The following is a 72,089-nucleotide window of genomic DNA, read 5'->3' on the forward strand; positions in this document are numbered from 1 at the left end:
GGTTAGCGTAGAGGTTAGTGCAGCGCTGCCACAGCACCAGTGACTGGGGTTCGAATCCGGCAATGTCTGTAAAAGTTTATACGTTTTCCCCGTGTCTGCATGGGTTTCTTCTGGTTTCCGCCCACCCTCCAAAAACATGCGAGGGTTGTAGGTCATTTGGGTGTAATTGTGCAGCACGGGCCAGAAGGGCCAGTTACTGTGCTGAATATGTCAATTTTAAAAAGCTCTGCTGCTTGCACATGATAATGGTGAGATGACCCTGAACTTATTTTCATACACATTGTACAATTGACATTTGCACTGGAATTCTTACTTGCTGTTGCTGAACAGGTACTTGGAAAAAAAACCCCCACAAAAACAATTGGTAAAAAACTACAATAGAAAACTTAATTTAAAATGGACCATAAATACAAAAAGAACTAGATAATTAATATTTACAGTTAGCCTTGGGCAAAATAAGCTATAGCAATTGTGCAGACAGGCATTTTGTGGTGTCGGAGCAGTCCCTGATCAATGTAACGGGGGGAGGTTTGAGAGTCTGATAGCTGCTGGAAAGTGACTGTTGCCAAAAAGTGCTGGTCTTCAGGCTTCTGTCCCTTCTGCCTGAAGGCAACATGAGAAGAGATTGTGATCATGGTTTGTGATGTTAGCTGCCTTCTTGAGGCAGTGCCTCATGTAGATGCAGGTAGTGGATGGGAGGTCAGAGCCTGTGATGGCCCTGGCTATTTTTACTGCCTTCTGCGTCCCTTGGCAGTCAAATTCCCAAACCAGGCTGTGATCCGACCAATTAGTGCAGGATCCATGTCCCTCCATAAATGCTACTATTCTATCTCCACCCACTATTATACCTAACAGCATCACACTTGCCCTGCACATCTTTCAACTCCCCTCCATCCCCCGACATGAATGTCCTCTGTTAAATGCCATTTTTGCTCTGGGGAAAAGGCTTTTCATTGTCGACCTCAGCCATTCTCAACAGGGGTCCGACGCCACCCCCCCACCCCTACTGGGGGCCGTGGAACATTTAAATAAAAGCTGTGCTTTCACCTCATGCAACATAAATATTTTTTATGTCATCGGTAGGAGAGAAGTAGGAAAGAAACCAAAACTTGACTGCTTCACAGGGAAGCAGGGGGGTGGGGCCATAAACTTTGAGCAGAGTCTGGAGGAGGGAGGTGCATAGCCGATAAAAGATTGAGAATGGCTGGTATGGTGATACAACCACCAGACCGTCTATGACTGCCTGCGTCTGTCTGCATTCCTGCCTGCCTACTGCAGAGGGTGACCCTAATGTACCTGCAGGGAGGTAACCTGGGAGGCTGGCTCCACCTACTCCCTGCCAATCGCCGGCCCCATATAAAGGTTTGCGCCATTCCTGGTGTAGGCAGTAGAGCACATGGAGCCAGAAGGGATACTGAAGCTTGTGTGTCAGTTTTGAGCTAATTAAAGCCTACGGTACAGCCTTTGTAGTTTGGGCTTGTTTGTTTGCACTGCAGCGCATCACAGCTAGTCTACCCTATCAATGCCTCCCATATTCTGAGCACATCATAAACTAACCACAGCCATATGGTTTCCAGATATTGGAAAACTGATGCAATGGTACAGTGTATTTTAATTTCTTAAGGGGAGAATCAAGTTTTGCCAACAGCTGATAAGGAGGGATTGGGGTTAATTAGATCTCAGTGTATCATATTCTCTGATATGTTCAGGCCTTGCAACAGAGATTGTATTGAGAACTCACAGCCTTGCTTTGTAAGGCTGATCAGGGGAGCAAAGTACTTGCAGATGTAACCCTTGCTGCACCTGACACAATATTAGGGTGGTACGGTTAACACAACACTATTACAACCCTGGTTCAAATCCGCTGCTGTTGATAAGGAGTATGGAGTGAGTAGATTAATTGGTTACATGGGTGTATTTGGGTGTCATGGGCTGCAAGGGCCTGAAACCATGCTGTATCTCTAAATTAAATTTAAAAAAATCCAGACCATCTTCCCCCTCCTCCTTGTATATTATTTGGTAGGAAGAGCTGAGTTCTGTGTGCAGTTCAGTTAACACTGCTCATTAGAGCAGACAGCAAGGAGGTGATGTTACAGCAGGGCACAAAACTTCAAAAGGATGTTGATGGAGGAAAGATAAAGTTCTTCTGACAAAATGATATCTTCTGATCCTTCAGCAGCCACTGCTTTGAGAGCTGAGGAAATGTGTTAGCTGATCCTTTCCAGGGAAAGTGCCCAGTGTGTGATTTTTGAGGGGAGTGGGCTCTCTAATCATTTTACTGCCTTGTTTCCTTGGCCAAGGGAACCATCAGACATAATAGCACAGAAACAGCCCCTTCAGCCCATCTAGTCTGTGATGAACTGGACTGCAGAGGTATTGTTCAGCCAGAGTATGCAGTTTCATTCAGAGAAACAGGCTGCTCGGCCCATCAAGTTCACACCAGCTATCTAACATTTAACTACACTAATCCAATTTTATTCTCCCCGCTTTCCTATCTTCCCACACCCCTACTGAGCCAAGCCCTCACCTGCATATTGGGGCAATTTACAGAGTCCATTTAATCTACTAACCCCCAAGTAGGAGGGAGCCGGACCCCCTGGGAGAAATCCCTGAATGTGCCATATGGCTTCTGTGAACTGATTCTCAGCTGTTGGCGGGATGGTTAGCATAGCGGTTAGTGTGACGCTGTTACAGCGCCAGCGATTGGGACCGGGGTTTGAATCCCGCGCTGTCTGTAAGGAGTTTGTACATTCTCCCTGTGTCTGTGTGGATTTCCTCCGTGTGCTCCAGGTTCCTCCCACCCTTCAAAAACATACAGGGTTGTAGGTTAATTGGGTGTAATTGGTGGCATGCGGGGCCGGATTAAGGCCATCTGATGCCCCAAGCACAGCCCCTCAACTGTTCCATTGTCTGACTGACAAGACATTAATACTCAATAAGTGCTGAATGTGAAATAATGATCAAATATTCAGTTTTCTTCCAGGCTGGACCCCACAACGGTATTAAATATAATCTGTATATATATTGTGAGGGAGGGGGGTGGGTGGGCCTTTTTGTGGGGCCCTAGTTCAGCTGCTCCTTGGTAAATCTGGCACTGAAAAAAACTCTGTGGACTTATTTTGCTTAATGGTTAGCCCAGGCATGGGGGCAAGGGCTCGGGGCTGAAATGACCTGTTACTGTACTGTATGTCTCAAAAAATGAAAAAATAAAGAGAGGGAACAATACCTAACACAGATAGGATAATGATTTGATAGAGTAAAAAACACTAGCCTGCTGTACTGTTAATTGGAGCAGCAATCCACCTCATTACCATCAATTCCTGTTCTCTGCCTGTACAGAAGGGGAAACCAGGAATGGCTTCAAACCATAGCTCTTGCTGTGCAGGTTGATGGGGTGCTTAAGAAAGCTGATGGTGTGCTGGCCTTCATTAGTCGGGGGATTGAGTTCAAGAGTCTTGAGGTAATGTTGTATCTATGTCGTAAGAAAGCAGCCTCTATCCTCAAGGACCTTCATTGTCCAGGCCATGCCCTCTTCACACTGCTACCATCATGAAGGAGGTCCTGGGAAAATGAACACCCAACAGCACAGAAACAGCTTCTTCCCCCCTTCCCCTACCATTAGATTTCTGACCCACAGGCACTACCTTACTTTCTCTTCTTTTTGCACTAATTTATTTACTTTTAAAACTTAACATAGCTTTAATGTTTGCGCCTGTGATGCTGCCACAAAACAACAAAATTTGTGACATGTTCGTGGCAATAAATTCTGATATAAAACTCTGGAGAGACCACTGTTAGAGTATGATGTTCAGTTCTGGTCACCTCATTCCAGGAAGGATGTGGAAGTCCTACGCCAGGAGGAGACTTATAAGGATGTTATCTGGATTGGAGAATGTGTCTTATGAGACAAGGTGAGAAGAGCTGGGACTTTTCTCTCTGGAGCAAAGAAGGATGAGAGGAGACTTGATAGTGGTCTAAAGATTATGAGAGGCATGATCCATATAGGATAGACAGCCAGTGTCTGTTTCCCAAGGCAGGTGTAGCAAACAGCAGATGTACAAGGTGGGGGAAATAAAATTTAAGGGAAGCATCAGGGATAGTTTTTTTTACACGGAGAGTGGTGGGTGCCTGGAATGCATTGGCAAGGGTGGTGGTGGGGGCTGGTAAAATGCACTGCCAGGGGTGGTGGTGGGGACTGGTACAATAGGGACATTTAAAAGACTCCTTGTCAGGCACATAGATACAAAAAAATTGAGGGTTATGGGTCTGAGGGTAGGGAAAGTTTAGTTTGCTGAGAAGAAATAAGAGCAGGAGTCGGCCATCCAGCCCATCGAGCCTGCTCCTCCATTCAATGAGATCATGGCTGATCTGATGACGGCTCATCTCTACCTACAATTTCCCCATATCTCTTAATTCCCCTATTATGTAAAAATCTTTCCAACCTGAGGTAGCTTCTACTGCTTTAACAGGCAGTGAATTCCACAGATTCACCAACCTCTGGGAAAAGCAGTTCCTCCTCATCTCCATCCTAGATCTACTACCCTGAATCCTGAGGCTGTCCCCGAGTTCTGGTCTCCCCCACCAATTGAAACAACTTTAACTATCAGGTTGATAGAGGTCAGCACAACATTGTGGGCTGAATGGCCTGTATTGTGCCATAATTTTCTATGTTCTAAACCAGTGTCTTCATTAGACCAGGGCCTTAATTAGATTCATTAGAATGTCAATATCCAATTTTATTTCACATAGGTTATTATAAAGGTTGAACAATTTTAGTTAGCACAGGGGAAAAATATAGCATTACTGCTCTCAAAGATCCCGTTGAGTTTCTGAGTGATCGGGGTGAACTAATTTAAACTTGACATGTGCATACGTAAGTGGGGAACTTACTGGGACTTGTTTGCGTTTATATGAATAATCATTATTTAGAAGTTGCTATCATCTTTTACCTTCACTGATTTCACAACGAGTGACTTCCCTTCTCCTGCCTGTCAGTATAAGAAGCAAGCAGGCTCTGTCACAGTAGCTGGAAGCAAAATGACCAAGTGTTGATCTTTTGCTTTTGTACTACGTACAGCTCCATTTCTGAGAACCTTGTTTCAATCAAGACCGGCTGCCTCACTAGTATAATTACAAACTCACCATGTGCTGTAGGCAATATGTTGGTGCTGGTAGTGGGTTCCCTAAGTTGCTTCTTAATGATTCAGCCTGAATAATGTATCCATGTTTTTGAAGAACTAGCAATTTCAACCAGAGAGTAGAATTTGAGATAATATTCCCAATGGTCTTTGTGGAAGAGAGGTGAAGTTTGGGAAAATAAAGCCTTGGTGAGAAAATTGTGAGGAAGGAACACCAGTGTCTCCACTGTTTAACGAGTCTGAGGAGATTCGACATGTTGTCAAGCACTCTATCTAGCTTCTACAGGGGCACTGTGGAACTTTCACTGACTGGTTGCATCACAACCTGGTTTGGGAACTTAATGTCCAGGAAGGCAGAAGTCTGCAGAACGAGGTCAACCTAGTGAAGTCCATCACAGACAGTAATGCCCATTGAAGACATCTCCGTGAGGCACTGCCTCAAGAAGGCAGCCAACATCGTACAGGACCACCGCCACCCTGGTCAGAATCTCTTCTCACTGCTACCTTCGTGCAGAAGGTAGCACCTTTAGGTTCAAGTAGAGTTTCTTTCCAACAGCTATCAGCCTCATTAATCATAGACTGCCCCGACACCACAAAAGGGCAGTTTGCAACCTTGCAAGCCCCCTTTTATTCACACCAGGATCACATTGTGAATACTTACAGCTATCTTATGGATTTAATATCTCTTTTAATTTAATTCAGTTCAGTTCAGCAGCATGGTTAAGCAGTGGTGAGTGCAACGTTATTCTTTCTTTCTTTGGCTTGGCTTCGCGGACGAAGATTTATGGAGGGGGTAAAAAGTCCACGTCAGCTGCAGGCTCGTTTGTGGCTGACAAGTCCGATGCGGGACAGGCAGACACGATTGCAGTGGTTGCAGGGGAAAATTGGTTGGTTGGGGTTGGGTGTTGGGTTTTTCCTCCTTTGCCTTTTGTCAGTGAGGTGGGCTCTGCGGTCTTCTTCAAAGGAGGTTGCTGCCTGCCAAACTGTGAGGCGCCAAGATGCACGGTTTGAGGCGTTATCAGCCCACTGGCGGTGGTCAATGTGGCAGGCACCAAGAGATTTCTTTAGGCAGTCCTTGTACCTTTTCTTTGGTGCACCTCTGTCACGGTGGCCAGTGGAGAGCTCGCCATATAACACGATCTTGGGAAGGCGATGGTCCTCCATTCTGGAGACGTGACCCATCCAGCGCAGCTGGATCTTCAGCAGCGTGGACTCGATGCTATTACAGCACCAGTAACCTGCGTTCGAATTTGCCGCTGTCTGTCAGAAGTTTGTTTGCCCATGTCTGTGTGGGTGTCCTACGGCTGCTCTAGTTTCTGCCCATGTTCCAAAGACGTACATGGGGTGGTAGGTTAATTGGTCACATAGGTGTAATTGGGTGGCACAGGCTCATGGGCTGGAAGGGCCTGTTACCATGCTGTGCCACTTTAAATCTAAATTAGTTATCACTCTAGTTTTTGTTTGTAAGTTTGGCTGCAGCAAGTAAAAACTTCAGCACGTGGGCATTGTACAATGTGTCTGAGAAGCAACTCATCACCATCATCCTTAGCTGATCTGGACTACATGTGGCTCCAGTCTTTTAACAGCCTCATCCTTTCAAGTCCAATAACTGCTGGCAGTGGGAATAACCTCCACATCTTGTGGATCTCTGCTTGAATAATAAATCACTGCACTGACGTGTCGAGCCTCTGGAGCCTTATGACCATCTGATACAGTGGCTCCATGGAGGGTTGGGGGTATTTACTGCAAACAGTTGGATTCGTTGGCTTGCTTCTTTGTGAAAGAAATGCCAGGAAACTTACTCTCTGGAGCTAAAAAGGCCCCAAATGCAGCTCCTGATGTTCAACATCCGCTTTATTCTTCACATTTGTCCGTTTCAAACATTCTTTGTTTATGCAGCTGGGACACCGTAGTTATCTGATTCTTATATGAATTAAGATTCAACACAGGGGCCCATCTGGTTTATTTCAGTGCCTGAGATTTCAAGACTGTTCACTGTCAGCAAAGTGAAACACTCGGAGAGAGAGAAAGGCAGGGAATGAGGGAAAAAGAGAAGGGTGAGAAAGGGAGAGAGAGAGAGAGAAAGAAAGAAAGGTACTGAGGTCACATGATTAGCCATAATCATTGAACGGTGGAACAGGCTTGAAGGGCTGAATGGCCTTCACCTGCTCCTATTTTCTCTGTTTTTCACGTTCCTGTGGTGAACATTGTTAGGCAGGGAATTACACGGTGTAGACCACACAATGATGAGGGGATTGTTGCATGGGATTTGGGGTTCCTTCCATTATCAATGGCATCATCTATCTCACCCACCAACCCGACTGGAACCAGCTGCAACTTAAGGCAGACTTTAGCACATCTACACACACCTGTACGGCACCGATCGCTCGGAGGAGGCAATATGAACAATTCCACAATCTCCTACCAAATTAAAACGTCAAATCCCCTGGGAAAGTCAACTAATAGGATTGAAAACTTAGGTAATAGGGTTAAAGCTTCCCTTTCCTTCCCTTGAAGCCAGACTAGATCTGCTACACCACCATAAAAGCACAAGTGGAAAATAGCTTGGAAAATAGCTTCTTCCTGCAGGCTGCGATATTGGGGAACAGTATCCTGTAACCCAGTAAATCATTCCAAAATATTTAAATATATATTAATTTATGTTAAGTAATATTTAACAGTGGTCTGGAGAAACACTGTTTCATCTAGTTGTATATGTACAATCAGATGATAAACTTAAACTTGAAGTCACTAGGGTAACCATGAACGTGTATAATCTATTTTTTGTGTATTTACTATATTTTTAATTCAATTAAGTACTTAATTTAGTATGTGGTTTTTTTAGTTGCTTTGTAGTTGTTGATTTGTTTTTACAAAGTACCTGTTCAGCTGCAGAAAGTAAGAATTTCAGTGTCTATGTACATTCTACAATGTGTATGACAATAAACTCATTATCATTATTGTGAGCAGGAGATTACTCTCCCATGAAGATGATACCATCCAATGGCCCGGTTAGCATAGAGATTAGTGTGTCACTATTACAGCACCTGCAATTTGGGTTCAAATACGGCCCTCCCCTTAAGGAGTTTGTACATGCTCCCCGTGTCTGCATGGGTTTTCCCTGGATGCTCTGGTTTCCTCCCACATTTCAAAACACATGTGGATGTAGGTTCATTTGGATGTAATTGGGTGGCATGAGTTTAAATGGCTAAAACCATGCTGTAAATATTTTTTTTTAATTAAAAATTTAAAAAATCTAACCTTTCTCCTGTCAGATGTAGGAGTATGGTGGTGCTATGGTTAAATGCATGTGTCTAAAACCCAGGATGATAAGATTATTGTCATACACATTGTACACATTCACTGAAATTCTTGCTGCAGCTGAGCAAATGCATTCATGCATTGCTTAACGTCCATGATACATTCTGTGAAATTGGGCATTATGTGATGTGGACATTGTGCGAACACCATATTATATACTTAGCAAAGCTACATGGGGTACTGTAGTGTATTGACTAAATAACAAAGATATTCAGCTCATATATCAGGCAAGGTAATATATAGGGTTAAGTACGTTAATACTGTACATTGTAAATGTACATGACTGTACTTACCACAGTTGCAGCTTGCAGGGTTAATGTAGTGTTTGGTGAGTCTGGAGGCTGTTGCTCATACAGTTCCATACAAGAAACTGAACTTATACTAAATTAAACTTTTTAATCTTTTTTCACTTTTTAAACTTTTACGTATGTCCACTACATCCTGTTCTCTGATCGGGATTTCTGACCTTATGGGACCACGGACGTACATGTTATACGGTCAGATGTTACCCAAATGGATGTTATGGGCACATGACTGTACAGTAAAATCCCTGCTCTCCGGCACCTACAGACATTGGTAGATGTGAGTGATAAGTGAGTTTTCAAGTTGCTTAAGATTTACTCTTACAATGCCAAACTAATGTATCTGCATTAAGAATAAACAGTTTAAAAGACAAAAATACTAGTCTGTACTCACACTGAACAAACTTCACTGGCATGAATATATAAACCTTAAAGCATTTTACTTTATTTTTAGTCACAATCTTTGAAAACATTTAACCGTCGCTGAATCTACAGGTTCCTCCCCCTCCACGGAGCTGCCTGAAAGACTAACAATAACATTATAGATAATTAACCCTCTGTCTTCCAAATTTACAGATAAAGCCTCTGACCAGGGAAATTCTTACTAAGCAGGGATAAGGAGACACTTTAAGAGAGTCTCCCCAATGGCGAGCGGCATCAACCCGCTCTTCATCCCGGGCGATACCATCGCTGTTTCACACAACTTTATTTAAACAGCTGCTATGAGCAAAGCTTGACCAAGGCCCTCCGCTGGCTGAATATTTGCTCCCATCTTCACCAAAGGTTTATGCGTTACTTTTACAATTTTGAACTTTTATCTGAATTTTTAGTTATACATATTTATTCGAACCCTTTGAACTCAGTGTCCCTGTTAAAATTAAAAAAATACTAAGTGGGCAGGGAATGGGCATTCTCAACATCTCGGGCCAATGCCCCTATTCCATAACCCTTTGGACTCAGTGTCCCCATTTTCTGGGACTACAAGCAAGTGCATATACTCCGTGTTCTGGTTTTCCTGGACTTGTTTTATAGCAAACCACCAGCTGGTTCATTCTGGTGTACCTACTATAGTTTACCCATGGACCCAGTCCAGAATATGTATCAAGAAAGGTTGTCCAAAAAGTCAATCCCATTTATCAATCTATCAATTTATTTATTTATTATTTTCCTCACCTTTTTTTTGGTTGCTGGTTGCTTGAATTCCAGATAACAGGAGTTTTACTGTACCTGTAAAGAAAAACAATGGTACTAAACTAATTGAATTAAATTAAAAGAGATAACAAATACCCCAGAAAGATAATAAATATTCAGCTCTGGCTCAAATGTTCATTCACTGTGTGACTCCTCCAAGTCTTGAGCTAATTTCCCAGAATTCGATCAACATTCTCCACGTTAATGATTGTACATAGATCTGGTGTAATCAATAGCTGTGCATGCTAGTGTAGTGGTTGTTACTGGGCTACCCTCCAGAGAGATGGTGTATTGATTCAGGAACACAGAAGCCATGACAGAAACTCAAGTCAAATAACAAAGTAAACCTAGAATGAAATTAAATAGCCTGGACTCATTAAAATACAAAACTGTTGCAACAACTTCGGTTGTTCAGGGATGTCCTCAGGGGAAGTAAATCTATTGTCATTAACGTGGGTTGATTCATGCTGGTTTAATGGTCTCCTGAGTTCAGGAGTAATTGGGGGCAAATGGTAAATTTCAGTGGCAACTACATCTTGTAAGTAATAGTTCTGGGTCTCAGAGGAATTCAGATAATTGTTGTTGTAGAGCCCACCATGTCTCTGCTGACCACTGGGTCCAGAAACTTATGGGGTTTTGTTGGTTAATTGGGTGTAATTTGGCGGCACAGGCTCGCGGGCTGGAAGGGCCTGTTACCATGCCGTATGTCTAAAAATAATTCCATAACAATCCCCTTTACTAGCAGTTATGTGGTTCTCACGTCCTTCTGGAAAATGAGTGCAAACATAGAGGTGCTGGAGAAACTCGCAGGTCATTGCAGCATCTACAGGAAGACTTCTGGAAGCTGCGAGGGGAGATTTCAAAGTGCATTCCTTCCTGAGATGCTCCCTCAAGTTGTAAAAAACTAGTTTTATTTCCAAAGCCAAACACAGGTTGCAAGAATAATTTATCTCAATTATTAAAATGCTTTTGCTGCCCTGCACATTTTGTCAATAACCTCCAGACTTCACGAGATTAAATCTTAGATCAAGAGCGTGACGGTATTACAGCACCAGCGACTGGGGTTCAAATCTGGTGCTGTCTGTAAGGACTTTGTACATTTTTCCCCGGATCCTCCGATTTCCTCCCACCCTCCAAAATGTTTGGGGTTGCAGGTTAATTTGGGTATAAATGGTTGGAATTGGCTTCTACCTTGCTGTGAATAAAAATTGAAAATTGAAATTAAAAAATCTGGAATGGGGGGCTATTTAGCCCTTTGTGCTAATTTCCCTTATTTCAATAAGTCCACCAATTCATCACCTCTTCTTTCTCCTACCTTGAAGCTTTCCAGATTTCACTCCCTCATTGAAGCTGTTTTGTAAGCTCCTTCACACAGTGTGTTCCAGTTTCCAACCCACTGTCATGGAGTCATGGAGAGAAAAGGAAACAGGCCCTTCAGCCCACCAAGTACGGGCAAGCTATCAACCACCCAGAGAGATTGCTTGATGCTTGCAAGTTACAGAAATCAAAGGACATAGTGTTGCTGCAGGAAAATGGAACTGACGTTTAAGGCCAGTGATGGTCTGATTGGACGGCAGAGCAATTGTAAGGAGCTGTATGGACTTCTCCTGCTTTTATTTTACGTGCTCTGTCAGAAGATAATGCAAATCTGTGTCAAAAGCAAAAATACAATTGCAAATGTTGGAAGTGTGAGATAAAAGCATAAAGTAAAGGCAATACTTAACAGGCCAATTCAAGTCAGGCAGGACCTCACAGCGGCAGATAGAAGATTCTGACCTGAAACACTGACCATTCTTCCACTCCCATTGATGCTGCTTGGCCTGCTGAGTTCCACAGAGAAGGCACACCAACGCCTTTGCTACAGCAGAAGTCTGAGGATATTCAGCACACTGTTGAATACTTGATCGAACCTCTGCGATGTGAGAATTCATTTCGAGAGGACTTGTATATAAAAGCAAGGATGTAACGATGTGGCTTTATGAGGGATCGGTCAGGGCAGATTTGGAGTACTGTGAGCAATTTTGGGCTCCATATGTAATGGATGATGGACTGGCGTAAGAGAGGGTTTCAGAGGAAATTTACAAGAATTATCTGGGGATGAGGGGGTTAACATACAAGGCTCTTGTCATGTGCTCATGAGAGTTTAGAAGGATGAAGGCATAGACATACTGAATATTGAAAGGGCTGGATAGAGTGGACATGGTAAAGATGATTTGAAGGCAGCCAACATGATAAAGGACCCCCTGGTCACAACCTCTTCTCACTGCTACCTACAGGCAGAAGGTACAGAAGCCTGAAATCCAGGACCTTTAAATACAAGAATAGTTTTATCCAATAGCTTTTGAACCTCCCCATACTATCCTAACCATAAACTACTCTGTTTACATTTCTTGATTTGTTTACATGTGTACATTGTGTAGTTATTTTGTTGCATTATCAATAAGTGGTAATTCTGTCTGGCTCGCAGGAAAAAGAATCTCAGGGTTATATGTGATGTCGTGTATGTACTCTGACAAGATATCTGAAATCTGAATCTAAAATCTGAAACATCTGAATCTGACCACCAAAAGCTCTGTCTGTACTATTGAAACATCACCTGCAATGGTGAATATCCACCTATCTATCTATCTATCTATCTATCTATCTATCTATCTTTTTATATTTGTTAACTTTTTCAGACTTGGCCTTTTGTGGTAATGTAATGGATTCTGTTGAGGTTGGTGTATCTTACATACCTGTGGGGCTGCAGCAAGAAAGAATTTCTTTGAATCTTCTGTCACAGTCATGTACTTACCTTCGTCAGGAGGAGAGTGAGGGTCAGGACCTCCCATGTGCATAGTCTCGAAATTGCCTCAACAAGCTTAATCTGCCAAAACCCCAATGATGCATCCAGCTTGTTAAACCATTCAGCACCTACAAATGGGGATATGATTTCCTTCCATGTCAGCAAATTAAAATGTTCTCTATCGATGGCTTCATTGAGGTCTCTTGGATCCAGACATATACGCAATGCTCCATTTTCCTGTTTCACAATGTCCAGTGAGCTAACCCAATCTGTAGGCTCTTCAGTTTTCTGTATGACTTCCATCCATCCCATGTGTGCTAGTTCTTGTTTACGTTTGTCTCTAAGTGGAAACGGAACTTCCCTGAATGCATGGGCAACAGGAACCACTGTCTCATCTACAAGGATCTTGTATATATCAGGTAAACATCCAAGCCCCTCAAAGACATCTGCATACTCTTCCATGAGTGTTGTGTGCTCATCTTTGGTCTGTGAAACGATTATGAAAACTCTTTTCACTAGGTTGAGCTCTTCACATGCACTCAGACCGAATATTGGCCATACTCTCTTTTCTACAATCAGTAGCTGTGACTTTAGATGCAGCTCTTTGTGTTTGAAGATCACCATACAGCCTCCTTTTACTGGAATGTTCTCTCCAGTGTAGCCTGTCACTTTTAATTTCACTGGATAAATCTTGCTCTTTATGGTAAGGGTCTTGTAATCGTCCATAGATAACAGATTCACCTGGACTCAGGTCTCAATCTTAAATTGAATGACTGTCTCATTCACTGGAATAATCCGTTTTACCACCAGCAGTCTGTAATTAATCCACGAAGAATTCCTCCATTTCTTCGTCCACTCTGTGCACTTTTCTCTTGGTAGCTTTGCAGCACTTTGCAAAATGATTCTTCTTCCCATATTTATAGCAGGACTTTCCATAGGCAGGACACATCTTTGGAATATGTCAACCTCCGCACCTGGTGCATTTGCTGCTTGAGCCTACCTCTTTGGTTTGCTGTAGCTTTGGGAAATTTCTGGTACTCTGCTTCTCTGTTTTCACTGCATCCACTGTTGTGTCTATCCCGTGAAGCTCCTTAGCTTGCGCTAGTGTGGTCTCTGGTGCCCTACACATATTCACAGCCTTTTCCAGTGTCAAATCTTTTTAACGCAACAGTCTTTCTCCAAGCCCATTATCTGGGATTCTGCAAACTATTCTGACTCTAATGAGTGAGTTTTTCAAATCTCCAAATTCACAGGACTTACTCAGTGTGTGAAACTTGGCTAAGTATTGGTTAAAACTCACACCTTGTTTCTGGCCATAGAAGAAAAACCTGAATCTCAAATGTGATGTTTTTACTTGGAACAAAATACTCCTCAAATTTTGTCATCAGATGTCCAACATGAAAGCAGTCTCATCAATTTGACAACTCTTATAGATCTCCAAGGCATCTTCATCCATCACGTGTTGAAATATAGATGCTTTCCATTTTTCATTGGTCTCTCCCACTCCACCAGGCTCCAAATAAATGTTGAAGCATTTCCAATTATCAGTTAGATTGCCGGTAAACTGCATCGGTGTGGGAGGGTTTACCTCATCCATGACGGGAACTATTGTCTTTTCTTACTCACACACCTCTGACACCATGTTCTGTTTGTTCCTTGAAGAAGAACAACCTTGCGTGGGGTTAACACTTAAACAACTTTATTTATCAAGCTGCTTGCACCAACAATACTCTCGCCTCCTATGGTAGTCTACTTTTTGTTCCCGCACAAATCACATGCATTGTCTAATGGGAAAATATGTAGTTCTTTATTCTTCTTTGGCTTGGCTTCGCGGACGAAGATTTATGGAGGGGGTAAAAAGTCCACGTCAGCTGCAGGCTCGTTTGTGGCTGACAAGTCCGATGCGGGACAGGCAGACACGGTTGCAGTGGCTACATATACACATTATATATGTATGTATATTAAAATAAATGATATTAATAAATACTAGAGTCCTTGAGAGTTGTTTCAGCAGCGTTCCGCATTCTCACTGACCGTGGGAAGAAGCTGTTCTTCAGCCTGGTGGTACTGTATCTTTTTCCCCAACAGGAGTAGCTGAAAGATCGTGCTTGTGGGGTGGTAGGGGTCCTCCCTGATTTTGCGAGCCCTCTTCAAACAACAATCCTTGTAAATCCCATCATTGGTGGGGGGGGGGGGGACGGGACCCTGTGATCCTTTCTGTCACTTTTATGGTCCTGTGGATTGACATCCAATGCTCTACAGCAACTGTACCACACGGCAAGGCAGCCGGTTAGGTCGCTCTCAAAAGAGCTCCTGTAGAAAGCTGATAGAATGGTGGCTGGTAGCTTTGCCCAGCTCAGCCTTCTAAGGATTTATCTTGGGGATGGAAGGACAAATTTTAGGCTGGTAATCCAAAAACTAAATATCTCAAATGCTGATAAACTGAGATGAAAATGGACAGCAAGTTAAGCACAAAACTATCAGGCAACCAGCAGCCCAGGTTTGAACCTGGCACTGTCTGTAAGGAGTCTGTGTATTCTCCCTGAAACCTGCATGGGTTTCCTCCTGGTGCTCCAGTTTCCTCTCATGTTCCAAAGACATATGGGGTTTACTTGAGTGTATTTGGGTGGTGAGCACTTGCAGGACCCTGTTACCATGCTGTATCTCTTTAAATCTAAATTGCCAGAAGTACTCAGAAGGTCCAACGTCCACAAGGAACCATTGACCTGAAACATGAACTTTGCTTCTGTATCCTCAGTTGCTGCCCAACCTGTTGGGTGTTTATATTAGTGTTTCAACATTTTAAGTCGGTCATAAGTTTGTAATTTATGGTATCTAGACTCCTTTAAACAGCTGCTACCCCTCCATCATCTGACTCTGAAACAGGAGACTCAAGACTCATTTAAGGGCTCATTCATTGCACATTATTTATGATTGAATATTGATACACTGTCAGGTGGTTTAGATTTCTTTCTTTTCATTTCTCCCTCTTGTATCTTTTCTTGAGGACAGTTTTCTTTGCACTACTGATAAGTTAGAAATTCTGTCTGGCCCACAGGAAAAGGAATCTCAGGGTTGTATGTAATGTCATTTTGTCCTCTGACAATAAATCATGAACTTTGAAAAGAGAGCTTTTAGTCGCTCAGTCTAATGTGGATTGAAGTCTAGCGCATGGACGTCTAAGTTTTGAAACATGAGCCAAATAATTATTTTCTGCAAATTTTTGCTTAACAATCTAATATTTTCTGACAGAGTCTTCCTGTGAACATATGATACGTGAAAGCATTTTGCAAGGAGCTGTCAGATATTTGTATGATGGAATCTCCAGCTGACACAAAGAGGTTGATGCACAGATGGTTATAGCTTTGCCTGTTATCTTTAGATGACAGAGTTTAAATCCAATTCAAAAAGGTTGCATGAGGTAACCACGCTGTAGGGACATAGTACCAATCATGCTTATTTGTGACGTTCAATTGCAAGAAATTGAAGAGGTCTCACAGTTTGATTTTGCGTCAGCCCATTTCAGTTGAGATATTTTAAGTTAGTGCTTGTACTAGACATTGCAATGCCGAGATCTGACTCCCATCTCTCTCTTGATCTCTGTAAACATGGTTTTGCACTTTCATTCTGGAGAGCATAGTACTGTACAAATTTGATTATCTAAAATGGTCGGGATCGGGCCTTTTTCTGGATAAACATTTTTTTGGAGAAACAGTGTTTAAACAACAACAAACAACAAGGGAAGGCTTTTTGAGCATTAAAATAATGTTTAATTCTCACCAAAAATAATGCTGATCACTGTCGATCACTGACACTTCCCAACCAAGGCCTCGCTCTTGCTGGGAGCCTGACAGTCCTGCTCCTGCCTGGGAGCCTGATGTCTGTTGCTGCCGGGAGCCCAAAGTCTGCCATTGCCACCACTGTGAGCCCAACGGCTGGCACTGCCGGCACTGGGAGCCCGATGTCCATGGCTGGGTGCCTAAGGTCCACGGCTCTGACACTGGGATCCTGAGGTCTGCTGAGGATTTCACAGAATCCAATTTTGGATAATTGGAGTTGTACTGCACATCTTAGTTATAAATTTAGGTGCATTTCCCAGCCAAATCGTTCATTCCATTGCACTAATTTCAGGTGGGGCCAAACTTGCCCCATCTTTCTCTTAGGAATGATCTTATCTGGAGAAAACAAAGTAACATCCCATTAGGTACTTGGTATTTATTTCTTAGTTGTTCAAAAGACATAAGAAATTCCCTCTACATAACAATCATTAACATATCTTATTCATTTGTCATATCATGAATTCAATATTTTGTTACTCAGATTCATAGGCAGTAGTACAGTTTTACATAATGATGTTCTCAATGCTATACCTGCTTTTTTTCCCAAATACACTCATTAATTTCTTTCCATATTCTAATCCTATGTATTAATATAGGGTTGTCTGTCATTTTTGTTATTAACTTAGCTTTCCACTTAGAAATAAAATCCTTCACTGTTTATTCTTCTATTAAATTCAATCCCATTCGGATCCAAGAGGTGGGACTGTCTTCTTCAAAAACGAATGATAAAAACCTTGCTTGTGTTGATAAATAATGTTTCTTAAAGTTCTTGGCACTTTGTTATTCCATAGGAATTGCCTTATGTAATTATTCATTAATTCAAAGATATTTTTTGGTAGTCGAATAGGCAACGATTGAAAAAGATATTGTAATCTTTGCATCAGTTTCACTTTAATACAATTGACTCTTCCCATTAGAGTAATTGGCAGGTCTTTCCATTTCTGTAACTCCTCTATTTTTTCTAAAAGAGGAGTGTAATTAAATTTATACAAGTTCTGTAAATTATTATCTGTCATTATTCCTAAATATTTGATTCCATCTATCTTCCTTTTTGATATCTTTCATAATCAAAAATTTTAAATGGCATTTCCTCACTCTTATCCATATTTTTCTAATGTTGTTTGTAATTTTATCAAGGATTCAGCTGGGTCAGACATACATAATAGCACATCAACAACAAATAAGCTAATTTTATGTTATTCCTGACAAGCTTTGAAGCCCCTAATATCAGGATCACTTGTTATAATCTCTGCTAGTGGTTCAATAATGGATAAAAACCACAGGAGACAGAGGAAACCTCTATCCACTCAATCTGCTCAAGGGAAAAACCACTGACATCTGATAGCTAGTTACAATTTTGGCTTGTGGTTTATGATAAAGAATTCTTATCCAATTTATAAATTTTCTGCCTTTTTCAAATGTTTCCAATGTTTTAAATAAGAAAGGCCATTCTAATTGATCAAATACTTTTTCTGCATCTCAGGAGATGTTTATACTTGGATCCAACTTTGACTTTACCATATGTATTATATTAAAGAGTCTACTTAGGCTATTTGAAGAGTGTCTTCCTTTGACAAATCCCACCTGATCTGTATGTATTAATTTTGGTAGATATTGTCCCAGTCTATTAACTAATGCCTTTGCCAATACATGTATTTTATAGTCAGCATTAAGGAGTAATATAGTGTATATTGATGATGTTTTTAATGGGTCTCTATCTTTCTTCATTTACACTGTAATTATAGCAGTTGAGAAAGATTCTGGTGTGGGGGGGCTGGGTCTTCACTGCCCGGTCCAATACATCGGGAGGAAATCCATCCCCCCCACAGAGATTTGTTAGCTTGTAAAGTACCCAAACCCTTCTCAATTTCTTCTCTTGTGAAAGAGGCATCTAAATCAATTTGTTCTCTATCTTCTAATTTTGAAAGTTCAACATTTTCTTTTCCTAATAATTTATATAGTTCATATAATATTGTCTGAAAATATAATTTATTTCTTTTTGATTATATGTTAAATATTGACCTGTGTTTTTATTGGATTTATCATTCTCGATGACTCTTATGCCTTTAACTGCCAAGGTAAAACTTTATGCGGCCATTCTCCTAATTCATATTTTTTTGTTTGCTTTTTAATATATTTTTTCCATTCTTTATGTTTGTAATGTATTATATTTCAATTTTTAAATTCTCTAACAGTCTATATTTTTCTTGTGACCCTGTTCTTTGATATTCTTTTTCCAGTTTCATTATATCTTTCTCTAGACCATCTAGTTCTGTAGCATATTTTCTCTTAAGATTCTTTGTATAAGAAATAATCTGTCCTCTTAGATAAGCTTCAAGCGTATTCCATATTAAAAAGCTATTATCAGTAGAAGGAGGTTAGTTTCACAGAATAGTTCTATTTGTCTCTTAATAAATTCACAAAAGACCTTCCTTTTCAGCAGTGTGGCATTGAGACACCATCTATACACACTTTCTCGTTTGTCTGTTATTGCAATAGTTAAAGTTAATGGAGAATGATCTGACAGAAGTCTCACCAAATATTCTGTTTTTACCACTCTACTTTTTAACTGGGCAGACATTAAAAACAAACCAGTCCTTGTATGTGAATCATGTACCCTCGAGTAGAACAAATAGTTTATTTCTACAGGGTTAAGCTGCCTCCATATATCAATCACATTTAAATCCTTCATAAATGTTAGTGCCATTTTTTTCAATTTGCCCTTGTTACTGTTCTTGCTGATTTATCAAATATTGAATCCATACACAAAGTGAAGTCTCCTCCAACCAATATATATCTTTCATAAAGGTTTCATCATCATAATTTGGTGCATAGATGTTCTTAAACATTCATGATTCTGCATAAGTTTTACAATGTACCATTACAAATCTTCCAGCTTGGTCAGTCAGTGTCTCCTCTATTATTATTGGTATATTTTTGTTAATTAGAATCACTACTCCTCTTGCTTTTGAGCCAAATATAGACAATATTGTCTTACCCATTCTCTTTTTAATTTAGCATGTTCTGACTTGGTAAGATGTGTTTCTTGTAGAAAGACTATATTTGCCTTTAATTTTTTTAGGTGTGCCAAAACCTTCCTCCTTTTCACCATCCCCTTTATTTCATTAACATTAAGACTAATAAATTTTAACATACTGTCCATATTAAATTTTTAAACAAATATTGTTTAACAATAAAACCTTTTTGATTGTTTAAATAATAGTCCCTGCCCTGATGGTGACGTAAACAGGAAACCCTGAAAGCCCATGATAAAAGTCCCATGGAATCTCTCAAGGGAGAAGAACCCCTCCCTTTGGCACCATCTTTTATAGAGACTCCTCTCCAGGTACCATTATCCCCTTATAATAGAGTATCAACCTTGCTACTGCTTTTCCTAAGTTTTCTCTCTTTTCTGAGTTCTCCATGAACATTTCAATAAAATTTACTTTTCAACAATAATTACAAGACAGGTTTTTAAAATAAATACAACTTTTATTTAGTTCCATTATAAACTTTCTTCAGTCTTCCTCTTTGGCAGCCTTAACCTTTCATAAACCTCACAGGAAGTCTTCTACCTTATTCTTAGTCTTGAAAAATCATTGATTACTTTCTGCTATATCGACCCTCAGAGTCATTGAATATTTCAAGTTTTAGAACGTATTTATCTTTTTACATCATCAAATTCCTTCCTTTGCTTAATCAAAGTAGAACTAAAATCTTGAAAAAGCACTGTTGAATGGTCAATCTCAGGTGGACCACTATTTTGCTTAGTGTATTCATATGTTGCTCTCAGAATTGTCTTCAATTCCTAGTAGCTCAAAAGTCTTACCAGGATCAGTCATGGTCGCTGATCACTGGCTCTCTTGGACCTGAGCCCTTTCTCCCAACACTTGTGGGATCCATGCTTTGAAGAAGTTCACTGGATCTCTTCCCTTGAGTCCTTTTTTCAGTCCAATAATTCGGACATTATTTGGTCTGCTAAAATTCTCCATGTGGTCGATCTTGTCCAGCAGAACTTGTCTGTCCGACTCCCATTGCTTTGTATCTTTCTTCAAAACTTTCATCTTATGTTTTTACTGTCTACTTCTGCTTGGTTTATTCTTTCCATTAAATCTTCAATTATTTCTTTAATTTCAGTCATCCTTGCAGTCATGTCTCTCATTACATTTTCAACACAAACAAATCGGTTGCTCAAGTTTTCCATTTTCTCCAGGTTAATATTTAGTTCTTGACCCGACTCCCCAGCTCTGCCGAGATCCGTCGGTCCCAAGGCCACTCTTGCGCCGCTCCCTTTCGGGCTCTCTCTCGATACTCCTGGCTGCGTAGAAACTTCTTCACTTTTTGTTCTCGGCTGCCCTGGTTTCTTAGTACTTATTTTGTCCGTCTTTTAGTGGAAAATTCTTAATTTTAAAGTTTTAACTGTCTTTTTGATACTCTTCCGGAGAGCTTGATCAAAATACTTCTAGGTCCTTTGCATGGCCGTGCCGCCAACACCTTTAATCTTAGTGTCTTCTTCAGAATCATGGCATGGTGTGGTAATTTTATTTGGTGGTGGTGTGTCTGACAGACCGCAGGAAGCAAGAATTCCAGTGTATCTGTATATTGTACTTATGTATATGACAATAAACCTTTTTGGTCATAGTTTAAAACACGTTAGTTTCCAGCCACATTCTCGGGGGTGGTGGTGGGGGGGGGGGGGGGGGGTGGAGGCCATCCTCTGTGCCTAGGTGTCCAGAAGGATGAGTTTGTAGGAGTTAGGGGCGAAGGAAACTACTTTTCTTTTCGCCTGGAAATTGCAACAGGAGAAAATGAAACAGGAGGCGGCGCCTCGACGTTCAGAACCTCGCTCATTGCGTGGAGACCCACTGACGTAAGTCCTTCGCCACCAATAAATAGGGTCGGTTCAAGGCGGCAAGAGTATTAATCGGAGAGGTACCGACAGCGCACTTTGATTTTCTGCAGCCCCTGTCCTGTTACCCGGGCAAGTCCTTGGTTCTCTCCCCATCATGCTAGCTCTGTTCGAGGCCGCCGTCGTGGTCCTACTCGCTGGCCGGAGCTGCTCAGCCCCCGGTCAAGAAGCGCAGGCAACTCGCTTCGTCTGCACTTCCATCCCGTTCGAGGCAGACCCTTCTTGCCCGCTCCCACCCATGCCCATGCAGGTTGGCTCGCCCCACGAGCAAGACCTGCGCTCCACCGTTATGCAGCTGAGAGAGACCATTCTACAGCAGAAGGAGACCCTGAGCCACCAGAAGGAGACCATCAAGGAGCTGGCCGGCAAGCTGAGCCGGTGCGAGAGCGCCCAAAGCCGAGCCAAGAGCAAAGGAAGCCGAGGAAAGCTCTCGGACAGTATGCAAGGCAAGGACACAATGGGGGATCTCCCCAGAGACAACAACAAAGTGACCGGCCACCTCGGGAGGACCATTCAAACCCTGAAGGACCGACTCGGGACTCTGGAGGTAAGGTCCAGGTGGAAGATGAGACCGTTCGGCCCACCTTCCCATTTCTGTGCTTTGACTTTACAATGTAGTGGTTCTCAGCCCACTCACGTACCACTCTAAGTAATCCCTTGCTAAGCACAGGACCCATGGAGTGGTGAAAAAGGTTGATGTCCATTTCAAGAAAGGAGGGGCGGAGATTGATTGAGAGGTGCGGGATTGGGGGATCACTTCAATTCCCCACCGCGACTCAGATGAATCTACCCCATTCATGGCTATCAAGTTTACTGTTTCCAAAACTGGCTGTCCTTCTACCCGATCACATCAGGTCCTGACTATAGAACCAGGAACTGATGAGCCACGCGTACAGGCAGACGCCGGGATCTGGAATAGCCTTGAGTTCGGAGCCTCCCTGGGTGGGTCTCGCACTCTTAGTAAAATTAAACACTAGATTTACTCGGTGGAGGAATCATTTGTTGCGAAAGGATGGAGGTCATAAGAAATTCGGCAGCATTTCAAATGTTTCTCAGAGTATAAGATTTTTCTAAGTTCGAAAATTCATCCTCGGTTCCCTTCTAATCCTACACACTCTAGTTTTAGATAGCTCTGCAATTCGTAAAGGAGGGGTGAAGAGCTTACCACCTTCCTCTGCCTTCTCAGTTTTGAAAATCAAGTCGCCATCAAACATCAACCGCTGTGAATGCTAACTGGAAATGCTCAGTAGATCGGAAAGTGTGTGAGAGACTTCCGGGCATGTTTCTATGTTGAAGATTTGCAATGTTTTTAAAATTTGCAGCGGACCTTTTTTTCCCCCAAACTTGAGGTCATAGAAAATATAGATTGTGGTAAACCTTTCCCCATTGCACAGATATATAAAAACGAGTGCTGTACGGGTTCAGGGTAGCGGAGATGGAGTGGATCAGAGGAATTGTTTCTCCCACTATGAGATGGGTGGTGGGGCCAGAGATACTCAGAAGAAACATCTGGACAAGACTTGATATGTGACATGTGAGTCCTGGAATTTTACAGGACTTCCTTCGGCCCATCTAGTCCACGCTGACCGAATTGTCTACCTGAGTTGGTCTCGTTTTAGTTTGGCCGCATCCCTCAGAACTTTTCCTACGTATGTAGCTAAATGTATTTTAAATCTTACTTTTGAGTCTGCCTCTGGCCACCACCTTCTGTGGATAAAGGTGCCTCGGGTCCTTTCAAGTTAGACCTTCATTATTCCCCTTCGACTTAAGATTCAGATTTATTGTCAGAGTACATGCATAATATAAATCCCTGAGATTTGTTTTCTGAGTCCTCTACGTTGGGAAAAGGGTGACTAGCTTATCTCAGGTATATATGAACACTTGATGGTTAGCATGGACGAAATGGGCCGAACGGCCGGTCCCGCTTCCTGATGGCGATGATTGGTAAGGCGAGTTATTGAATAGTCCCTGGTGCTGATTTAACCAGCGTGTATACAGTGGAGCTCTCCTTGGTGCTGAAACTCCAGATCTTCCTTCAACGAATTCCAGTCACCAGCTCCGCCACAGATTATGGGAATGATCCAGGGAGACAGTTGAGCGCATTATATAATAAAATGCTTTGAGTACAGAGGGAACATTAATGATCAGAATGTTCTCCCTTCAGTCAGAGAATCAATTAGTAGGCACCAATACCTTGGTAAAGAACATCACACAAGTCTAATAACTGCCTCAGGGCTTAGGCTATTTCAGAGGTGTGGGTGATGTGACTAACTGAAATGATGAGAATATCACCATATCTGGGTTTAAAAATGGGATGGAACTCCTTCACTCTAATTTTGCATCTACCAACGCTGTATGTGTCTGCGTGTGTTCCCCCAGATGCTCCAGTGTCTTCCCACCCTCCAAAACCTAGGTTAATTTGGGTGTAATTGGGCAGCGTGGGTTTAAATGGCTAAAATCATTTCTGCCACTCCTAATAGGCTGGTTGCCTGCTTTAACAAGAACATGCTTTCACAGGGCAGAAGTCAAATGAGCAGATTTCTCTCACACCCCCCTGAGCCATCTCTTTGAAGATCCTTTCAAGTTAGACCTTCATTATTCCCCTTCCTGTGAATTCTCTCTACTTAAATATTTATTCAATTTCCCTTTGAAAGTTGAAATTGAACCAACTTCCACCATCCTTGTAGATGGCACTTTCCTTGGTGCTACTGTTACATTTGCAAAAATTAAAGTGCATTACCCATTTACAAGACCAAGAGTTTTCCAGCACATGGCACCAAGGGATGAATATCTAGTATGTGATAACTAGTTTATAATGGAGTTTCTGTGAATGGTGGAAGTGTAGGCAATATAGAAAATCTGCCCTTATCATTGAGTTCACTATAATAATTGCTTGAAATTATTTGAAGAGGAATATCACTGAAGAAACTCCCTTTTCATAATTGAGTCTGATTTAATAACTTTAGTTTAGACATCACCTTTCTCTACCTTTTTTTTCTGCTATAGACGCCCTAGGCTCTGCTCAGAGTTTATGGGCCCCCTTGTGAAGCAGCCAAGTTTTAGTTTCTTCTGTACTCCCCTCCTACCAACTACATATTTGTGTTAAGTGAGGTGAAAAGACTTAAATTTGCCACAAGCCCCCTGTTCAAAATGGCTGGTTTAGAGAATTGGTTGGAATGGGATTAGTCAGCCAGCATTGATGGATTCCAGTTGTCCTGATGCTGCTTTTCCATGGTGGCAATGTCCTGGTGAAACCTTTCACTGTGTTCATCACTGACTGCACCAAGATCAGCAGGGAAGAAGTCAAAGTGTGAATATAGAAAATCAATTTTTAATGACGTGCTACACTTCATGGTTTTGTATGCTTGATGCATGTTGTCAATGAGCTGGATGTAGTTTGATGCTCTACAGTATCTTTAAATGCCTTCTAAGTATGCCCAGGCCTAAGGCAACATTTGCATAACACCTGCACTGAGTGCATGCCCAGGCATGTTTGGACTGATCAAAATAGTTTGCTTTGTGGGCCACAGTCTAGTAGACTTAAAAGGTGAAAGGAAATTATAAAATAGGTTGTACTTTAAAAAAAATAAATAGTGGATAATAGAAAAATTTTAAGGTGATTTTCATGATCATCAGCCCAAAAACCACCCGAAAGTGTTCAGGAAGCAAAATCTTTGTTGTCCAGTATATTGTTGAACACTGACATGAGAGGCATCAGATGCTAAGTACAAACAAAAATTGACATAAAAAACATTTTTAGATCAGTTGAACTGATGCAATGTTTCAGCATTGTTATGATTAAACTTTTAAATTCAATAAAAAAATTAATTTAATGTTTCTTCAACTTCCTATGTGACGCAGCACATCCGAAATTATCTTTGAAACTTGAAGGTGTCTTTTCTAATCCCCACATTTTTTTGGGAGGTAAACCTTTTTGGGGGGGGGGGGGGGGGAGAGTTGTCCAGTGTTATTTGCATTCAACCAGAAAATACTTGGGAATTTTGTGATTTTTTTTTTTCAAATTTTTATTTTTAAATTTTATGTCAAAATGATTTTTATCTAAATTAAATATTAAAATGTTCCCTGATGAGGGAACCTTTTCTGCAAATTGGTTTATTTAACATTAACGTATTTACTGTCACGATTATTTTGATCTTTGACTTGTGGCTCAAATTTGGCCAGAACATTGTGATAGGTTCCTGTGGATAAATTCTGTCAGTGCTAAATTATTCCAGTCTAATGAGTGTGCTTCATTAAGCTTATTCCACATTGCTGACAGTACAAGCTGTGTCCAAACAAGTCAATACACAATATTTCAGATACACAATGTATTGCAATAGGACTAATTTGATGGCCCCCATTCACCCCTAAAAGTATAGTACTTTATGTCATTATGCAGGATACAAATAGAGATCTAAAGGATTTTAGATCTCTATTTGTATGCCCATATTTCCCAATATTCAATTTGAGCAAATCCAGTTAGTAGAGTGTAATTAATTGAATTCTAAAGTAAGAGGAACATTTTTGTCTGTTCAGCTACATCAACTTATTCTGAGTGTGGATCCAGCTCAACTGTTAAACATTATTGTCTATGATTTTATCCATTTTGCTTAGTGGTTAGAAATAGAAGGTCGTCAATCGAGGCAATAACACCATTCGCCATCCGTTGTACTTTAAGCCAATAAACAAGAGATTGTGCAACCTTGTTTCTGAAGTTGTAACCAGAACAACAATAGATGATGTGTGTTAGGATTTTCAGAAGGGCTTTAAGGTGCCACATAAGGGTACTAAAGATAATTGGAAGACGTAGAATTGGAGCTAATGGCATGCAGCAAGAATTAGTTAGTGGACAGAAAACAGTTGGGAATGGTGGTATTTGCAGGGATTCAATTTGGGATCACAGTTGATGATCTATTTCAATGATTTGCACAAATGTAGCAAACCCACATTTGTATTGTTTGAAACGTTGGTTTGCATTGAATTAGGGTTTCAAGGAAATGAATAGGCAAGGACATATTGGAGGACCTTGTTAGCTACTGGGAAGTTAAAGTAGATCTTTTTCAATGGTGGAAAAAGTTGGCGAACTTGTATACGACTTTATTGTCATGTACCAAATTACACAAAATTTGTCAACTTTTGCTTGCCAAAAAGGTACACCACTACCTGGTGGCCCCACCGATAAGAGAAAGAAGAGTCCCTTCAGAGTTGATGAGTGTCTGTGCATTTTCCCCCCGCACTCTTGGAACATCTGCAGCCTCATAGCCTCCTGCCTGTTCTAGTGGTGAACCTGTACTCCTGGTTCCAATCCCCCCCCCCCTGCCCTGATGTAATCCAGAATCTGTTATCCAAGACCCTTCATGAACTCTTTTCACGATTTTGGCATCAGGAGCCAAGTCCCTGGCTGGATCAACTGTGATCTTGTTGAATCATGGAGCAGCTCATCAGGCCTTGTGTTATTATCTATTCAAGATGCTCAGTCACGTAGTATATTGAAGGCAAGAATATGCACATCAGGAACTGGAGTGGGCCATTTGGTCCTTCATGCTTGTTCTATCATTCTTAAGAACACAACTGATCTCTGACCTTTTTCCCCATTGCTCTCCTGATATCACTTGAATTTCTGAGTATGTGGAAATCTATCAACCCTTCTTTTAAACCAGCCCAGAGCCGATCTTGCACTGCATTCTACAGTTTTAATGCCAAGTAGATGATGGATAGGTCAGGAATTCAGAAATGTAGGAGTAGTGTAGCAGGTGGCGTTGAGGTAAAAGGGACCGAATTGCCTCTTTCTGTTTATTTTTCTTGTACGTCTTAAACTTGAAAGAATAATTCTGATCATTATTCTGTGCAAGCACATAAAATATAATGCCACTGACCAAAAAAATGAACATTTTAGCAGTGTGCTAAAACTATGGCCATCTAGAACATAAAAATTGCAGTACAATGTAGGCCCTCGATGTTGTGCTGACCTACCAAAAAAACAAAACCCTTCTAACCCCTCTATTTTCCTTTCATCCATGTGTCTAACAGAAATCAAATATTTATCTGTGAGTTTTTAAGAAGAACTGTATTTTCTTGATTTCATTGAAGCTGAATGAACACTTCAGTTGCAATTTCAATCCAGCTATTGCATTATATAACTCGCTTTTTCCTGCACATAATATATTTATGATTTGTTCTATCGGCTATATAATGTTGGTGTTGTATCAGATAATGCTAATTGTTGTTCTATTTAATTCCTTGAAGTAGGTCAGAGTTGAGAAGGATGTATGATACGAATGATTATGATCACAGTAGCAAAATCAACTTTTTGTTTTTAGTTTTTGTATTCAAAATTTACATTGCATGGTAAATTTGTACAAATGGAGCATCAAGTGCTCCCAGGTTTAGGTGAGAATAGACTGATTTGATCTACTCTAATGTACTTGGTCCACATTTAATCTTCCGCTTTCTTTCAAGGTATAAGTGGTGCAAAATTACACTGACTAATGGCAGGATATTTTAGAGAGCAAAAAAAGCCAGAGAGAGCTTTCCAACTATCCTTTAAGCTGGTAAAGGAATGTATGACATCAATGAACTGGTGTCAGTGGTGGCTCACTTGGCAGTGGCCTCAGCTAAGTTAGAAAGCTGTAGGGAAAGTTGATTGTCCAGAGACAGGAGCATGCAATAAGATGAAACTGCAGTGCAGGATTGAGGGAGAGATACCTTATTATAGTTGCTGCTTTTTGGATAAGGCAATAAATTAACTCTTCATCCGTATTCCAAGGTGGGTGCAGAAATATTGCTTGCTGCTTGTTTGAAGAGAATTAGCTGAAATGTTCTGGCCAATAAACACCAGCATATTTCTTAAAATCACTGTTATTTAAGAGTTTGTTGCAAATTGGCTGTTATAACTTCAATATTGCAACACTGCCTGCATTGCAAAATGTACATAATTGGTGATGCAATGCTTTTGGGGCACCAAAAGGGACTGTAGGAATGTAACTGTTTTTCTTTTTAAATTGAAATTTTATGACCAGCACGGTAGAAACCAATTCTGGCCATTTAAACCTGTGCTGCCCCAAATTAAATTACCAACCCCATAAATTTTGAAGGGTGGGAGGAAACCCACGCAGGCGTAGGGAGAATGTAGAAACTCCTTGCAGACAGCGCTGGATTTGAACCTGGGACACTGGTGCTCTAACAGTGTTGTATTTAAATGAAAATCTAGCCAATGCAGTTTGGAGATCTTGGAAATAAGAACATTACAAATATAATGCTGTGGAGAGCAAAGCAGAAAGCATTTCATGTGAGTGAATCAATTCCTACGTAATCATCAATCTACCTTGATTAAGGGATCAAGCCCACGTAGTGTGTGGAAATGTCCATCTTTGTTTGACCTGAGTTTCTCCAGCATTGTATTTATTAACTTAACCACGGTGTCTGCAGGCTCTCGTGTTTAACTTGCGAAAGGTTGTTCACCTGAAATGTTAACTTTATTTCTTCTTCCACAGATTCTGTCTGACCAGTGGGTTCTCTATTTTTATCTAAGGTCTGTTAACCCGTCTGATGCATTTGAATGAGCGCACCTCTGTTCTGCCAACATTAAATTTGTGAAGAAGTTGAAAGTTGTCCTCTATTGCATAATGTCCACATCAAAATGATCTTGGACACCCCCAATAGTTTATATTGAATTCCTACAGGCTAAATAGTTTTAAGCATATTGTTGATCTATTGCATTACACTCATGTTGTATGATTTTTTTTAAACCATAAGGAATGAAATGGGAGTTTAGAACAAAAATATTGAGTACTTGTTCCTTGATGTGAAACTGGTGTCAGGCAATTACCAACACCAGGGATGAGGGCGAGGAGTGGAATAACTGAACTCCAACAACTTTCTAAAGGGACCCATCACTATGGCTTTTTAAATTAAAAAGGCAACACTGCTATTGTGGAGTGGAAAAACAAACAGCTGGAACAGCAAGATGGGTTGAACAACATCTGTGGAGGGCACAGGGTGGGGAAGAAATTGCAGAAAATGTCCACAATTCCTCAATCCCCCCCCTCTACATACAGATGCTGCTCAAGCCACTGAGATACCTACACCACCCCCCCTCCCCAACCCTCTGCTTTGATCCATTTTCCAGTATCTACAGCCTCTTGTCTCCATAATCTGGAGCTAGTCAGAGCAAAACTTGCTCCTGCCACCCCCCCTGCTTGAATGAATGAAAGATTGGTGATTAATGTGAATTTGTACACTGACAACGACCTGCAAAATGCTTGTAACTGTGAACTTGTACAACACTGCAGCACAGAAGATTTTCCTTTGGCCCATCTAGACTATCCCAAACTATTATTCTCCTTATTCCCATTGACATGCACCAAGGCCATCGCCCCACATACTGTTACCATCCATGCACCTATTCAAATTCTTAAATGTCAAAATCGAGCCTGCATTCATTACTTCACCGAGCAGCTTGTTCCACACTCCTACCATTTCGACGTGAAGTTCCCGTTAAACATCTCGCCTTAATCCAATTCTTGTCTCACCAAACCTCAGTAAAATAAAGCCTGCTTGCGTTTACTCTATGGGTGGCAGGGTTAGTGTAGCGGTTAGCGCAACGCTGTTACAGCACCAGTGACTGGGGTTTGAATCCCGCGCTGTCTGTAAAGAGTTTGTACGTTCTCCCCGTGTCTGCGGGTTTTCTCTGATTTCCTCCCACTGTTCAAAATATGCCGGGGTGTGCAAGTCATTTGGATGTCACAGGCTCATGGGCTGTAAGGGCCTGTGATCATGCTATATGTTTAACATTTTAAAAAAAAAATTAAAATAAAATTTACACCCTTCATAATTTTGTATACCTCTGTCAAATCTCATTCTTCATGTTCTGGCGAAACTAAATTCCTACGTTAACATTTATTAAAATAAAACGATGCTTTCGAATGCTTTTTTCAAATGATCAACTTGCAATGGCAGAAATAAGGTTTGGCAAATTGATAATTTTAAGTGCAATTTAATGACTTCATAGAGGGTGATTTTAGTTGTTCAATGAACAATAATGAAGGTACAAGAGCATGGAGCGTTCGTGAAATCTATCTTCAGAATTATTGACTATGCTTCGTTTTCTTAACACGCAATCTCTTTTATTTTGCCACAGCAGCAGACGCGTCCTGATCTTTCCAACCAGGCTTTCCCCGGTGACCTCCGTGAGCAGCTTCAGAGGAAACTCGGGGACTTAGAAAGTCAGCTCCTAAACAAAGTCTCTGAACTTGAGGATGAGAAGTACATGCTTCTAAACGAGACGGCGGCACATCGTTACAAAACCGAATCTGTCCTGAACGCCTTGCACCAAAGGGTGACGGAACTGGAGAAAGGTATGAAATGGGCAAAATTGTCAGAAATGTCCATTGCCAATCACGGACTCTTGGTGGTTTTGTATAATAATGCTGGTACAGATTTGGAGTGAGAATAATATTAAAGGTGACTGTTTAATATCTGAAAACCATTGGTTGAAATTAAAATAAATAAAAAAACCCTATGTATTGCCTAAGCCACAGAGCTACAAGATCACACATCAGGAGCAAATGGCAGCCCCTTATGTTTTTTCTTGTTGCTGTTTCTCAAGGAAAACAATTGGATGCCCATGAACTGGAGGGATATGGAATGGGTGCAGGAAAGTAGGGCAGAATAAGAGCTGGGCGCAGACTAGAAGGGCTGAAGGGCCACTTTTATGTGCTGCAATATTCTTTTATTCTGCCCTCCAGTTTCCTCCCACCCTCCAAAATGTGCAGGGGTTGTAGGTTAATTGGCATATTTGGGAGCACGGGTTCGTGGGATGAAAGGGCCTGTTACCGAGTTGCATGTCTAAATTTTAAAATTGAATGTTATTTGTGGGAATGTTACTGTGCAAATATGTCATTATTTTGACAGTGAGTATGAAACCTGCCATAAGATTAAATTCCTTTCTTTACATGGCAAGATGACATCCAATATGATGTTTATGGATTGAATCACTATCTTAACTTGAAAAGAGATCCCAATAACCAGACTGCAATTAATTCATCGTGTTTCTAAGGTTATACAGACCTGATTCCTGTATTTCACTGTGACAAAGGCCATTCAGTCCATCAAATATCCTCCCACTGATTTTTCCCTGTGACTTGTTTTCTCTTGCATGTCTATCAATTTTCCTTCTGATTTCTTTTCCCCTTCCACCCATCTGCACTGCATGATAAATTGAAGCAGTCAACAGAGGCGGGGGGGGGGGGGTGGAATGGGGAGAAAGAACTTGCAAAGTCTTTGGTGGAACATGCAAACTTCTCACAGACAGCACCAGGGGTCAGGATTAAACCCTGGGCACTGGATCTGAGTTAGCAGGCACTCTGTAGGATAAACTCAATGTATAAAATCACTTGACTCATGGTGACCTACTACATATTAAGGCATCGACTCGGGTCTTGTGCAACTGGAAATAATTCTTTGTTTCAAGAATCCTTTCTCAAGGATCTGTTCGATAGAATCTGATGTGCAACGAGTTCTGTTTGTTCCTAACAGAGAGCAGTGGATTCAAGTCACCTGATGACTTCAAGATTTCGCTGCCTTTACAAACCAATTACCTGTACGCCAAGATAAAGAAGAGCCTGCCTGAGTTATTTGCGTTCACTGTGTGCATGTGGATCCGCCCCAGAGCGTCCTCTGGCATTGGAACGCCCTTCTCTTATGCTGTAGCTGGGCAAGCGAATGAGATTGTGCTTATTGAGTGGGGAAAGAATCCAATTGAGTTGCTTGTAAATGACAAGGTGCGTATCACTTCCTGGCCATGGATTTGTTTTAGGGGAGGATGCTGTTGATTCCTGGTGAAGAGTTTCCAGCCAAAAATATTTATTATTGGTTTCCTTGGGGGCTGTCCTGACCCTCTGTGTTCCTCTGGCACTCAGCTTTGACCCAGTTTCCCAGCATCTACATGCCTCTTGCCCTTTGCATGTGAATCACTGGCTTTACTCCACTTGACTGTGAACAAAGGCAGCTGAGATGGTGAGTACAGAGAGGCACAGCTCAAGAACAGACCATTTGGCCCCTGACGTCTGCATCAAAAACGATGCCAAATTAAACTAAATCTCTTCTGCTGCTCCTTGCAGGTTCACGAGTCTATCTAGAAGTTGCTATTGTATCTGCTTCTACCACTACCCCTGGCAGCCCATTCCAGCACCCAGCACTCTGTTAATCTCATTAACAGTGGGATTGGTCCACAAGGATTTGGAGGTTTCCCTGGCAATGAACTGAGTTGACATTCTCCACTCTGGTGTATGGAGAGAAAGCTCATTCTGCAAGCAGTCCCAGAGAACAGCAGTTTAAACTCTGTACAGAGACCAGTTAGAACCAAGCAAAGGGTGGAGGATTGTTGCAGATGTGGTCTTCTAATTAAGGTCTTCAACTGATGACCTATCTCCCAACCGTTACATGGGACAATGTTCTGGAGGGGACAATCTGGGTCGAGCAGCATCAGTGGAAGAAAAAGAATCATCAATGTTTTGAGCCAACACCCTTTATGGAGACTGGTTGGAGAGTAGCCTCGTCAAGGGCTTTTAGCTTGAAACGTCAACCATTCTTTTTTTCCTCCCACTGATGTTGTTCATCCTGCTGAGTTTCTCCAGCCGATTTAATCAACATTCCTCACCTCTGACAACTTCCCGGTGACCCAGAGCAATACTTCCTTGTATCTTGGTGACTTGATGGGCCAAATGGTCCTTTTTCTTGTCAAATGCTGTTGTGAGCCTTGGCTTTACTGTATAAAAGGTGCTTAATTCCTACAAGTTCTTAATACATGAGGCAAGACTATCAGCCATTCAACAGTGGATAAGAGGAGGGCAACAAAGGCTAATTATGTCCTGGCATCAACTCTGAGCAAACCAGCTGGAGATTTACCTTGGTGTGAATCTCACAATCTAAACTGAACACTGATGTACAATAACCACACCCATTATTCTCTAAACTAATTGAAAAATGTGGAATTCCTCTTTATATTTCCTTATACCCTGTAATAGTGAATCCATACTGGCTCAGAGCAGCCCCACTAGTGGAATCACCTTTGATCTCTCACACTCTGTCCTCAGACCCAAAAATTGGGGGGGGGGGGGGGGGACTTAATCTAATGACCATCACATCATTCCTGGGAGTCAACATCTCTGAGGATCTGTCCCGGAACCTCCATGTCGATGCCAATGTGTGAAAGGCTTGCCAGTGGCTATATTTTGAGGTGTATGAGGAGATTCAGTATGTCACTAAAGACTCTCAAACTTATTCAAGTGTAATGTGGCGAGCATTCTGGCTGGTTACATCACTGTCTGGTGCAGAGGTGCCAATACTCAGGACAGGAAAAATCCCCAGAGGGTTGTTGACTCTGCCTGCCACATCATGGGCACCAATCTTCAATCCATCGAGGATATCTGTAAGGGGACAATATCTTAAAGCAACCTCTTTCCTCAAGGACCCACACCACCCAGGCCCACACCACCCAGGCCCACACCACCCAGGCCCACACCACCCAGGCCCACACCACCCAGGCCCACACCACCCAGGCCCACACCACCCAGGCCCACACCACCCAGGCCCACACCACCCAGGCCCACACCACCCAGGCCCACACCACCCAGGCCCACACCACCCAGGCCCACACCACCCAGGCCCACACCACCCAGGCCCACACCACCCAGGCCCACACCACCCAGGCCCACACCACCCAGGCCCACACCACCCAGGCCCACACCACCCAGGCCCACACCACCCAGGCCCACACCACCCAGGCCCACACCACCCAGGCCCACACCACCCAGGCCCACACCACCCAGGCCCACACCACCCAGGCCCACACCACCCAGGCCCACACCACCCAGGCCCACACCACCCAGGCCCACACCACCCAGGCCCACACCACCCAGGCCCACACCACCCAGGCCCACACCACCCAGGCCCACACCACCCAGGCCCACACCACCCAGGCCCACACCACCCAGGCCCACACCACCCAGGCCCACACCACCCAGGCCCACACCACCCAGGCCCACACCACCCAGGCCCACACCACCCAGGCCCACACCACCCAGGCCCACACCACCCAGGCCCACACCACCCAGGCCCACACCACCCAGGCCCACACCACCCAGGCCCACACCACCCAGGCCCACACCACCCAGGCCCACACCACCCAGGCCCACACCACCCAGGCCCACACCACCCAGGCCCACACCACCCAGGCCCACACCACCCAGGCCCACACCACCCAGGCCCACACCACCCAGGCCCACACCACCCAGGCCCACACCACCCAGGCCCACACCACCCAGGCCCACACCACCCAGGCCCACACCACCCAGGCCCACACCACCCAGGCCCACACCACCCAGGCCCACACCACCCAGGCCCACACCACCCAGGCCCACACCACCCAGGCCCACACCACCCAGGCCCACACCACCCAGGCCCACACCACCCAGGCCCACACCACCCAGGCCCACACCACCCAGGCCCACACCACCCAGGCCCACACCACCCAGGCCCACACCACCCAGGCCCACACCACCCAGGCCCACACCACCCAGGCCCACACCACCCAGGCCCACACCACCCAGGCCCACACCACCCAGGCCCACACCACCCAGGCCCACACCACCCAGGCCCACACCACCCAGGCCCACACCACCCAGGCCCACACCACCCAGGCCCACACCACCCAGGCCCACACCACCCAGGCCCACACCACCCAGGCCCACACCACCCAGGCCCACACCACCCAGGCCCACACCACCCAGGCCCACACCACCCAGGCCCACACCACCCAGGCCCACACCACCCAGGCCCACACCACCCAGGCCCACACCACCCAGGCCCACACCACCCAGGCCCACACCACCCAGGCCCACACCACCCAGGCCCACACCACCCAGGCCCACACCACCCAGGCCCACACCACCCAGGCCCACACCACCCAGGCCCACACCACCCAGGCCCACACCACCCAGGCCCACACCACCCAGGCCCACACCACCCAGGCCCACACCACCCAGGCCCACACCACCCAGGCCCACACCACCCAGGCCCACACCACCCAGGCCCACACCACCCAGGCCCACACCACCCAGGCCCACACCACCCAGGCCCACACCACCCAGGCCCACACCACCCAGGCCCACACCACCCAGGCCCACACCACCCAGGCCCACACCACCCAGGCCCACACCACCCAGGCCCACACCACCCAGGCCCACACCACCCAGGCCCACACCACCCAGGCCCACACCACCCAGGCCCACACCACCCAGGCCCACACCACCCAGGCCCACACCACCCAGGCCCACACCACCCAGGCCCACACCACCCAGGCCCACACCACCCAGGCCCACACCACCCAGGCCCACACCACCCAGGCCCACACCACCCAGGCCCACACCACCCAGGCCCACACCACCCAGGCCCACACCACCCAGGCCCACACCACCCAGGCCCACACCACCCAGGCCCACACCACCCAGGCCCACACCACCCAGGCCCACACCACCCAGGCCCACACCACCCAGGCCCACACCACCCAGGCCCACACCACCCAGGCCCACACCACCCAGGCCCACACCACCCAGGCCCACACCACCCAGGCCCACACCACCCAGGCCCACACCACCCAGGCCCACACCACCCAGGCCCACACCACCCAGGCCCACACCACCCAGGCCCACACCACCCAGGCCCACACCACCCAGGCCCACACCACCCAGGCCCACACCACCCAGGCCCACACCACCCAGGCCCACACCACCCAGGCCCACACCACCCAGGCCCACACCACCCAGGCCCACACCACCCAGGCCCACACCACCCAGGCCCACACCACCCAGGCCCACACCACCCAGGCCCACACCACCCAGGCCCACACCACCCAGGCCCACACCACCCAGGCCCACACCACCCAGGCCCACACCACCCAGGCCCACACCACCCAGGCCCACACCACCCAGGCCCACACCACCCAGGCCCACACCACCCAGGCCCACACCACCCAGGCCCACACCACCCAGGCCCACACCACCCAGGCCCACACCACCCAGGCCCACACCACCCAGGCCCACACCACCCAGGCCCACACCACCCAGGCCCACACCACCCAGGCCCACACCACCCAGGCCCACACCACCCAGGCCCACACCACCCAGGCCCACACCACCCAGGCCCACACCACCCAGGCCCACACCACCCAGGCCCACACCACCCAGGCCCACACCACCCAGGCCCACACCACCCAGGCCCACACCACCCAGGCCCACACCACCCAGGCCCACACCACCCAGGCCCACACCACCCAGGCCCACACCACCCAGGCCCACACCACCCAGGCCCACACCACCCAGGCCCACACCACCCAGGCCCACACCACCCAGGCCCACACCACCCAGGCCCACACCACCCAGGCCCACACCACCCAGGCCCACACCACCCAGGCCCACACCACCCAGGCCCACACCACCCAGGCCCACACCACCCAGGCCCACACCACCCAGGCCCACACCACCCAGGCCCACACCACCCAGGCCCACACCACCCAGGCCCACACCACCCAGGCCCACACCACCCAGGCCCACACCACCCAGGCCCACACCACCCAGGCCCACACCACCCAGGCCCACACCACCCAGGCCCACACCACCCAGGCCCACACCACCCAGGCCCACACCACCCAGGCCCACACCACCCAGGCCCACACCACCCAGGCCCACACCACCCAGGCCCACACCACCCAGGCCCACACCACCCAGGCCCACACCACCCAGGCCCACACCACCCAGGCCCACACCACCCAGGCCCACACCACCCAGGCCCACACCACCCAGGCCCACACCACCCAGGCCCACACCACCCAGGCCCACACCACCCAGGCCCACACCACCCAGGCCCACACCACCCAGGCCCACACCACCCAGGCCCACACCACCCAGGCCCACACCACCCAGGCCCACACCACCCAGGCCCACACCACCCAGGCCCACACCACCCAGGCCCACACCACCCAGGCCCACACCACCCAGGCCCACACCACCCAGGCCCACACCACCCAGGCCCACACCACCCAGGCCCACACCACCCAGGCCCACACCACCCAGGCCCACACCACCCAGGCCCACACCACCCAGGCCCACACCACCCAGGCCCACACCACCCAGGCCCACACCACCCAGGCCCACACCACCCAGGCCCACACCACCCAGGCCCACACCACCCAGGCCCACACCACCCAGGCCCACACCACCCAGGCCCACACCACCCAGGCCATGCCCTCTTTACTCTGTTACCATCAGGAATCAGAAGACTAGCACTCAACAGTACAAGGATTCTCTGGTGCCATCAGATTCCTGAATGAACAATGAACCATAGACACTGCCTTACCTTGACTTCTTTTTCTTGCCCTATTTTTATTTGAAATGTGGTTTATAGGGATATTTGCACTAAGGTGGTCTCAAAACAACGAATTTACTGATGGTTGAAACATGGGAGTATGTGGAGGAAACCCACACAGTCATGTGGAGAGCTCCACACCCTCAGGTCCAGAGATGAGGATCAAACCTGGGTCTCTGGACCCATTGCACTGCCCAAATTTTAATTGGAGATTCTTGTTGCCAAAGATTCTGGTTCATCATGGAAGCAAACTAAAAGGGGAAATCACTGACCTTATCCAAGGTACTTCACCAACAGGTTGCCCAGCTGCCCATAAATATCAATGATGACAAGTGGAACCACATCTGCCTCACGTGGACCACTAGAGATGGTGTGTGGGAGGCCTATCAAGATGGCCAATTGCTTGGCACGGGGGAGAACCTAGCTCCTTGGCATCCGATCAAGGCAGGCGGTGTCCTCGTTCTCGGCCAGGAACAGGTAGGTGTCCCATACATCCATCCACCACCTACACCTGTGACAGAGACTTGGATTGCAATGAGAAGAGTAGTCTGTCAGTGGAATCAAATGTTGAATGAAAAGGAAAAATTCTGCCCAAGAAACATTTTTTTTTGAAAATATGATATTAAAGAAAATGCCAAAACACTGAGGTGAGAAAAAGAGCAAAACACAAAAGTCTGCAGACACTGGTTAAGGTAAAAACACAATGTTGGATAAACACAGCAGGTCACAGTGGTCTTTATAATAGCAAAGATAAAGATCCATAACAAAATTTCTGGCTTGAGCCCCTGAAGGTATGAGCAAGATGTAGACAGGCACCTAACCAAAATGGTGGGCGGGAGGAGCATAGATGGAGGCAGGAGGTAATAGGTGGATAAAGGAGGGAGGGAGGGCACATCAGCAAACAGGGGGAGGGGGAAGGCTCTGTGAACGGAGAGAGAAGGAGATGGAGAGGTGGAAGAAAGGAGACAGAGGGATGAGGAATAGAGGGAAGATGGGGAATGGTCTCGCAGAAATTGGAGAAGTCGATGTTAATGCTGTCTGGTTGGAGAGTGCACCAAACAGAATATTAGGTGTTGCTCCTCCAATTTATGGGTTGCCCTGGTTTGGTCATGGACAGATTTGTGGGAGGTAGGGAGGGGTCGCAGAATTGAAATGGATAGCCACTTGGAGATCTGGTCATTGATGTGGGCAGAGATAAGGTACTTAGCGAAGTAATCTCCCAGTCTGCGTCCAGTTTCCCAGATGTAGAGGAAGCCACAATGGGAATACCTGATGCAGTAGATGATTCCTGCAGATTCACAAGTGAAGTGTTGCTTTACTTGGAAGGACAGCTGTCTTTGGCCTTCAGAAATCCTTTCTGAAAAGTTCCACATGAAAGATTGGATACAATATAGGAATGGTTAAGTAGTTGGTTTAAAAACTGAATGTTCAGGTGTAAGAAGGTTTTGCAGGCAGTCTAACTGGACATCCCATGTATAGTACAGCAAGTGAGACACTACACAGAGATCAGTTGGTGCAGAGCAATGACAGCTTAATTTTACTGACAAGGTTTATTCAGGTGTCTGATAATAGCAGCAAAGAAACTGTTCATTATTTTGAATCCATTGAATTTGCTCATTTTTCAGAATTGGGCTTTGCTAACAAAACCAGCAGCTATTGCTCAAACTTCATTGCTCTTGAAGTGCATTGAGATATTGAGTAAAGGAATTTAAGAATCAACAGCATTAGTAGGTCTGGAGTGACATGGGGCAGACGTGGTAAGGATGGCATCTTTCTTTTGAAGATGAAGGATTGTTCAACCAAGAGAGTTTAAAAGGAAATGTTAATTTTGTCACAAGTTGTAGGACATTAAATAGGTCTTTAATGTATATTCTATTATTTCAATGTAAACCAAAATGAGATGTTGAGAAGTAATGTGTACAGATAACTTCTACTATGAAAAGTAAAGATGTGCAAAGAAATGGCCAGTCTGAATAATTTCCTAAGTGGAATGGCAGAGACAAATGGGGAAATGAGTTCAGTGTTTTGCTGCTGTGGACATGAAGTGAGTTTTAGTTGGGCCTTGATGACAAAGGTTTTTTTCAGCACATAAAAAGTTGGGGCAGGATTTGGCCATTTGACAAGGCCGAGAACCAATCTTGGCCATTTGACAAGGCCGAGAACCAATCTTGGCCATTTGACAAGGCCGAGAACCAATCTTGGCCATTTGACAAGGCCGAGAACCAATCTTGGCCATTTGACAAGGCCGAGAACCAATCTTGGCCATTTGACAAGGCCGAGAACCAATCTTGGCCATTTGACAAGGCCGAGAACCAATCTTGGCCATTTGACAAGGCCGAGAACCAATCTTGGCCATTTGACAAGGCCGAGAACCAATCTTGGCCATTTGACAAGGCCGAGAACCAATCTTGGCCATTTGACAAGGCCGAGAACCAATCTTGGCCATTTGACAAGGCCGAGAACCAATCTTGGCCATTTGACAAGGCCGAGAACCAATCTTGGCCATTTGACAAGGCCGAGAACCAATCTTGGCCATTTGACAAGGCCGAGAACCAATCTTGGCCATTTGACAAGGCCGAGAACCAATCTTGGCCATTTGACAAGGCCGAGAACCAATCTTGGCCATTTGACAAGGCCGAGAACCAATCTTGGATCTCCCACATTGTGACTGACCTCCGTTTCTCTCTTTGGTGTACAAACATCTCTCTCTCTCTTCCCTGAACATGTTCTTGGATCTGAGAATTGAACATTCCAAAGATCTACAACACTTGACATGAGAAAAAAAATTCTCATCTCAGTCTGAGGTGACTGACCCTCCACCCTTCCTCTGGGAACATTCCTCCTGCAAACAGCCTGCAGTTTCCCTCAGAAAGGAATTGTTTGTTGCATGTACCAAGATGTAGGGAAAAAAACTTTGGTTTGTGTGCTGTCCAAGCAAGTCAACCTACTGCTAAGTCACTGATTTTTTGCGCTAGGATAACTGAATATTTTAATCTATTTTTGTATTTATTGTCACATTTTAATTCAATTAAGTATTCAGTTGGAGTTGTGTTTGTAGTTTTTTTTTAGGTACCTGTTCAGCTGCAAGAATTTTGGTGTATTGTGCATAACAATAAAATATTATTACATTTTAAAGCAAGTAATGCAAGACTGTAAACAGTCTTGCATAAAAGACCAGGATATAATGTTAGAGGGAAGCACAGTTAAAAATGTACAAGGCATCATCTTGTACTTATGGGGCCTTCATTCTGGAGACTGGCAGCAGATGGAAAGAAATATCCTCTAATCTTGAATGGCATCCAATTCTTTCAAGCTTCATTGAGCGTGAACCAATCTTATTCAAAGATGGCAAATTGGTTTGATTATACCCAAAAGCTGAAATAACTCAAGGGGCCAGATTGCATCCTTATGAACTTGAGGTGTGTTCTGATCAAAGGAACTAAAGCCTAGGGCAGTGAACACCTATTAAATTCCTTACTGGGACAGACATCATCAAAATAGCTGACTTAACCCGCAGTGGTTTTTATGGGTACACTATACTGACTTGCAGTAAGTTGCTTTTGCCTTTATCCGAGGTTCTCCCAATTTTCACAGGGGTGGTAAATCTAACCTCATGTTTGTGGTGATGTGGGCTAAGATGTCACTTGGTTTGGAGAGACTATGATGGTGATCTGTGTGTAAATCTGTTCTTGCCCAGGACACAGTCGGAGGGAGGTTTGATGCAACGCAGGCATTTGTCGGGGAGCTGAGTCACTTCAACATCTGGGACTGCGTTCTCGCCTCCGATATTATCCGGAGCATAGCCAACTGCTCTGCCAACTTGGCTGGAAATGTCATTCCCTGGATTGACAACAACGTGAATATTTTTGGTGGAGCAACTAAATTGCCATTGGAGACCTGCAAGGAACGATTGGTCAGTTCTTGATCATCAAGATTTAGACAAGTGCCCCCTTTTTCTTGTACAGTTCATGTTCTGTGATACAATTACTGTGTGTACCTTTCCCCATGTCCAAATCTTTCGAGGGAGTATTTTGTGTCTTAAAATCTCAGCCACACTGGTTGTCCTGTTCCAGCAGGTAGCCCTCTGAGTCAAAAGGTCCCAGGTATGGGCATAGCAGTTAGCACTATGTTGTTACGGTGTTAGTCACCAGGTTAGAATATGGTGCTATCTGTGAAGAGTTTGTACATTTTCCCTATGACCTGTGTGGGTTTTCTCTGGGCACTCTATTTTCCTCTCACCATCCAAAGACCTCTGGGGTTGGGAGGTTAATTGGGCAGCATAAGTTTTGTGGGCTGGAAGGGCCTTCTAATGTGTTGTATCATTTTAAAAAAATGTACAAGACTCTGGAGAGCTGAGCCTAAATTCCAGGCTGGCACTCCAACATCAGAGAGGTCACTCTGAGATCTTGTCTACTCCCTCAGGTAGATGTAATATTTCACAATAGAATATTGAAGAGTGAAGATCTTAGTGACCTAGTTACTAGTTAATCCTCAAGTAACATCACTTAAAGTAGACAATGTGGTGGTCATTGAATTGCTGTCTGTGACATCATGTTGCATTCATTGGCTCCCTGATTTCCATTTGTTGCTCCAAAAAAAATAATCCATTTATTATATAAATTCTCCATCCATTGCAGTGAGAGGCATTATAGCAATGAGAATGTTTCTTGCCAATTTAAGAATTGTTAAGCTGATATAGTGACCAGCTTAAGGATGTTGACAGACCAACACCATATTGTTGTCTTACTGCAATGCCTTTCTGGCCATTGTGCTTTCCTATCAGTCCAACCATCTCTGGGAACGCTTTGCAGATACTACTTCCCATGTAGACAAATAAAATAACAGCATTTTCATGCAATTGTGAGGAAAGAGGTTTATTGTGCTATTTCAAGTTTGTGTTGGTGAAATTTCCTGAATAGATTTGAACTTTACAGAATAAAAAAAGAACCAATTTTCTTTTTTCTTGCTGGAATAACAATATTAGGGTTAGGGTTAGGGTTAGGGTTAGGAATGGATCTTTGGTGAGCCCTACTTGGACTTTTGTTCTGTTGAAATGGCCTTGCTGACTGATGTGTGCTAAAGATGTTTCACAGAGTGTTGGGTGAAGTGTACAGTTCAATGCACTTTAAAAGGTCAACTCTATCATGTTTTTTGGAAGTAGTTTTCACAGGCAATTGTTTTAAAACAGAGTTTGGAGATTGTGGCTTTTAATATTTTCCTTTTCCTTTTGGGTTTCTTTCCAATTTTTTCCAAGTCCGTGGTTACGGAGAAAGATCAATTCTCTCCATAGTTTCTCCCAGTTGGCCATTTGAACTGGAAAGGCTCTCTGCTTACTGATGCATTCTGTGTTTTCTCCCTTCATCCAGCTGTGCTGAGGCCAATGTTAACACCCCTTGATGATGTTCCTGGGAAAGATTCTGAGGAGATGAGCCCAAGTTCTTCTGGGCTGCGGGCTTCAATTGGTGCATGCATGTCTCCCAGCTGCTCCTCGTGCATCAGTGGGAGTCTGTCTGATTAGCTAGAATGCCTTGAATCTGGGTGTAAGCCGGTTTCTTTCCAATAGATTTGTTCAACTCATTCCTGAGTCTGTCGTAGGTTTAACTAAGCCTTGTAGCATACATTTACCTTGTAGCTTGTTATGATGTTTGCAATTGTACCCCCCATCTGAATCTGAAAGTGCTGGGATTTGCCAGGCCTCAGAATCTATTTGTTGTGTGTAATTCAGGGAATTGGATGATGGTGGGCTCGATGTCAAGGGAGCAGGTCATAGCACCAAACCAATTGTCTCTGGAACATCAGAGGTTCAAGGGTGACCAAATAGAAATTTATAACATTGAGAGACATTGATAGGGTGGCCAGTCGATCTTTTACCCACAAGGTAAAAATATCACCAGAAGACATGTGTTTGGTGGTGGCGTGGTTTAAAGGGAATGGGCAGGGTATGTCTTTTTACAGCATGCTAGGTACCTGGATCAAACTGCCAGGAGCAGTGGTAGCGTGGTTTAAAGGGAATGGGCAGGGTATGTCTTTTTACAGCATGCTGGGTACCTGGATCAAACTGCCAGGAGCAGTGGTGGGAGCCAAACCAATAGTAGTGCTTAAGAAAATTTGAGATGCACAAAAATGAAAGGGACAGGAGGATGTGGATCGTAAACAGGCAGCAGAGTTGCAGTTTAATTTGATATCCTATACAGTGCAGACCAAGAACATGAGAAACAGGAGTCGACTATCTGGCCCGTCAAACTTACTCCAGTATTCAACAAGGTCACAGCTGATCTGCCTGTTCCCCTTAACTCTTCAGCTATTAAAAATCTGTTAATTCAATCCATGCAGCCTCTCCTGCTTCCTTGGGCAGAGAATTCAACAGATTCACCACTCTCGAAGCAGTTCCTCTTCATCTGTCTTGCAAACACTCCCCTACTTCTAGCATCACCCGCCAGTGGCATCAATCTCCCTGCTTCTTTCTTGTCTATTCCTTTCATATGTCTCTAAGATTTCCCTCCCTCCCAATCCTAAACTCCAGGCTGCTCAATCTGCCCTCAAGTTAGCTCCCTTGCATCTGGAATCAACTTGTGGAACTGCTTCCAAAGCCAGTCTATGCTTCCTTCAGGAAGGAATCCAGAACTGCATACAGGCAGACCCTGGGTTACAAACATCTGACTCACGGACAACTCATACTTACAAATGGACTACATGTGGCTTCCAGTGCATCGACTTGAATAAGGCATCTGCCATTTTAAGTCAGGTCATGTTGCCATTAACACAGAGTGTGCCTATTTCAGGAAATTGACTCCCGTAGTTTTATATGCATATAAAACTAAAATATATACTAAAACAAACATTTGACTAACTGACACTAAATAAGAACCATATGTACCTGTCCTGACTTTACTACAAATTCAACTTGCAGACTTGGGAATGGATCTCGTTCCTAACCCAGGGTCTGTCTGTCCTCCAGGTGCAGACTCACCAGCCCCCTGTACAGTCGCAGCAGAACCTCCCTGCTTTTAAATTCAATCCCTCCAGCAGTGAAGGCCAACATCCCCACTGTTTTCTTGATTGCTTGTTGTAGCTGCAAACTAAGTTTTTTGATTCATGCCAAAACAATCCGAGGTTTCACCGCACAACAGCGTTGCAATTTTTCACCACTTACATAATAAACATTGTGGGCCAAAGGCATGTTCCATGGAGTAGCCATGAGCTTAGTTGCGGGAGGTCCTGACTCTTGATGTAGCACGGTGGTTAGTGCTATGCTGGTACCAGTGAACGTGGTTCGAATCCAGAGCTGCCTGTAATGAGTTTGTGCATTCTTCCTGTGAACTGCCTCTGTTTTCTCTAGTACTTGGGTTTCCTCACACCATCCCAAAAATGTATGGGGTTGGTTGGTTAATTGGATGGCATGGGTTTCATGGATGTAACCGTGCCACATCATTAAAGTTTAAAAGAAAATACCAGCAATAGCTGTGAAATTTCAGTGGGCAGGGAATGGGCACTCTTAACATCTCTGATCAATGCCCCTATTCCTTAACCCTTTGGACTCTCTGTCCATGTTTTCTGGGACTGGGTTTATACCCAACCACCAGCTGATTCATCCTGGTGTTTGTGGGCCCTGTCTGGAGTATATATTGTGAAAGATTCAAAGGGTCTGGAGTCCAAAGGGTTAAGGGCCAATCAGGTATAAAATGAAGCCGTGGTCAATAAGAAGCTCACTTTGCACACATCTCCACCTCTAGTATTCTAGACACTCTCTACTGGAAAGCTTACCTTGTGCAGTACATCTCCCTAGTGTTTCTTCCACTCACCTTTTAACAGACGTTCTCTGGTATTGGCCATTCCCACCCAAGGGGAGAAAAACGTGCTGTCTATCCGCCTCTCATCATCTATATTAAGTCGCCTCTCATCCTCTTTTGCTCCAAAGAGAAAAGTCTGAGTATCCTGCAAGTTATTACTCTCTAATCTTAAATGCAATTTTACAAAAAGGCTTAACATTTGAATTGAATTGCTTATTGTCATGTGCACGGACATGCAATGGTGAAATTGTGTGGTCTATTTAGAGGAAGGTGAATCAAGGTTTTGGTAAATCACTTTGTACAAAATGGCACTAGGATCATTCAGCCCATCGCAGCTTCCAACACCCTGTCACGACAACAAACTGCTTGAGAAGCGTCTCATTCCCCCACTGATTTTTCATTTGCCATGTGTACTTCATCTCTCACTCCTCCGGATATCCGCCCTTTGGGCTGTTGCAAATCGTGCTGACTCTCCACCTCATCCCTTCATGCTTTCAAAAACCTCATCAAATATTTGCTGATTTTTATTTCCATTGGAGCTGGTGTTTTTTTATTTTTGTGAAGTTGGCCTCTGACCCCAAGAGAACCTGGCCTAATGAGGTGGAAAAGGAATCAGTGAAGCTGTACAAAACTCCACACTGAAGCAGCCAGATATGGATGGTTTACACTTTGTCATCTTAAAAAGCAGTTGTCGAAAGAAATGGGACATTCTCCAACCTGCAAGACTGTCTCCTCCTTGTGAAGTTGTTCCCTGTATTATTCTCTCCATCTGTTTCATTGAATGACATTGGGGTTGGAGAGGCATTTTAGTTTTTCAGGCTCTCTGTATTTTGTAATTTATTTTGTCTCCTGACATTGACCCTGATGGTTTTGATCATTTTGATGTTTTTTTTGCATTAAAATAATTTTTTAAATCTTTTGGATTTAAAAAAAGAAAAATAATAAAAATGAGAGCATTATATTAATATTCCATTTATACTCCAGTGCACATCAATTCTTTGGTGTGTGTATAAATTAAAATAGTCTGTAGGGTTCCGATTTTCAAGATGCATGAAGGCATCTGGGGAGGGGTGGAGAATGTGTGGGATATATTTTCCCCCACAATGGTTAAATGGGTTGAACATAGAACGTTGCAGCATAGTACAGGCCATTTGGCCCATGACGTGCTGATCTATATATAACTTAAAAAAAATTAAACCCTACCTCCTAACTCTCTATTTTATTTCATCCATGTGCCTGAGTCTCTTCAATGCCCCCTATTGTTCCAGCCTCCACTACAACCCCTGGCAATGCATTCCAGGTATTTTTTAATTTAAAAACTTGCCCCTCAGGTCTCCACTAAGCTTTCCTCCCTTTGCTTTGTACAGATGTCCCTGGTTCTTGTCACTCTCACCCTGGTGGGGGGGGGGGGGGGGGGGGGAGGGAGGGGGAGGAGCTGCCATCTCTCTTTACCTTTCAGAACATTTATTGTCACCTCTCATCCTTCTTCACTTCAAAGAGAAGTCCCAGCTCTGCTAACATTGGCTCAAGAGACTTATTTTCCAATCCAGGCAACATCCTGGTAAATCTCCTCTGCACCCTCTCAGCAGCTTCCACATCCTTCCTGTAATGAGATGACCAGACTGAACACAATACTATAAGTGTGGTCTCACCAGATTTGAAGTTGTACCATGACCTCTCGACTCTTGAACTTGATCCCCTTTCTAATGAAGCCCAACATCCTATAGACTTCTTAACTGCACTGGATGGGGCCAGACGTGTTTCAGATTTTGGGATAATGTGTTGAGGGTAACTAAGCAGTGCAGTAACATCAGCAGAATCCTGTATCAGCTGTTAAATAACAAACAATGGCTGGCTTTCGGCCTCCACCTCTGATGCAGTGTTTTGATCACCAGATTACAGTGCACTGGATTTTATTTCAATGCAATGTTACTGGTCGTGATGCACTCAAACATGGCGTTTTAGGTGGAAATAAATTTCAGATTTCACGTGAAACTAATTTTTTGTAGTTACCAAAAAAAAACCTTTCTCTCTGCTTACAAAAGAAGTTAAATGTAGCACCAAATACTAGAAATTCTGCTGGATGGCTTTTTAAAATGTTTTCTCCAAGGTGAGCAGAGAATAGGCAAAAACACAGTGAATGGCGCACTTGGGTCTGGCGGTGACAACGGTTGGTTCCAAACTGGAACTGTCTGAGCCCCACGTGGGCAAGTGAGGTCAGGTGTGGAATTTTCCACCTATGGCGTCATGTCGGCGCTCAAAAAGTTTGAGATTTTGGATTTTTGGATAAGGGGTTCGCGACCTGTGTGGTAACCTTGAGAGGCCTATGGATTTGGACCCTGAGATCCCTCTGTTCTTCAACACTGTTCAGTATGTACTGTGCCTTCAAGTTTGACCTTCCAAAATGCATCACCTCACACTTTTCCAGATTGAACTCCATCTGCCACTTTTCTGCCGAATTCTGCATCTATGACAACCTTTGACACCATCCACAATACATGAATAAGGAGGCAAGAGAAGGAAATGTACCATGGACAAGTGGGTATCATGTTTGGAGTGAACATTATGGGCTGAAGAGCCTGTTTGTATGCTGCACCGTTCTAAAGAGACGTGCAGGAAATCGTAGATCATGAGTAGGGATGCTAAAGGACTTGAAGGCGTGCTATTATAACTGGGTTTATGGGAATTGGGAATCTCACAGTGGCTTTGGATAGGCCTATGCAATTTATGAAGGTGTAGACGTGACCTTTCCTCTCAGGGGGAGCTCAGAACCTGGAGCCATTAATGCATGATGTCTGTAAGACATGGGAGCAGAAGTAGTCTATTCAGCCATAGATTCTGGCCTGCCATTTAATCTCGTCCAATCCAACAGAGAACATAAGAAATAGACCATTCGGCCTGTCGAGCCTGCTCTGGTATTCAATGAGATCAATGGCTGCTCTGATGATTGGCTCATCTCCACCTATCTTCCTCTTCCCTCTATCTCTTCATTCCCCTACTATATAAAATCTATCCAACCTTGTCTTAAATATATTTACTGAGGTTGCCTCCACTGCTTCAATGGGCAGCAAATTCCACAAATACACCACACTCTGGAAAAGCAGTTCCTCCTCATCTCCGTCCTAGATCTACTACCCTGAAGTTATCATGAGGTTATGTCCCCTAGTTCTAGTCACACCTACCAGTGGTAGCAACTTGCCTACCTCTATCTTATCTCTGCCTTTCATAATTTTATAAATTTTTATCATATCCCCTCTCATTCTTCTAAATTCAAGTGAGTACAGCCCCAGACAACCCATTCTCTCCACACAGGCTAACCCCCTCATCTCTGATCTCAACCTCCAAAGCCAGTACATCCTTCCTCAAGAAAGGAGACCAGAACTGTACACACTACTCAAAATGTGGTCTCACCTGTACCCTGTACAGTTGGAGCATAACCTCCCCCTCCACCCCCCACCACTCTTAAACTCAATCACTCTAGTGATGAAGGCCAATGTTCCATTTGCCTTCCTGATAACCTGCTGCACCTGCAAACTAACATTTTGCGATTCACGCACAAGCCCTCCCAAGTCCTTCTACACGGCAGCGTGCTGCAATTGCTTACCAATTGGGAGAAATTTCTTTATTGAGAGTGAGGAGAATTCAAAACTCATTCTTGTGGGGAGTGGTTGAAGTGAGTGGTGTCCACATTCATTGGCTCAACTCCCTTATGTTGACCAAGTTACTGTGCTAGAGTAAGGTCAGGTACCAGTTCAACCCAAAATGTCACAGGTGCAGCCTGACCTGCTGAGTGTTTCCAGCATTTTCAATTTTTTTTTTGGAGATTTTTGGTTTTGATTCAGTCTGAGGTTTTGGAATATTGTGAGCAGTTTTGGGCTCCTCATTTAAGGAAGGATGTGCTGATGTTGGAGAGGGTTCAGAGGAGGTTCACAAAGATGATTCTGGGAATGAAAGGGTCATCATGTGAGAAGCATTTGACGGCTCTTAGCTAGTACTCATTGGAATTTAGGAGAATGAGGGCAGATCTCATTGAAACATTTTGAATGTTGAAAGGCATGGACAGAGTAGATGTAGAAATGTTGTTTCTCATGGTGGGAGTGTGATAGTACAGATTCTATCACCAATGTGTACATGTACAGATTGTAGTGTAGGATGACTGTGATTGGCTGAGAGTGTAGCCACACCTACTGGGAGGTCTTAAAGGGTTGCTCCTAGCCAGACCAGGTCATTCTGGACTGGTCGACTTACATGTGATGCGCTCCATTCTTCTAATTAATAAAACCCTTGGTTTGGATCAACAAGCCTTTGGTTCTTCCAACGTGCTCTACAGGGAGAGTCTTGGGCAGGAGGGCACAACCTCAGGATTGAAGGGTATCTGCTCAGAACAGAGTCACGGAGGCTTTTCTTCAGCCAGAGTGTAATTAATCTATGGAATTTATTGTCACTAGGGGTTGTGGTGGCCGGGTATATTTAAGGCAGAGATTGATAGGTTCTTGATGTCATAAAATCCGAAGATGGTAGAAAGTCTCAGATCGCACCTTGATTTCAGATTTCGAGAATCCACAGCACAGTTCTGTAGTGTTTAGATTCAATGGAAAGCAATTCAGTTCACGTCTATAATCCTCTCCAAATTCTATCCTCATCCCATTATGCAAGTCAAAATGCCACATTCTGCCTTCGACTCAATAATCTTTAAATAACCTCCCAACATCTGTTCACCAGCAATATAAATGATTGCACTCAATAGTTTATTAAAAATCACGCACCTCTTTCAGTAACAAATACCTCAATATAAAGCCACTTGTATTTATGGATGACTTGAGATGGACCATGGGCAAAAGGCAGGGAGCAGGCTCGATGGGCCGGATGGCCGACTCCTGCTCCTATTTCTTATGTCATATACCTCCAAAGTTTAGATCAATTAATTAGGATAAATATCTGATGAAACTATAACCATCTTGGTCCCTTTAGTCCGCACCGATTTAAGTGAACTCCACTACTTCCACCTACCTGATCCCAGACAAACCCTCCAACTCCATTACATCCATGCACTTATCCAACTTTCCTTTAAATGAAAAAATTGACCTTGTTGCAGCCACCTCTTCCAGAAGGTCATTCCATTCAGCCACCACTCTTTGAGTGAAGAAGCTCCCTCTCATGTTACTTCTAAACTTTTGTCCCCTAACCCTTAACTTATGTCCCCTCATTCCAATCTCACCCTCAAGGGGAAGAGCCTATTCACATCTACTTTATCTATCCCCCTTATAATTTTACATACCTCTATCAAATCGTCCCTCAACCTTCTATGCTCCAATTAATTTGTAAAGTTCTGATAATGCACTCTATGACTAATTGAAAATCCCGATGGTTTGGCATCTGGCTCTCCAGAAGATCACTGTTTCATGTCGAGTCTTTTAATCAAGTCAGCATCTAAGAGCTCACTAGGAGCTAATTCCCTTACTTCCTCTCACACACAGGGACTCCTGTTCCTGTGCATTGTTGAAATTCACCTGGTTTACCTTGACAAGTTTTGTGTCCTGCTGTGTACCATCTGAAGAGTGTGGTGGAATATCAAAAGTGCAGAAAATCCTCTGTTCTAGGGTCACCGAAGGCACAAGGTTTTGGGTTACTGGAGTCTGATTGAGACTCCTCAATTATAGTTGAAGCAGGAGTCGGCCTTTCAGCCCGTTGATCCTGCTCTGCCATTCAGTGAGATCATGGCTGATCTGACTGTGGACTCAACTCCACCTACCCACCTGTTCCCCATATCCTTTAACTTCCTGTATTACTCAAAAATCTAACTATCTGTGTCTTAAATACATTTAATGAGGCAGCTTCTGTTGATTCCTTGGGCAGGGAATTGCACAGATTCGCTACTCTCTGGGTGAGGCAGTTCCTTCTTATCTCCATCCTAAATCTACTCCCTGAATCCTGAGGTGCAGTCCACTAGTTCTTGTCCCACCTCCCAGGGGAAACTATCTTCATCCTTCTACCTTATCTATTCTTTTCATAAATGTATATGTTTCGATAAGATCACCCCTCATCGTTCTAAACAATGATATTGTCCCAGGCTGCCCAATCTCTCCTCATAAGCTAACCTCTTCATTTCTGGAATCAGCCCAGTGAACCTCTTCTGCTCTCTCTCCAAAGCAAGTCTATCCTTCCTCAAGTAAGGAGACCAGAACTGCACGTGGTGCTCCAAGTTTGGCCTCACCACTATCTTGTACAGATGGAATAAAACCTCCCTGCTCATGAATTCAATTCCTCGAGCAAGGAAGGCCAGCATCCCAATTTCCTTTTCCCATTTGTTGCATCAGCAATCATCAAGGATCCACACCACATAGCGCTGCTGCCATCAGGAAAGAGGTATCGGTGTCACAAGACTCGCACCACCAGGGTCAGGAACAGCTGCTCCCCTTCCACCATCAGACTCAACAACAACAAACTCAATCGGGGACTCATTTAAGGACCCTTACTTTGCACATTATTTATTGCTGAATATTTATTTTCTGTATTGTACAGTCAGTCTGTTTATATTTCTTTCTTTGTTTACATTTCTCTCTTTTGTTTACGTATATTTTCTTGAGTGCAGATTTTTGCTCTACTGATAAGTAGAAATTCTGCCTCACCCACAGGAAAAAGAATCTCAGGGTTGGATGTACTCTGGTAATAAATCTGAACTTTGAATTTTGGTTCATGGGATTCATCTGAACAAAGTTTGAAGGCAACTATTCTTTTAAAATTTTAATTTAAAAAAATTTAAATTTAATTTAGACATACAGCATGGTAACAGGCCATTTTGGCCCACGAGTGTGTGCCACCCAATTTACACCCCATTAACCTACACGCCCAGTACATTTTGGATGGTGGGAGGAAACCAGAGCCCCCGGAGAAAACCCACACAGACACGGGGAGAACATACCAACTCCTTACAAACAGTGTGGGATATTCACCTGTTGAAAGTTGCAAATCATCACCAAACTTTTAGGATTAAAATTCTCTTTTGCAGAATTTTTGTGGAAAAATCTAAACACAATTTACAAGGATAATGACCGTAGATTCCCATTTCACAGAGGGGACTGCTGAAGGAATTTGCTTAGGACACTGACATGGCAATCTCTTGTGTTGATACTGTATGTTAATACTTTATCAAGCAATGGTACACCTATTTCTTGTCTGCCTACAATCAGAAAGGGAGGCATGGTTGGCAGAGCAGTTATTGCAACACTGTTACAGCACCAGCTGAGGACTGGGATTCGAATCCCGCACTGTTTATAAGGAGTTTGTATGTTCTCCTCATGTCTACACAGGTTTCCTCCGGGATCTCTGGTTTCCTCCCACCCTTCAAAAGTTATTAGGAGTGTAGGTTAATTGGGAGGCCAAGAGGGCCTGTTAAGTAGAAATTGTATGCCTAAACTAATTATTTTGCCTCTAAACTGTACATCAACAGGCCAGAAACTGTTGAGGGAAAAACTTTCTGAAGGAAAATATCTCCACTTACAACAAGGGATTCAATTGGAAAAGGGGCTAATGTTATGAAACGTGCTATATGAAATGGTTTTCTGGGAACACAACCCTCCTTAATGCTGGGGTACACTCCATATATCATAGGGAAGGGGCTACCCATTTCAATATCCCCATCCCATTCACAGAGCCAACCCCCCCCCCCCACCACTTGCTGGGATGGCCTCACTCCCTCATCCACCCAATACATTCTGCCTTTAGGACCGTGCTCCTCCCACCCCCACCATTTTGTTCAGGCGCCTGGCTACATTTTGCTCATACTATGATGAAGGGCTCAACCCTGAAACCTTGGTTATGTATCTTTATCTTTGCTACATAAAGAACACTGTTTGGTCTGCTGAATTTCTCCAGCGTCGCGTTTTTGCCTCACCCACAGTGTCTACAGACTCTTGTGTTTTATTTCCATTCTGAGCCCAAGCCCACAGCAAAAATAATTCCCCATTAACCGCAGATTCCAGTTGTTTGTGAAAACAGTGCTTTGGCCAAATTGACTGCCCAATAATTCAGACAAATCCTTTCTCATGGCTGTTACCGCTCAAAGCACAGACCTTGGCCGCTAAACACTTCCCTCTACATTATTGTCATGCAGATCCAGTAATGCATATTCATGTACATCTTACTGGTATGATTGGAGGAACTGTTCTTGAGTGTCACATTTCTGAATCATTCATTTGGCTTCCCACCTGAAAACATATGGGAATTTACAGCCACTTATTTGTATTTGTTTTGCAAATATGTTAATCTCACAGCTTGATCTCCCCACTTCTGACAGGCAGAAGATGCATGACTTGAAAAATACAAAACTTCAGATTCAAAGACATTTTACCCTACTCTTAAATGGATCCTCTCATGGGTAAAAGGCGATGCCCTCACATAGTTGAACTGTAGCCTGCTCTTTGGCTTTGCAATACAACATCCTGCAATCTTTGACTGACATGCAGTGTATAGTATATCACATACAACCCTGAAATTCTTTTGCCTACAGGCCAGGCAGAATTTCCACTTATTGGTTGTGTAAACTGTTCTCAGGAAAAAAAAATGTATACAAAAAGAGAAATGTAAACAAAGAAAGAAATGTAAGGAAACTGACTGTGCAAATACAGAAAAAAAACATTGTCATAAATAAAGTGCAAAGTAAGAGTCCTTGAATGAGTCCCTGATTGAGTTTGTGGTTGAGGAGTCTGATGGTGGAGGGGGAGCAGCTGTTCCTGAACCCGGTGGTGTGAGTCTTGTAGCACCGACACCTCTTTCCTGATGGCAGCAGTGAGAACAGAGCGTGTGCTGGTTGGTGCGGATCCTACTGCTCTCTGACTTCAGCGTTCCCTGTAGATGTTCTCGATGGTGGGGAGGGTTTTCCCTGTGATGTCCTGGGCTGTGTCCGCTACCTTGTATTAATACAATGTATTAGTGCACTCTATCAGTACACCATTAATTAATTATGCATGCAGTGTATTAGTACTGTGTATTAGTTCACTGTATCAGTACACTGTTCATTATACATGCAGTATACTAGTATCTTGCAGAGGAACTCTCATCTGGAAAAACAGAAAGCCTGCCCCAATGGACAACTTCAGTTGGCAAATAACCAATTATCCCCAGATGTTCACATTGCACGTGTGGTGAAGCTTCTCCCTTGTGAAAGGAATGATTAGCTCACAGCAGATGAGAGATTAATTTATTTTTCCTCGTCTCCATCTCCTTCCATCCCGCCGCCACTCCTGGCAATAACCAGCTAGCCCTTACATTTTTACCTCTGCCATTTCTGTGTTGCCACATTCTTGCCAATATCTTGTGAATAAAGTGGCCTCTTGTTTTGTTGGGGGTGCTGCCAGCAGTCAAACAGAACACGAGCATTTGGGATTCAGAACATGTACAGTGCATGGAGTTAATATGAAATGTACAGATCGTCATCTTCAGAGTAGCAGCATGTGGAGTGTGAGACATTATGCCACTTCTGAAATTATGTTACACAGGACATCGAACGCAGAGCAGTACTGCAACTGGTACAAACTCATCCGAGCTGAACATGATGTCCAAATCAAACTGAAACTTTGCTGCTTGCACCTTTAGATTTAGACGTACAGCACAATAACAGGCCTTTTCGGCCCACAAGTCCGTGCTGCCCAATTGACCTACACGCCCAGTACGTTTTGAAGGGTGGGAGGAAACTGGAGCACCCAGAGGAAACCCATGCAGACACGGGGAGAACATTCAAACTCCTTACAGACAGCACCGGACTTGAACTCCTGTCCCACTCGCTGGCACTGTAACAGAGTGGTGCTAATCGCTATGTTAACTCTGCCACCTATACCTGATCCAAATCCCTCCATTCCCTTCATATTCCTGAGTCCATCTCAATGCCCAATTACACACTACGATTCTATCTGCTTCCACCACTACTCTTGACAGCCCATCCCAGGCACCCACCCTCTGTGTTAAATATTTGCCCCACACTTTTCCTTTTCATTTCTCACCTTCAACCTTTGCACTTTGGCCATTTTTTAACCTTTCATTATAAAATACACACACACACACACACACACACACACACTCCGGACTGGTCCATGGGTTTAACTACACTATGAACACAAAGCAGTTAGTGGTTGGGTATAAAACCAGACCCTGAAAACTGGAACACAGAGTCCAAAGGGTTAAACACAAGTCCTTTAGTGTGTGACATTTTGAACCTAGGAAATAATCCCGTCGATGTCTCTCATGAGTTTGTAAACTTCTATCAGGGTTTCTCAATAGAACACCATTTGGTGTGATGAGTCAATACTGGCTCACGGAACACTCCCATCTTCCCCGTTGTTCTCCCTGTGACTGATTCTCCTTCACATGTTCACTCACTATATCTCCCTACTATCCTCCTACACCAGACGTAATTTGTGTTCCATCAGCCAACTAACCTGTATGTCAGGGATGTGGGAAGAAACCGGAGTGGCTGAGCGAAGTCCACATGGTCTCAGGGATCATGTGAACGTGCAGAGGACCTAAGATCCACATAGATAATGCTGGAGGTCAGGATTGAACCTGGGTCACTGGAGATGTGAATGATGCTAACTATCGTGCCTTGACACCAGAGAGGGCTAGTGTCTCACAACGAGACTTCAGGACTGTGAGAGATGAGTAAAACTAAGATGAAAATATGAGAGATGAAGAAAGCTAGTATGTATAATGAATAAAGCCAGTATGAATAGGATAAGGATAGATAATAGAATGTAGGAAGTAAAGTTAGTCTGAATAAGATAAGGGTCTTCTAGCCTTTTAGACAGAATTAGCAAGTTCTGCATATAAGAAATTAGTAAGCCCTGAGGGTCGGGAAGGTGTGAATAAGGACAATAACATGATGGGACACAGACAGGATACCCCCTGGTCCTCCAAGTTCACAGAAACAGCACGTAGGTAGACAGGATTGCCTAATGCCAAACTCATCCAGGAGGCAGAAGAATGTAAGGGGGAGGGTACTTCTATACTGAAATGAACTGTATAAAAGTTGGGTGAGCCCCAGTATATGTGTGTATTCTCAGGGTAAGGGGAAGCACCAACTTTGCACTGTTGTACAATAAATGTTCTTTGTTCTCAATTTTTGTCTCGAGCGAAATCTGTGAAGGTACATCTGTTTCTCACAAATGGGGGCTCGTCTGGGATCCCACTCCCTCCACTGACAGAGTGCCCGACGACGGGGGTAGGTGCACCCCGGCTGATTCAGCTGGACTCCCGGACGAAGGGTGACTGGTCAGTGGACGAGGCGAGTGATAGCCGAGAAGAGGCATTGAGAACAAACGACGGGAGGACGTTAAGGAAGCGCGCTAGGAATAGCTACTGGATCCCGGTAAGAGGAATTTTACTTACCTGTTAGTATGGGAGGTGTGAGTAGCAGGGGAGATAGTCCTAAGGAAGGATGGGATGATCAGATAACTAAGCAAAGTCCGTTAGGATTAATGCTATCTGATTGGGGTGCGGGGAGAACCCACGGGAAAGACAAACAGACCATGGTCAGGTATTGCTGTCTGGAATGGGTTAAAAACCCGATAAAAGGGAATTCGGTATATTGGCCAAAGTCCGGATCCGATGAGGACTGGATGTGTCAGGCATTGAACATCTGGCTCTATCAAAACCAAAGAGATAATATTGACAGCAGAAAATATGCAGCCTGCTGGCTCAGTGGATCGGTTGATAAACTGGTTTTGAATGAAAAGGAATGTAAGGACAAGAAGGATGAGGAACCTTTTGTCCCTGAAACACAAGGATGGGATGTGTTACATTCCCTTCCTCCACCTTATGTTCCTCCTATGCCGGCTCCTATCTTTCCCCTCTCTCCTATGCTCTACCCTTCTTCACCTTCCCCTCCTCCCCCACAGCTAAAGAAAGGAGAAGAAAGTAGGGGTGGTATGATGACCCGTTCACAAAGTACTAGATTACCACCTAAATTGACAAGAGAGGGAGGAGACTTTGATTCAGAACAGTGTGAGACCCTCCGGGAGGAAGGGGCAGAACCCTTTGATTCATTTCCCGGAGAGCAGGAACCTAGACATTATAAAGGAGAGGATAAGCCAGAAATTAACTGGATGAGACCTTTATGGGAAGTTCCCATGGGAGGGGGTCTCGGGTTCGTAAATGTGCCCCTGACTAGTACGGAGGTGCGTAACTTTAAGAGAGAAATGACCTCCTTGATAGAGGATCCTCAGGGATGTGCCGAACAATTAGATCAATTTTTGGGACCAAATATATATACATGGGATGAGTTAACATCGATCTTTAAGGCTCTGTTCACTTTGGATGAACGTGGAATGATTCGCCAGGCAGGGATTAGAGTCTGGGATAGGGAACACCAAGGGGGACCAGAGGCGATACATGGGGAACTTAAATTCCCCCTGGCAAAACCAAATTGGGATAAGAATACTAATGATGGTCGCACATTAATGGAGGAATATAGGGTTAATCTGATAAAAGGAATCAGGGAATCTGTTCGAAAGGGACAGAATTTTAAGAAAGCATTTGAGGTTCCCCAAGGTCCCGAGGAGACCCCCTCTGCATTTCTGAATAGATGGCGTATGGCCATACAGCTATATGGGGGTCTGGATATAGAATCCCCAGCAGGTGAACAATTGGTATTAACGGGCTTCGTTACAAACTCAGCCCCAGACATTAGAAGGAAATTGCAGAAGACTGAGAATTGGCATGAACAGGGAATAACACTGCTTTTACAGATCGCACAAAGGGCATACGTCCAGAGGTCTGAGGATAAACAGAAAGGAAAGGCTAAGATTTTGATGCAGGCAGTCAAGGAAGTCATGGAGGGACAGGAAGGAAAGGGTAGGGACTGTGTGCCAGCTCCTGGACATTGGGAGGAGCGCCGGGAGTGGGAGAGTAGAGACCAGAGCAGAGGCAGGGGTAGAGGAGAATTCTGGGGACGACGACCGTTCCCGGAACCTCGTGGTAATCCCGGTAGGAATTGGGAAACAGGAGCATTAGTTTGCTACCATTGTAAAAAGGAGGGACATTTTAAGAGAGAATGCCCAATGCGAGCCAGGGAGACGCGATCTTAGCACTGATGGAAGCAGATTATGAATGGGGGGGTCACAGTTCTCAGTCAATACACACCGTGGGGCTGCACGGAGAACCATTGGTAAATTTAAGCATAGGACCCCACAGTGACGAGATGACCTTTTTAGTAGATTCTGGGGCAGCCCGGTCTAGTATTTTACAACTGCCTGAGGGTGTTAAGATAGAGGGGACCGTGATGATTTCGGGAGTAGGAGGAAGAGATTTTACGGTCCCTGTATTAAGGGATGTAAGAATACAAATGGGAGAAAAGATAATAACAGAGGATATTTTACTAGTTCCCCAAGCTGGAGTTTGTTTGTTAGGATGAGATTTACAGGATCAATTGGCTATCGGCACCAGACCACAGGAATCAGGTATCAGGATTCAATTGTATGTATTAACTGAGGAGGATCGGGAACTAATAAATCCTAGAGTATGGGCAAAAAGAGGCAATAGAGGAGGGTTAGATGTTCCTCCCCTGCAAGTTACTTTAAAAGATCCTGAGCAAGTAATTAGACGAAAACAGTACCCAATTCCTATGGCTGGCCGAAAGGGGCTGCAGCCAGTAATTGACCAGTTGGTGAAAGATGGTATACTCGAACCTTGTATGTCACCTTTTAATACCCCAATTTTACCTGTCCAAAAACCAGACGGCACCTATCGATTAGTGCAGGATTTGAGGGAGCTGAACAAAATTATTCTCACCCGTCACCCGGTTGTACCTAATCCCTATACGATAATGGGTAAAATTGATCCCCATAGTAAATGGTTTAGTGTGATTGACCTCAAAGATGCTTTTTGGACCTGTCTGTTAGCAACGGAGAGCAGAGACATGTTTGCATTTGAATGGGAAAATCCTTTTACTGGACGCAAGAATCAATACCGGTGGACAGTCCTTCCCCAGGGTTTTACAGAAACACCAAATTTATTCGGCCAGGTCTTAGAACAAGTACTAGATGAGTCCCCTCGGAGAGAGAATTGCCAGTTAATACAATATGTTGATGATTTGTTAATCACGGGAAAAACGTACGAATTAGTTAAACAGTATACTGTTGAACTTTTGAATTTTCTGGAGAATAAGGGTCTCAGGGTGAGCGAATCCAAATTACAATTTGTTCAATCAGAAGTTAAATACTTAGGTAATCTGGTAAGTCAGGGAACTAGCAAAATAAGTCCAGAGAGGATACGTGGTATTCTACAGATCCCACCTCCCAAGAATGCCTAAGAACGTAGGAAATTCCTTGGTTTAGTGGGATACTGCAGAATCTGGATTGAAAATTATTCTTGCCTGGTCAGATTTCTCTATGATAAACTCGCGATTCTAGGGGGCGAAGCTGTTGTCTGGACAGAGGAAGAGATTAAAGATTTTAACTTGGTGAAACAGCGCCTTATTAGTGCCCCAGTGTTGGCTTTACCCGACCTAAATAAGCCATTTGACCTATATACCAATGCGAAAGAAGGTGTGGCCACCGGAGTACTAACATAAGAGAGGGCAGGCTGTAGACAGCCAGTTGCTTTTCTGTCAAAAGTTTTAGACCCTGTTTGTCATGGTTGGCCAGAATGTGTGCAAGCCATCGCAGCCACTGCTATTTTAGTTGAGGAAGGACAAAAGATTACGTTTGGTGCCCCGATGATAGTTCACACCCCTCACACAGTCCGCAATATTCACTTACAACGTGCTGGAAGGTGGCTTACAGACTCTAGAATTTTAAAATATGAAGCGATCCTAATGGATAGGGATGATTTGACCCTGATTACGAATAAAGAACACAATCCATCAGCTTTCTTGGTTTCTCCAAATTCTGACAATACCATAAATGATTTAGAGCATGTATGTTTAGAGGTAATTGATTTACAGACCAAAATTAGAGAGGATTTAAGCGATGAGCCTTTACAGGAGGGTGAAAGGTGGTTTATTGATGGATCTTCCCATTACATTGATGGCACTCACTATAGCAGGTATAGTGTAGTGGATGGGAAGGAAGGAGTAGTGATTGAAGCCGGTCGCCTTCCCGGTCATTGGTCAGCACAATCTTGTGAATTGTATGCCCTCTGTAGAGCTCTCCAGGGTCTAGAGAACAAGGTGGGCACGATCAAGAATACAAATCCATCTCAGATATTTGGGCCTTGAACTGTAACCACAGAGTGGACACACACACACATACCCACTGCCAGTCTCTCTCTCTCACTCAGATCCTGTCATTAGATACAGGAGTATTAGAGCCAGATGCACCAGGCTGAGGAATAGCTTCCCATCGGCAGTGAGACTGTTGAACTGCTTTAACAACTCCCCTGACTCTACTATTTATTTATCATATTTAATTATTTATCAGATTTAATTTTAATAAATGCATACAAGATGTATGTAAGTTTTGTGTATCTGTGTGTATATGTATAATTGGTCTGTGTGTTTGCACTCTTTGTGTACTGTGGACTGGAAAACAATGTTGTGTTGGGCTGTTCTGCTAAAATTGGATGACAAATAAACTTGAAAGCTCACTCCCTCCAGTTGTGAGTGACGTTCTGAGAGCAGAAAGTAGTGCAGCCCAGTACAGACTCTTTGGCCCACCATGTGCCAACCTTTTGAAACCCGTTCCACATCAACCCAACTCTCCATCACAGCCCATGAGCCGCCATTTCTCACCAAGCAGGGAGAAGCAGTGTTCAATTTTTATAAATACCGTATCATAGTAAACAGGGAAGAAGGTCTCAGGCTCGAAACCTGAGCCTCCTGGACACTGCGAGACCTGCAGAGTTCCTGCAGCATGTCTGTGTTTTCACATGGAGCTGAACAGGACAGGACAGGAATAGGCCCTTCAGCCCACAATGTTTTGCACCAAACATGGGGCTCAAGTTCAATTGAATCTGCCTGAACATGATCAAGATGTCTACATTCCCCTTATATTCATGGGTTATGTAGAAGCTTTTTAAGGTGCATCGCGGTCTAGAATGGGGACACCAATATCCCAGAGCGGAGAGCCCTGCAAAAGTTAGCGGACACAGCCCAGGACATCACAGGGAAAACCCTCCCCACCATCGAGAACATCGACAGGGAACGCTACTGTTGGAGAACAACACCGATCATCAAGGATCCACACCACCCAGCACACGCTCTGTTCTCACTGCTGCCATCAGGGAAAAGGTATCGGTGCCACAAGACTCGCACCACCAGGTTCAGGAACAGCTGACTCCTCAACGACAAACTCAATCAGGGACTCATTAAAGGACTCTTAATATTGCACTTTAATGATTTTATTCTCTCTGAATTGCACAGTCAGCTTGTTTACATTTCTTTATTTGTTTACATGTGTATGTTGTGTACAGTTTTTTTTGCACTACCCATAAGTGGAAATTCAGTCACGCCAGCAGGACAAAGAATCTCAGGGTTGTATGTGATGTAAATCTGAACATCAAGTGCCGCTGTTAGCTCCTCTTCACCACTCCTGTTCTGGGCATCCACCACATTCAGTGTAAAACACTTGTCCCACCCATCTCTGTTAAATCCCCCCTCCCCATCTTAACGCATCTCCTCTAGTGTTTTAACCGGGTTAAAAATATCCCGACTGTCTACCCAATCAATGCTTCTCAGGTTTGTGATACATGAGATTTATGTCAGATTGAGGGGATTCACGGAGAAGCGAATCCAGACACAGGCTGACGAACAAAGGGTGGTCTTTATTGTACACACGGGGAAATTATAACGGGGAAGAATCAAAAACAACACTTGATACTAAAACCACATAGGCATACAGTGATCTCCGATACCAGTGGCCGCCTATTCTCTCTCACTCTCTTTATTACACGTGCAGTAATATTCAGTAACTAGCACATTCATAAGGGCAGGGACTTCAACACATACTCCTGATTCCCTGTACCAACAGGGTGCAGCTCAATGCTAAGTATTCCCACATAATACTACAGCCCTGTTCTAAGTGTAGTGAACGCCTTACCAATGACTCCTCCAGCAATGTCCACGGTTCACGATCTGGCATAGAGCAGCGTTTGTAGGCAGGGCTAAGGAGCAAAGATAATGAGCTGCTACACATGGTGGGGTATGAAAGTGCAGTAAGCTGGGGAGTCTGGCCCAGGTAGTCAGCAAATGATTTAAAGGGGCCAATGGTCAGGTGTGCACTAATGGGTGGGCAGAGTCCAACCTTGATTGGCAGGTTTCAGATGGAGAGTCACGTGACCCTCCACAATCCATACTGCCACCAGGTTCCAGATGTAGAGGTCACATGACTCTCCACAATCCACACTACAGCTTGGAACATAGGAAGCTGAAGGGAGACCTCATTAAGGTTTGTAAAACCATGAGAGGAGAGGTAAGACAAATAGTCAGAGACTTCTTCCTGGAGTAGGGGAATCTAAAACTTGAGGGTACAGATTTAAGGTGAGAGGGGAGAAATGTAAAAGAAATCTGAGGAACCCCTTCTTCACGCAGAGGGTGGTGGGTGGGTGGAACGAGCTGCCAGAGGAAGTGGAAAAGGTTCTTCCGAACCTGACATTTGGCCAGGCCCTCAGATTGGAAAGGCTTCGAGGGATATGGGCCGAACACAGGGAAATGGGAATTGCTTGGGTAGACAAATTTGTCTGCATGGCCAGGTTGGTCAGAAGTGCCAGTTTCTATGCTACAAAACTCCCTGGCTCTATAAAGTAAAATGTATTTCATGACAGAAAAGAACAGGGGACTTTAACTTACTGAAATACTTAGAATTTCTGTAGTTATTATCTCAGGTAGGAGAAGATTTTATCCATCTTGACTGGCTATGAAGTACCTTGAGTGCATTGGGCTGGTGAGAGGCACGTTAGGAATACAAGTTCTTCTCGTTCAGTTGCCAGGCAACAAGACAACAGATGGCTTCCGAGCTCTGTGTCATCCCACGGAGTTTAGTGCGCACCTCAGGGGTTGGAGCTTGAGGCCCCCTGTGCCTCATTTGATCAGTCACAAAATACTACATAGGTCAATGTCTGGGCTTCAGCCAGTGAAAACCTTGCCTCCTGACTTCAAAGCCTTTCTTTAATTGAGGCACATCAGGAGAGTGGTTTAATGCAGGATTAGGGCAGCTTCAACAACTCAAGAAAGTCCAACTCCATCTAGAACAAAAGAGCCAATTAAATAATACCAGACAACACATTTATTTTCAAAAGTTTTGCTTTCTGAAAAGAAATTGGTGATTTATTAGAGACAACTTTAAGCTGAACAAAAGTATAATTTCAGATTTTCTGTATCACGTAGGAAGTTGGAGAAACATTAAATGAACTTTTATTGAATTTTGTATGCTTACCTCTGAGCCAAGCTCTCGGGTTGACTCTACATGTTACACAACAAATGTGAGGGGCCCAGAGTTTGTCTTGGACACTAATTTTACAACCGAAGTAGAGCTCAAACACTTTCTTAATAAGTGCAGTCATGTGTGTCTTTGAGCCTTAAGCATTTACTTGCCACAGATGTAACAGAATGTATCACATCTGTTGCAACATTGATGAGACATTTCTGCTGTATTGAATATTCCTAAAGATAAATGCTATTGTTAAGTGGACTCACTATGCTATTGCCTGAAGAACTCACGCATCGTTGTGTTCAATCTATAATCAATGTAATGCACAACATCTGTATATGTGAGCTGCTTTTATAGCCTGTCTACATCTATCCTGACTAAGCAATCCCTAGCCTAGGACTACATTTGCATAGCACCTGAACTGAGTGCATGTCCAGGCATGGTTGCACTGACCAAAACAGCTGGCCTGTGGGCAATATTCTAGTAAAAATATGACAGGAAATCTCAAAAATAGGTTATATCTAAGAAGTGGTATGTGATAGGAAATTTTTAAGGAGAATTTTCTGATCAGTAGCCCACAATCCTTTAAATACACCCAAAAGAGTTCAGGAAGAAAAATTTTCATTGTCCAGTGTAATCATTCTGCCAGAGTAGCAGCTGCCATGTGTGCTGTCCACACCATGCACTGTGGTTACTCACTGACAACTCACAGCCCTGCACTCTTTGGCACAGAGAAAGACCAGGGCAGCACCACCTGGCACTCCTCCTCCCACAGATAGCCACAGAAGTTAGCAAACTTCACCAGATTCTTCACAGGCTCCTCCCGTCCATTGCAGACATTGACATGAAGGCAGCTGACATCATAAAGATCCCCCATGAATCTGGTCACCACCTCTACCCTTAGGGCAGAGAGTGCAGAAGCCTGAAGACTTTAAGTCCAAGAACAGTTTTAATTCACCAACCATCAGTCTCCCTTGTCACAAAAAAATTGTCTTTATTTTGGATTCCGATTACTGGGAATATTTATTATCTATCTATTTCATGCATTTATTGGCCTTTTAATTCAATTAAGTTTACTCTTAGTTTCTTTTTACAAATTCCTGTTCCAGTTCAAGTTTATTTATTATCCGATTGCACAAGTACAACATGGCGAAACAGTGTTCACTGGTCCTCGGTGTAAAAACATGCAAAATTTACTATCAAGTAAAAACACAGCAGGTCAAGCAGTATCCTTTATTCTGAGACCTCCCAGTAGCCAATTTTTTCAGTTCTGTGTCACACTCCCACACTCACATGTCTGACACTAAACAGACACATCTGAGCTGCCACAGCAAGAGGTTTCTGGGTGGACATATTCAAAATTCATGGACAAACTTGGAGGCCCTTGAAATTCTCACCTCCAAATCTCACCTGCGCCATCTCAAACATCAGTCCAGGAATAAGGGGATCAAGCAAGTGAATGATAATAAGAATGGATTTATTGTCATATACCCCCTCCCCTTCTCCTTCTCCCCTTCCCCATTTTCCCCTCCCCTTCTCCCCTTCCCTTTCCTCTTCTCCCTCCTACTCCCTCTCCCCTTCCCTTCCCTTCCCTTTTCCCCTTCCTCTTCTCCTTCTCCCCTTCCCCTCCCATTCTTCCTCCTCTTTTCCCCCTCTCCCTCTCCTCCTCCTTCTCCCCTTCCTTTGCCTTTTTTCTTCTCCCTTCCCCTTCTCCTCTCCTCCTCCATTCTCCCCTCCCCATCTTCTCTCCCTTCCTCTTCCCTGGCACAGGGACTACAATGAGTCATGCCTCTATGGACAAATAAGATATCACCCTGATCCAACTCACTGATACAGTACTATAGGGAGCCTGAGTTTATGAATTACAGCCTACATAAGTGGAGTCATCAGGCCATCAATTAATAATTACCAATAATTATAACTTCTCATCAATGATTACCTCCTTTAAGATACTTCTGAAAGCTGCAAAGTAATGAAATTTCTAAAAAGATGAAACTTCAGAAAAAATAATTGGATTGAACTGAAAATTTAAAATGAAGTAAGTTTACCCCTGATTCAACTGTCTCTATGCTTAAGCTAAATCAGCAGAAAAAAACGAATTAGCTAAAAAATAAATATGAAGCAAACATAATGTGAACAATATCATTTTGCCTTCCCATCTGTTTACTCCCTCTGATGCCCAAATATTCCAAAATCCATTTGGAACCACGGATTGATCCCAATTTTAATTGTTTCATTGCTTTATGAACAGGGATCTGTGCAATTGCAGAGGCTGCGGGAGGTGAATCCACAGACACTCAATGACTCCAAAGGGACTCTCCTTTGCTTCTCTTTCTCTCGTACTGTAAAGGGTGCTGGGCAACACTAAGGGCGACTCTGTCTGCCTTACGGCCGGCAGAAGTTAAAGTACATCACGTATGTCACATTTTTAATAAAAGGAACATGACACCTTTGAAAACAAAAGGAAACCAGTAGTAAGACCCATTCAGACATCTCTGTCCATGGTGTCGTATTGTCAAACCACGACCGCCCGTAAACTGGAAGAGCAACACCTAATTTTCCATCTGGGCGCTCTACAACTGGATGGTGTTCACATAGACTTCTCCGGTTTCTGTGAGACCATTCCCTGTTCTCCCTCTCTTCCTCATTTAGCTCTCTTTCCTCCACCTCTCCCTCTCCTTCCCTCTCCATTCATAGAGCCATACCCCTCCCCTCATTTGTTGTTGTGCCCTCCCTCCCTTATCCACCTATTACATCCTGTCTGTGATCCTCCCCATACTCCTCCCCTCACTATTATGTTTAGGCGCCCATCTACATTTTACTCACACCTTGATGAAGGGCTCCAGCCCGAAATGTTGGTGATGTATCTTTATCTTTGCTCTATAAAGTCCACTGTTTGATCAGCTGAGTTTCTCCAGTGCTGTGTTTCTACCACTTGTAAGACTGTGTTCAATGAGAAATTGGTGGACAATCTTTGTAGAATATCATGAACATTCCTGTTCCCCTAAAATAGAGGGATTGGATAAAGAGCAAAATAATGTAATGGAGTTGGGATGGGACTCTTCTCTTGAAAACTGCTCCACCCAAGAACATCAGGAAAGAGATAAAGATGGCGCAAGGCTCGTACCACCAGGATCAGAATTGGTTGCTCTTCCTCCATCATCAGACTTCGAAACAACAAACTCAAGGACTCAGTTAATGACTTTTATTTATTACTGAATACCTTTTTCAAAATTGCACAGACAGTTGGTTTACATTTCTCTCTTTTGTAAACATATCTTTTTCCTTGAGTGCAATTCACAGTTACCGATACGTAGAGATTCCGTCTGGCCCGCAGGAATCACAAATCTCAGGGTTGCATGTCTGACAATAAATTTTTACTTTGAACTTTGAAGAAACTAGAAAGTTGTAAGCAAGGCTCAGTCCATCACACACACCCCTCTCCCCTCATCACACCATCTATAACCCCCCACTGCCTTGAAAAACCTGCTAAAGACTCATCCCACCCCGACCACACTTTCTTCATCTTCCCTCTTGTCAGGAAGAAGAGATACAGGGTGTGAGATCATCCACCACCAGGTTTAAGGGAGAATTTCCTTCCCACTGTTGTCAGACACCTGAATGAACCTCACCCTCGTACAATTATATGCCCTCCTTTGTTCCGTACCAATGGATCTCTCTCTCTCTGTGACTCTGCACTTTGTACTTTGTCTTACTTGTTGTACTGTGTACGAGATGTCCAACTGGTCTACTCGCAAGACAACCTCTAGCACTGCATCTTGGGACATGCGACAATGAAGTTGAACTTCAGTTGGAATCCAATGGAAACTTTAAGATCATGAACAGGCTTGAAAGATCAACGAAGAGGAAGAGTTCCCACAAGTAGGGAAAATAGTTAAGAATAAATCCATGGGAATGTTGCTACCCTGGGAGCCTGGAGCTGATATGGAGACGGGGATAGAATCAAGGTGAAACTGAGTGCACAACAACTCCAGGGAAGTGGGTTCAATCCTGTGCTATCTGTGTAGAGTTTGCACACTCTCCCTGTCTCCACATGGGTTTCCTCATGATCCGGTTTCCTTCCACATCCTAAAGGTGAGCAGGTCAGGAGGTGAATCAACCACTGTTATTGCCCCTGGTGTAGATAAGTAGCAGAATCTGGGGGAGGGGGTAGCTGACGAGGATCAGGGGAAGTTAATGTCCGACGTTCTGTGAGACTCTACAGACAAACTATGAGGGAGAATGGAAGAGAAAGAATTGCTGGTGGAATTAAAGCATTTGAGAAAAGGTGTGGAAAATAGCACTGGCATGGAATGTCTGTCTGAGTGTCTCATTCCTAAACTATTAGCGTAGCAGTTAGCACAATGCTATCACAGCGCCAGTGACCCGGGTTCGAATCCGGTGTTGTCTGTAAGGAGTTTGTGACCTGTGTGGGTTTTCCCCAGATCTTTTGGTTTCCGCCCACCTTCCAAAAGCATGCAGGCTTGTAGGTTAATTGGGTGTAATTAGGTGGCACAGGTCTCAATGGCCGGAGTTGGCTTCTACCGTGTTGTAAAAACAAAATCAACAATAATTTGGAAAATGAAAGGTACTTTTTTCTAACAGATGGCATGCTTTAGGAAACCCTTACTAATGATGTACAGAAGGTTTCGGTACAGTTAGATGCATGGAGGTGATGGGAGGATATAGATAAACAAATTGTATTGTTGTGCAGTAGGTTTACACAGGTTGGCACCTCATTGTGGGCTGAAGGGCCTGTTCTACACTGTAATGTTCTTAAGTAATATTGTGTGAGAAGACCATGGGCTTGCTATACTAGAGTTTGGATCTGGGGTTCTCTGATATTGCCTGAGGTTGGTTAAGGTAATCTTGATTGGATTTGGTCTGAGGTCCTGTCGCGTCTCATGTTCTTGGCTCATTTTCCTTTCACCACAGAATGAAGCCATGAGATTAGAGCAAGCAGATTTGATTTAGGTTTGAGCTAGAGGGCGTAGACTTTAGGTGAAAGACAAACTGAGGGGTGCCCTTTACACCCACAGAGGGTGATGGGTGTGTGGAATGAGCTGCCCACAAAAGTGGGGAGTGACAGGGACATTGAAAAGACATTGAGTCAGGTACAGGGATTGAAAAGGTTTAGAAGGATATGGGCCAAACACAGGAAAATCGGATTAGCTCAGATAAACAACTTGGCTGGTATGGACAGGTTGGGCCGAAGGGCCTGTTTATGTGCTGTAAAACTCTACTATTCCTAATTGGATAATGTCTTCATAAAAGCTGGCACAGGCACAATTGTACCTTGAAGAAGGGCTCAGGCCTGAATGATCAGTTGTGTATCTTTACTTCCAATGGATGCGGCAAGATTTGCTGAGATACTCCAGCATTTCTGTGTCTTTACAATGGTCTGAATCACCACCATCTGTGAACCAGCATCCCACAACTGCATTGCATGCAAGGCATTGCAGTTGTACTGGGTCCTGATGAGATCGTCCGCAGATCTGGTGTCCATCCTTGAGGAAGGGGATGCGTGCAATGAAGGGAGGGCAACCGAGGTTGACAGTGAATGTTGGGATGGGGGAATCAGCCCACGAAGGAAGGTAAAGCAGACCAGGCCTCCAGAGTTCAGAGAAATGAAACATGGTGCTTTGAGACTTTCAACGTTCATCCAGGGCTTATCAAAGTAGCTGCAGGAAGAACGTTCCCCTTGGATGAGTTGTTTAAAACCTGGGGACAGGTTTCCAGGTTTCAAAGCAAGAGGACAGTCATTCAGGACAGAGAAGGAAAGAACACTTAAGGTAAGTGTAGGAAAGTTTGGGGGAGGCATCAGACATAGTAAAACTTTTACACAAGAATCCATTGCCGGGGGTGGTGGTGGAGGCTGGTACAATAGGGGCATCTTAGATAGGCATATGGATGCAAGAGAAACGGAGGAGTTATAGCCTGTGAGGGAGGGTAAGATATCACTTTTAAGTATTCCCTATGCCATCGGTGCTCTGTGATTAGTAAGGAATTGCTTAAGGTGGTATGTGGATGGAAAGAAAAAGTTTGAAAACCACTCTTTTAATTGTCCCTAATGGACTCATTATGTGCATGGTTTCAGAACTCCAAAGGAAATGGGCCAATAATAATTTTTCTCAAAATATTTCAGTAACAGTTGGGTCTAGAGCAGTGATTCTCAACCTTCCCTTCCCACTCACATCCCACCTTAAGCAATCCCTTACTAATCACAGAGCACCGATGGCATAGGGATTACTTAAAGTGGTCTGTGAGTGCAAAGAAAAAGGTTGAGAGCCTGGGTTAGACTGATCATGGAGTCGGTTTATCTAGGTCAGAACAACAGTTTTTACTGTCCTGTTCTGTGCTCCCTCAGAGGGTAATGAAGGGTAATGAAGGTTTAGAATTCTCTGCATTAGAGGGTTAGGGAGTCTCAGTTATTTAATATTCAAAGTTCAGATTTATTGTCAGAGAACATACATGACATCACAGACAACCCTGAGATTCGTTTTTCCTGTGGGTGAGGCAGAATTGCCACTTTTTGGTAGTGCAAATAAAATCTGTACTCAAGAAAAGATACATAAACAAAAGAGAGGTGTAAACCAAAAGGAAGTACAAATGGAACTGTGCAATACAGAAAATAAACATTCTGCAATAAATAATATGCAAAATAAGAGACCTTAAACTACTTACAGACAGTGCCAGATTGGAACTCACGTCGCTGGTGCTGAGGTAGTGCTGCACTAACCGTGATGCCCTTCTTAAATATTCTTAGATAAGGTATTTAAAATAATTCAACATTCATTGGAATTAAGCCTCAATCCCCATGATACTTGCCCCAGGAACTAAACTACAAAGGGATGATATAATTTCACACCTAAAATTGATGCCATTTTTGTTGTTTCATGTTGAAGTGGCCTTCCTGTAACCTTGCACCAGGTGCGACAGTGATTACCAGTGTCTGAAGCAGAAGTTGTGGGGCTAATTTAAAAAGCAGGGCATTTCTTTTCAAGATGTGAATTGATTCTCCATGCTCTGGTTTGCAGTTACACCATGAGCAGTGCACGGTGCACCAATTTGCCAATTGTGTTCACCTTCTCTGCTTGTGCGGAATCTATTTATTCCATCACCCTATTCTTGCAAATTACTTTCCCTCAAGTGGTCATCCAATTCCCTTTTGAAGACCCTCATTAACTCTATTTCCATTTCCCCTGCAGAAGAAATGTCCAGATCATGATCAAGTTCTGTGCAAAATATTTTCCTCACATCCCCTTTTTATCTTTTTCCGATCAATTTAAATTGGGGGTCTCCAATGAAGGGAGATAGATTAAAAAAAAAAATCTGCTGGAGGAACTCAGTGGGTCAGTGATGAACAGTGACCTATAACCTTGGGGTCGGGCAGGAACAGTGATAAACTGTAACCTCTAACCTTGGGGTCGGGCAGCAACAGTGACAAACTTTAACCTATAACCTTGGGGTCAAGCAGCAACTGTGATGAACCGTAACCTATAACCTTGGGGTCGGGCAGTAACAGTAATGAACCGTAACCTCTAACCTTGGGGTTGGGCAGCAACAGTGACAAACTTTAACCTATAACCTTGGGGTCAAGCAGCAACTGTGATGAACCGTAACCTATAACCTTGGGGTCGGGCAGTAACAGTAATGAACCGTAACCTCTAACCTTGGGGTCGGGCAGCAACAGTAACGTACAAACTTCTTATAGGCAATGTGGGATTCAAACCCTGGTCCGGACCTGATCGCTGGCGCTGTAACGGCGTTGCACTAAACGCTACGCCAACCGTGATGTCTCCCCTAAACTTTCCTCCCTTCACTTTGCACAGATATCCTGTTAAATGTGAGAGTATTCATTTTGGGAATTGGCTGGGAAAATCCTTGGGAGTATTGAGGAACATTGGTGTACAGGTCCAAGGAGGCAATGGAGGTAAATAGCATGGTTTTGAAGGTATATGGGATTAGTCAGGGAGTGAATATAAGAGCAGGGAGGTTATGCTCCAAATTTATCAAACACTGGTCAGACCTCAGTGTAC

At 44.2% G+C, this 72,089-nt stretch overlaps 1 protein-coding gene across 1 annotated transcript; it reads left to right on the forward strand.

Annotated features, from left to right (window-relative positions):
• The first annotated feature begins 21,517 nt into the window (after positions 1 to 21,517).
• nptx2a (neuronal pentraxin 2a) lies at positions 21,518 to 42,834 on the forward strand. Its single transcript, XM_069906772.1, has 5 exons — positions 21,518 to 22,032; positions 30,625 to 30,841; positions 32,022 to 32,266; positions 38,205 to 38,384; positions 41,605 to 42,834. Exons 1-5 carry the CDS (start codon positions 21,583 to 21,585, stop codon positions 41,830 to 41,832), a joined length of 1,320 nt encoding a protein of 439 aa, XP_069762873.1. The 5' UTR covers positions 21,518 to 21,582; the 3' UTR covers positions 41,833 to 42,834.
• Positions 42,835 to 72,089: the final 29,255 nt, after the last annotated feature.

This window comes from Narcine bancroftii, chromosome 12 (assembly GCF_036971445.1).
Source record: "Narcine bancroftii isolate sNarBan1 chromosome 12, sNarBan1.hap1, whole genome shotgun sequence".
Lineage (NCBI taxonomy): Eukaryota > Metazoa > Chordata > Chondrichthyes > Torpediniformes > Narcinidae > Narcine > Narcine bancroftii.

Coding starts and splice junctions, on each gene's coding strand:
- nptx2a (XM_069906772.1), top strand. CDS start 21,583: ATGCTAGCTCTGTTCGAGGCCGCCGTCGTGGTCCTACTCGCTGGCCGG. Junction 22,033..30,624: donor ACCGACTCGGGACTCTGGAG/GTAAGGTCCAGG, acceptor ATTTTGCCACAG/CAGCAGACGCGTCCTGATCT. Junction 30,842..32,021: donor GGTGACGGAACTGGAGAAAG/GTATGAAATGGG, acceptor TGTTCCTAACAG/AGAGCAGTGGATTCAAGTCA.